This window comes from Salvelinus fontinalis, chromosome 10 (genome assembly GCF_029448725.1).
Source record: "Salvelinus fontinalis isolate EN_2023a chromosome 10, ASM2944872v1, whole genome shotgun sequence".
Classification (NCBI taxonomy): domain Eukaryota; kingdom Metazoa; phylum Chordata; class Actinopteri; order Salmoniformes; family Salmonidae; genus Salvelinus; species Salvelinus fontinalis.
The window spans coordinates 31,306,319-31,367,266 of NC_074674.1; the positions used below are offsets into that span (position 1 = coordinate 31,306,319).

Below are 60,948 nucleotides of genomic sequence, written 5' to 3' on the forward strand. Positions count from 1 at the left end.
GGCGCATGTGACAAATAACATTTTATTTGACACTACCTGCCCTCCAGGACACCTACAGCACCCGAATTCACATGAAGGCCAAAAAGATCAAGGACATCAACCACCTGAGCCATGGCCTGTTCACCCCGCTATCATCCAGAAGGAGAGGTCAGTACAGGTGCATCAAAGATGGGACCGAGAGACGGAACAACAGCTTCCATCTCAAGGCCATCAGACTGTTAAATAGCCACCACTAGCCGGCTTCCACCCGGTTACTCAACGCTGCACCTTAGAGGCTGCTGCCCTATATACATATTCTTTCTGACCACTTTAATAATGTTTACATAACCTCTTTACTCATGTCATATGTATATACTGTATTCTATTCTACTGTATTTTAGTCAATGCCACTCCGACATTGCTCAATCTAATATTTAAATATTTCTTAATATTATTCTTTTACTTTTAGAGTTGTGTGTATTGGTAGATACTACTGCGCTGTTGGAGCTAGGAACACAAGCATTTTGCCACACCCACAATAACATCTGCTAAATATGTGTATGTGACCAATAAAATTTAATTTAATTGACTAACTTCATATTTTATTTAATCCAGAGATCCCTCTTTCTCTCCTCTCCCTCTGTGCACACACACACACACACACACACACACACATATATTTTCTCTAAACATTTTATTGGTAGCATTTACAATGTACAACAGAACATGAAAGCTTAAGCTCTCTCCTATCTTGGTCTTTCTATCAGTCAGAGATAGAGTATTGTATGAGGTGCACCTCTTTGTAACATTTTATATTCAGATTGTTTTAAGCGCTGATTATCATTCATCATTAGTTACCCCTTTGAAACCTGAGGAAAAAAATAATTGCAATATAATCAATATACATCTACAGTGCATTCGTAAAATAGTCAGACCCCTTCACTTTTTCCTAATTTTTTTAACTTTACAAACTCAAGTATTCATGCGTATGACGCTACAAGCTTGGCACACCTGTATTTGGGGAGTTTGTCCCATTCTTCTGTGCAGATCCTCTCAAGCTCTGTCAGGTTGGATGGGGAGCATCGCTGCACAGCTATTTTCAGGTCTCTCCAGAGATGTTAGATTGGGTTCAAGTCCGGGCTCTGGCTGGGGCACTCAAGGACATTCAGAGACTTGTCCCGAAGCCACTCCTGCGTTGTCTTGGCTGTGTGCTTATGGTCATTGTCCTGATGGAAGGTGAACCTTCGCTCCAGTCTGAGGTCCTGATGACTGCCACCAACATGCATCACCGTAGGGATGGTGCCAGGTTTCTTCCAGACTTGACACTTGGCATTCAGGCTAAAGAGTTCCATCTTGGTTTCATAATACCAGAGAATCTTGTTTCTCATGGTCTCAGAGTCTTTAGGTGTCTTATGGCAAACTCCAAGCAGGCTGTCATGTGCATTTTACAGAGGAGTGGCTTCCGCCTGGCCACTCTACAATAAAGGCCTGATTGGTGGAGTGCTGAGAGATGGTTGTCCTTCTGGAAGGTTCTCCCATTGCCACAGAGGAACTATAGAGATCTGTCAGAGTGACCATTGGGTTCTTGGACACCTCCCTGACCAAGGCCCTTCTCCCCCAATTGCTCAGTTTGACTGGGTGGCCAACTCTAGGAAGAGTCTTGGTAGTTCCAAATTTCTTCCATTTAAGAATGATGGAGGCCACTGTGTTCTTGGGGGCCTTCAATGCTGCAGACATTTTTTGGTTCCCTTTCCCCAAATCTGTGCCTCAACACAATATTGTCTCTGCGCTATACGGACAAGTCCTTCAACCTCATGGCTTGGTTTTTGCTCTAACACACACCGTCAACTGTGAAACCTTATATACAGGTGTGTGCCATTCCAAATCATGTCCAATCAATTGAATTTACCACAGGTGGACTCCAAGTTGTAGAAACATCTCAAGGATGATCATCGGAAACAGGATGCACCTCAGCTCAATTTCGAGTCTCATAGCAAAGGGTCTGAATACCTATGTAAATAAAGGTATTTCTGTTTTTTTATTTTTAATAAATTAGAAAACATTTCTAGAAACCTATTTTTGCTTTGTCATTATGGGGTATTGTGTGTAGATTGACGAGAAAAATAAATAATTTAATTAATTTTAGAATAAGGCTGTAACAAGAAAATGTGGAAAAAGGGAAGGTGTCTGAATACTTTCCGAATGCACTGTATCTATTTGCCATATTGTACACTGAGGAGGAACTGACAAGGGTCAACACAAATTAATAATTCGTTGAAGAAAAATGATAGTTGTTTCACATTAGAAGAATGTTGGTTTTGTCCTGTGATGAGTTTGGGGGTTTAGCTTAACTCCTGTGTCCCTCACTACACATTTCAACAGAAAAGTAAGTCACAACACCAATGACCAACACCATTCACATTCCATTACTCAGATGTTCATTTTCCAGAATTATTTACATCCAGCCATCATACAAGAGGATATATCATCAGTCAAAAACCAAGTCTATTAGGTGTATTTATAAGCATACAGTAGAACAGGCATCAGTCAGGGACAGACACAATTACAAGGATAGACAGGAGTGCGACAGCCAAGTCAACAGAGGTACAGAGGTCACCACGACAACAGTGAATCAGAAACACACAACACTTAAAACAAACAAATAATACATTAGGACAACCTCATATTTTTCACGCATAAACACATTAATAAATAAGCAGATATGTAGATCATAGCTGTCGATAAATCAATCACTGAATGCATGAGTTTAAAGGTCCAAGTCAGTGGACAAACAAATGGTTGGTAGGGCGCATAGACGTAGAATCATGATTCTATTTCTATGGTAGGGAGGGAGGAATCCCTCTGGCTCAAGCATGCATCTATTTTGGCAAAAAGAACGGAGTCAAAAGAACCCAAAGTATCCCGGCAGGGTTTCAGTGTTTGACAGGTAGGGGGCAGGAGTCTTTCAGGAGTTTCCACATAGGCCTAATCGGGGAGCAGCGTATGAGTTTGAGTTCTCAGCTGTATCACACTGCAGTCTATATTGTATGATCATCTGATTTACAAACCTTTATGTCACATAAAAAGGCAGAAAGCATTTTCCAGTGAATTCGTTTGCATACTCCCAGGCTCAGCAATATGACTAGCAAGTCCAGGGTTCTCTCAGCGGTTCTGGCTTTGTCTGATCCATACCCAGGCAGGTAGCCAGGCAGAGACATTATTTGGCAAACACATCAATGCTGACAAGTTAGATGAGAGGATGAGAGAGATAGATACACATCCACATTCATCCACTCTGACAGACACGCACGGATAAACAAACATGCGTGGACACACGCACAAGCACACGCGCACATGCACTCACATGAATGCACTGAAACACACACACAATCTCTCATTATCTAATTCTCTCCTTCCTTCCATCGGCTCCTTTTTTACATCACATTTTCAAAGAGCTGCATGGATCTCATCATCATTTCATCCTGAGGGGAGAAGAGGAGAAAGTCGGTAAGACAGAATGTTGCAGCTCGGATGGTTGAGGGGCAGCTCTCTGAGAACTGTTGGAGGATCTTGGATGGTTGGTGGCCTGGCGGTTGGGAGCTGGGTCGGAGGTCGATAGGTCGCTGGTTCGGGTCCCCATTTTGACTTGGTGGGAGATCTGTCGACGTGCCCTTGGGCGAGGTGCTTGACCCTGGTTGCTCTTGTGGGTCGCTCTGGACAAGAGCCGGTTAGATGACTGAATGTAATGTAAATGTTGAGCAGCTTCATTGCACGTAGATTGTAAGTTTTAATAATATTCAATAATAAAACAAATATTGAAAAAATATATATTTTTTTTATAAATTAGCTAAAATCTATAAAAACCTGTTTCACTTTATCATTATGGGGTATTGTGTGTAGATTTATGATCATTTGTTTTATTTAATCCATTTTAGAATAAGGCTGTTATGTAACAAAATGTGGAAAAAGGGAAGGGGTCTGAATACTTCCCAAATGCACTGTGGACACCAACAGCAATATAAAATGTATAAACATGCATGTTCTATACATACCTCCTGGCATGCGACAATGAACTCCTCTAAAGTCACAACTCCAGCTTTGTTTTTATCCATTTTCTGTGGAAAGGGAAAAAGTTAAATTATTATGTGGTTTAAACTGTTGTGCCCTACTAAGGGGTAGAGTATGCATGTGCTTTAATATTACATTATACTAGGATATCAAGTTACCTGGAAAAAAGCATCCACATGCTGTTTAGGGACATCTCCCTTGAGTGCAGGGTAGGTATATTTCCCCATCATGTCGTAAATGGCCCTCACAATCTCAGTCATCTCCTGAAACACATAAATACAAACTGTATTAAAATAAGATTACTTTATATGTGAATCTTTCAATATATAACTGACATGTAAATACAAACAGAGACCTCTCTGTTAATGTATCCATCGTTGTTGATGTCGTAAAGATGAAAAGTCCACTCCAGCTTCTCTCTCATAGTGCCCCGCAGCAGTGTAGACAGTCCCATTACAAACTCCTGAGCGAGTCACCACATGAGTGAGATTAAAGATAAAATACTTAGTAAAGACTGAGTGATAACAGTAAATAAAATAGACATAGACATAATTCTTCATATTCCTTCATTTAAAGCAGGGGTCGGCAACCACAAGTAATTTCTTTTGGCGCCCAAAAGTTTTTAGTAAAGAAATAAAAACAAGTTAATTTTTGGGGGGGATTTTAGTTTTTTCAATTCAGAAAAAGGAAATGTTGAATTTAGGAAATCTGTTCCCAAGTATTCCCACGAATAAAGAAATATACATTACGTATGTGATTGTATCTCAATGTAATCAAGGTATGAATTTATTTTCAAATACAATCTCTTTTTGGGCTTAGTTGTGGTCAATTTGCAGTGTACAAATGATTATAAATATGTTCTGGTCCCCCGTCCATCCGCTCCAACAAAAATACTCCCACGGCTGAATCTAGTTGCCTCCCCTGATTTAAACTGTCCACTGAGTAATAGTGATGATGTTTGGTTTTTACCTCAAACTTAATGGATCCATTGTTTGTTGTGTCAAATGCATTGAAGAGATAATGAGCGTAAGTGCTGGCATCTGCAACACAACCAGATACAGGCATGAGATTTTATAATCCCATAGCAGTGCTAGTAAATGAGTCCCAAACAAGTAAGGAAGGGCATGTTATGTGTCTAAATGAGAGGTATCTGGCTGTTCTGTACCTCCATGGGGGAAGAACTGGGCGTAGATGTGTTTAAATGTTTCTTCATTCACCACTCCACTCGGACACTCCTGTGGAAACCATGTGAAAACACTATTTCAAGCTAAAATAATGCAGCTTCTTCTGGGTAACGGCCAGATCAACCAATCATTTACACTCTAATGGCATGGTTGGCATGGTTAATGGCGCGAAGCTAAAACCATTTACATATTGGAGTCGGAGATGAAAGAGAACAGAGCTTTGACAAACACTTGTAAAGATAAGAATCAACATAAGCAGGAGTATACATAAGAGTGGCACGGAGAGAGACAGCGGAGTAAAGACAGGTAGAAAGAGAGAGGAAAAGAAGATAAAGATAGACAGACAGTAAAGAAAGGGAGAAGGACGGAGAAGGCTGTGCGTACATTCTTGAAGCCGCGGTAGAGGATCTGTAGCTCTCTCTTGGTGAAGTTGGTCTGGGCCTCCAACTGCTCCAGACCCTCAGGCCTGTGACACACCATGGTCATCTCCAACTCATCATCAATCTTGTCTAAAGAGAGAGTGAGAGAAGAGATAGGGAGGGAGGGAGAGATTAATTGTGTGTTTATATAAGGGACAGATCGAAATTTATTGTGGGGAGGGGCTGCTCCAACTTAATGTGTCATAAAAAAAATGCACCCCCCCCTCCCCAATGCCAAATATATTTTCACAAGACCCCCCTTGTACAGTAAAATAAATGGAACACCTTCTCCCCATAGAATGAATTACAAATACTGTTTACGATCACAAAAACAACAACTGTATTAACCCTATGTTTATAAACGCGGATATCAACTTCAGCAAGCTTTTGTGGCACAGTTGATGCCACACAGGGCTACAGGCCAGAAGGTTGGGGGTTCGCCAACCACCAGAGATGAGCTCACTCTCTCTGCCTGTTTCATTACACTACGATCAGAGCCGGCTGCCAACAATGATCAGCTAAGGGGAAATCAGATTTTCAACATAATTATATAAAATATATTCAAGGAATTTTCCAACAGGTTTCTATGCCAATGCACCACACAACCAATAAACAAAGCATACCGACTTCGGCACTTCAATATCATGGCACTTCAAAAGTTTGGACACACCTACTCATTCCAGGGTTTTTCTTTATTTTTACTATTTTCTACATTGTAGAATAATATTAAAGACATCAAAACTATGACATAACACATATGCAATCATGTAGTAACCAAAAAAGTGTGAAACAAATCAAAATATATTTTATATTTGAGATTCTTCAAAGTAGCCAACCTTTGCCTTGATGACAGCTTTGCACACTCTTGGCATTCTCACAACCAGCTTCAGCTGGAATGCTTTTCCAACAGTCTTGAAGGATTTCCCACATATGCTGAGCATGTTTTGGCTGCTTATTCTGTCCTCACAGGCATCTGTGAGGCCTGAATGGCCTAAATGTTCCATCCTAACAGGCACCGGAGTCTGTGTAGGGATGTGATTTGAATGTGACTGAAGGAGTGGGATGGTTGTTTTGATTTATTTTTCTATTTTGCAAAATCATGAAAAATAAAAACAGAAAAGCCTTATTTACATAAGTATTCTGACCCTTTGCTATGACACTCGAAATTGAGCCCAGGTGAATACTGCTTCCATTGATCATCCGTGAAGTATTTCTGCAACTTGATTGGAGTCCACCTGTGCTAAATTCAATTGATTGGACATGATTTGGAAAGGCATACAGCTGTTTATATGAGGTCCCATAGTTAACAGTGTATGTCAGAGCAAAAACCAAGCTATGAGGTCGAAGGAATTGTCCGAGACAGGATTGTGTTGAGGCACAGATCTGGGGAAGGGTACCAAAACATTTCTGCAGCATTGAAGGTCCCCACGAACACAATGGCCTCCATCATTCTTAATTGGAAGAAGTTTGGAACCACCATGACCCTTCCTTGAGCTGGCCGGCCAACCAAACTGAGCAATCGGGGGAGAAGGGCCTTGGTAAGGGAAGCGACCAAGAACCTGATGGTCAATCTGACAGAACTCCAGAGTGCCTCTGTGGAGATGGGAGACACTTCCAGAAGGACAACCATCTCTGCAGCACTCCACCAATCAGGCCTTTATGGTAGAGTGGCCAGACGGAAGCCACTCCTCAGGAAAATACACATGACAGCCCGCTTGGAGTTTGCCAAACGACTCCAAAAGGACTGTCAGACCATGAGAAATAAGATTCTCTGGTCTGATGAACCAAAGATGGAACTCTTTGGCCTGAATGCCAAGTGTCACGTCTGAAAGAAACCTGGCACAATCCCAATGGCGAATTATGGTGGTGGCAGCTACATGCTGTGGGGATGTTTTTTAGCGGCAGGGATTGGGAGACTAGTCAGGATAGAGGGAAAGATGAACGGGGCAAAGTACAGAGAGATCCTTGATGAAAACCTGCTCCAGAGCGCTCAGGACCTCAAACTGGGGCGAATGTTCACCTTCCAACAGGACAACGACCCTAAGTACAGTGGCTTAGGGACAAGTCTCTGGATGTTCTTGAGTCCAACCTGACAGAGCTTGGGAGGATCTGTAGAGAAGAATGGGAGAAACTCCCCACATACAGGTGTGCCAAACTTGTAGCGTCATACCCATGAATACTTGAGGCCGTAATTGCTGCTTCAACAAAGTACTGAGTAAAGGGTCTGAATACTTATGTAAATGGGATATTTCATTTCTTTTTTTGTTGCAAACATTTGCAAAAATGTCTCAAAATCCATTTTTGCTTTGTCATTATGGGGTATTGTGTGTAGATTGATGAGGGAAAAAACTTTTAATCAATTTTACAATAAGACTGTATCGTAACAAAATGTGGAAAAAGTCAAGCAGTCTGAATACTTTCCGAATGCACTGTATATCTTCAATCATTTCCAATGCCTTTGCGAGTGATGTGTCAAGGACTGTGTCTGCAGCTCTTTTCTCCCTTCTCACACCCCTGCTACCACTGCTGATACTCTGTGGCATCGGTGAGGAACAAGCCAGTGGAGTAGGTATTGGAGGTGAGCCCAGGATAGAGCTTCCCAGGTCCTGCATGGAGATGGTTTCTAATTCTGCACTGCAAATTTGTGCAGGATATGGGCTGGGGGCTGATCACCAGACAGCACTGGTGGCAGAGGTAGTGCTTGGGGCCAGTGAAAAGGCAATGCTGGGGCGCAGAGAACATACCAGGTGCTGTCTCCATTCACTGGTGTTTGAGCTTTGAAAAAGAAAGGTAAAGGGATATTTAGTACACATCCAAAACATTGTTGCAAACATTTGCGCAGAATTGAGTAGGCCTGGCCTAGCTACTCAACTTTGCTCAAACTAAATGATTTTCTTTCTATGACAAAATGACATTGGATCAAAAGTTGTAAAGATCTTTAGTTTAGTTGGTTGGCTTGCTTTCCCTGCCTGTGTATGCTGCTAGGCTAGCTAGCCACTAGCCAGCCTAATAGCTAGCGCTAGCTTGCTAGCTACTGTTAGCAAAACATGGCTACTCTTTTCGCCGACTACAATATACAATATAATAACATACCCCATCCTTTGGTGTAGATGGCATGTTGCTTTCAGTCTTCCCATGTTCAACGTGACAAACAAGCCAGCAGCAACATTTCTGTAGTAGCCTTTCCACCGGAATCTCCACTGCGGCCCTTGTTTCTTTTCATTGTCGAACTTGAACTCTTCCCCAATTTTTCGAACAAGTGGTTGGGTCGGACCCCAGTGTCTCCGCAATCTCCCTCCATGAATTGTCATTTACATGCTAGTCTTTATATAATGCATGACTAGAATCGTAGTGGAGAAGGTACTTCTTTACCTCCTCAGTCAATCGATGCTCGAAGTTGTCGTTTGTCATGTCGAATCCACACTGAGTTACGGGCTAAGCCGACAAGAAGCAGAAACTCTTGTCAACCCTACAGTTGACCAATCAAGGACAAAGAGGTGTAGACTTCGGCTTCCAAACTTCGGCTGGACCTTGAGAAAAAAATTGGTGTGCCCGAACAGCCGACTCTAACCAAACTCCAAAACGAAAAAAACACCACAAAATGAAGTCATAATATATGCACAAACAGTACCTAACTTTTCAGGTTGGGAAGCATGCGGCCGCATTTGAGGAGGAAGAGGAGGGAGGGAGCAGGTTAGCATTTTTTGTCATAAATCTTGTTCTGGAGGTAGCTCTGCAGAGTGGTCACTACCAAGCACAGCCACAAAATCAGATTTTAAACCTAACCCTAGCCTTAACCCTAAGCACACCGCTAATCCTAATGCCTAACCCTAACCTTAAATGAAGACCAAAAAGTAAATGTTTGATTTCATGAATTTTTACAATATAGCCAATTTTGACTTTGCAGCTTGCCCATCTAGTGGAAATTACTTAGGTCTGCCTCCTGGACAAGACTCAATAAACATCAACCTGGGCTTCCTGAGTGGCGCAGTTGTCTAAAGCACTGTATCACAGTGCAATCCTGGTCACTAGCGATCCAGGTTCGAGTCCAGGCACTCGAACCTGGGAGACTCATGGGGTGGCGCACAATTTGCCCAGCGTCGTCCGAGTTAGGAGAGGGTTTGGCCGGCCGGGATGTTCTTGTCCCATCACGCTCTAGCAACTCCTGTGGCGGGTCAGTCGCCAGGTGAACAGTGTTTCCTCTGACACATTGGTGTGGCTGGGTTAAGTGGGCATTGTGTCAAGAAGCAGTGTGGCTTGTCTGGGTTGTGTTTCGGAGGACGCACGTCAACCTGCAGGGAGGAAGGAGGGATGAGAGGTATGGCAAATTGGACTCCTTCCATTGACTTGGGGAACTGTACTGATGGTAACTGATGGTACTGATGGTAACTTTGTGCTTTGGGTGCCAGAGAGAGATGGATGTTGGGTAATGATGTGATGAGCTGGTGTCCTCTCAGGGGGGTTGTTTATCACTCAGACAGCCTCTGGTCTACTGGAGCAGAGGAAACAAACACATCAGTGCTCCTCTCAGAACACACATAGGGGCGTCACGCACTCCAAAAATCTGAGGGGGCACAAAGTATGTGAGGATGGCTCGGGGGTGGTCCGGGAACCCCTCCCTGTCCGTAAATTGGAGAATTTGGCATTTTCAAAAAGCTCTTTACTGCAATCTAGAGCCATAATCATTATGTTTAATTCTATGTAAAAAATACAGTATGTCTATTTTTCTGCATATCTGAGCATACCTCTTGAGCTGCCTGTATCCGACTGGTGGTTCTATTTTTTAAGAAACAAAATATGCTTCTCTGCATTGCTGCTAAAATCTGGGTAAAAGATCGAAAGGAATGTGAGTCTTATTCAGTACATTTAGTTATTGTTTTTCTAAAGTCTACCAACCTTGCCAGCAGGCATGCCAGCTAAGATACAGTAGTTAGACAAGCTACCCACTAGGCACAGACATCAATTCAAAGTCTATTCCACATTGGTTCAACGTAATTTCATTGAAATGAGGTTTGATTGACACACAGTGTGTGCCCAGTGAGTAGCTACTCTGACTTGATTGATAGCCTGAAATGGCTTCTTGGTAGCTAATTATGAGGTTGGCGATCTTTATACACAGTCCAACTGTTAGGAGAGGGAAACTGCTGAGGGGGGAAAAGACCACAGTGGAATGACTAGTGCGGGAACGTAGATACCCGTACCGCCTGCCTGATGGTAGGAGGGCAAACAGTTTGTGGCATAGATGTGAAGGGTCCCTGATGATGTGGGGCCTACGCAGACACCGCTTGCGCTGGAGGTCTACGATGGCAGGGGGGAAAAAAAGAAGGGAAAAAAAGGTTTAGGCTACTACATGATGCTAGAATTTTCCCTGTATCCATCCTGAGGATGCTACAACCTAGCCTATGAATGAAAGTTTACAACGTAGGTGCATACAGGTCGAGAGACATTTGAGGTGACAGACAGTGACACATGGACAGACAGTAACATTCAATACAGCCTTGCACACTCTTGCCTGCATCTAGCTTATATAGGGTGTAATCATTAGTTCAACAGTTGCAAACAAGAGTTTCTATTGGACAAATTCAGGTATGTTTATCCCCGTTTTTGTTCCGTTTGCTTCCGTTTAAGAAACGTTTTTCAACAGAACCAGCGGAATGAATACACCCCTGATCACACGTAAACACAGTTCGCTTTCATAGTTTGTATCTATGCGCTCTCCTCTTACCTCTTCACTTCGCTTCTGGACTTCAATGCACAACACATCAGCTGTATGTGACCGTCGAAAAAACCTTTCCAAGCCAAACCGTTACACACAGCTTACATCGTTGTCACCATATTAGCTAAAGTAATGTTATAGTCAGCATAGCTAATGGTACTAAAACATTAGTCAACGCGCTACATTCATACAGTAACGTTACAGTGTACAGTCAGTAAGTAGTTACACCGGCGGGCCCCATTGCAATATATTTGTAAAACCAAAAGCTTACATTGACTTGGAAGAGTTCCAATGCTGTGTTGGAAAGTCATAGTGTGCTAGCTAAAATAGAATCCCTATGTTTAATCAGGGTGTTCCAGTAGGCTAAACTAGATAGCTGCATTTGCTAGCTAAGTAACGTTAAGTGAAACTGAAAGTTTAAAAAAAAGACAATCTCTCTATTTCTCTCTTGCTTCTCCTTCATTTTGCAAATTTTTTTGTTGTTCAACTACTGTCTTTCTCTCTCTGAGTCAACTACTCACCACATTTTATGCACTACAGTACTAGCTAGCTGTAGCTTATGATTTCAGTACTAGATTCATTCTCTGATCCTTTGATTGGGTGGACAACATGTCAGTTCATGCTGCAAGAGTTCTGATAGGTTGGAGGACGTCCTCTGGAAGTTGTCATAATTACTGTGTAAGTCTATGGAAGGTGGTGAGAACCATGAGCCTCCTAGGTTGTCTTGAAGTCAATGTACCCAGAGGAGGATGGTGCTACCCTACAGAGTGCTGTTGAGACTACTGTAGACCTTTATTGCAAAATGTGTTTGTAACGGCAGCCTTCCCTCTCTTCATGAGAAGAGGAGGTGTAGCAGGGATCGGACCAACACGCAGCATAGCCAGTGCTCAACATGTTTAATTACGACAAATAAACATGAACACTTACAAAACAAAATAACAAATGTGGCAAACCGATACAGTCCTTTCTGGTGCAGACAAAACACAAAGACAGGAAACAACCACCCACAAAATCCCAACACAAAACAAGCCACCTATATATGATTCTCAATCAGGGACAACGATTGACAGCTGCCTCTGAATGAGAACCATATTAGGCCGAACACAGAAACAGACAAACTAGACACACAACATAAAATGCCCACCCAGCTCACGTCCTGACCAACACTAAAACAAGCAAAACACATAAGAACTATGGTCAGAACGTGACAGTGTTTTAATGAATTATTTGGTGACGTGATTATATTTAGTATAGTTTTATCTAAAAACAATAACTTTTAAAATGTTTTTACTGTTTTTATTTTTATGAAATTCGCTGAGGAGGATGGTACCTCCTCTGAGGAGCCTCCACTGGTACAAAAACTGATCATGCAGTTGAAGAGGACAGACTACAGGTTTATGATCTGGATTAAAGATGAGATAATGAAGCGTACACGTTAGAGGGCTCTTCTTCAGGAGACAGACTTCACACTCACCACAGACTCATTCTCACAAAGACACTCCTTCCTCTAACTTTGTTACGAGAGATATCTTTATCACACTCTATGTGAAGTTCATTTACTGTGATTGCTGTGAAATTGGCAAATTCTTAAAACGACTGGTGAGAATTTATCCCCCTTCTCCATCCTGGTCCCCCTCTCTTCCAATATTGGTTATTCTACTCCTCTTGTTTTCATTTCCACTTTACCTTTTGGTCAATACACTCTCTCAATCCTTCAATCCTTCTCACCAATCCCTCTATCAATCTTTCCCTCGCTCACTGTCGGAATCTCTGACGTTTTAGACATTTATTTTTGTCATGGAGACAGACAGATTTCCAGCATGTTTTGAACACAGGTACTACTTGAATACATTTATTAAAAAGATGAACATATAAACCAGCAAAGCGCATGCGTAAGACCTCCTCCCACGTAAACCAACATTGGTAAGGAGAGCTTCACTGAATGCGTGTGTGGCTGGCTTATTGTTCAGTGTGTTAATCTACTGTCGGCCTGACTGAATAAGATTTACATCATGGATACTGACAGGCTATTTACTATAAAACTTTGCAGCATACACACACCTCAGAAAGCCCTTGCCCTGCTGCAGATAACTAGCTACTCCTATAACACAAACAGGCACACACACTCACACCACACATACCAGTAATCATGAAAAAGAGTACAGAGGACAACCTGAATAACATCAGTTAATTACTTATAGAGTAATTAACATAGAGCTAGGGAAAGGGGAGAGAGATAAAGTGGGAATGAAAGAGGATGAAAAGAGGCTAGGAAATAGTGGGTGGTAGGACGGAGTGAATGTGTGAAAAGGAAGCAAGCTGTAGTGATGAAGAAAAAAAGAGGGAGAGTGAAAGAGAGGAGAGGATGACACATACACATGGAGGCAGAGAACAATAGAGGAATCCAGTTTACACTCTTAGAAAAAAGTTTTCCAAAAGGGTTATTTGTTTGTCCCCATAGGAGAACCCTTTCTGGTTCTAGGTAGAACCCTTTTGGGTTCCACGTAGAACCCTCTGTGAAAAGGGTTCTACCTGGAACCAAAAAGGGTTCTTCAAAGGGTTCTCCTATGGGGACAGCCAAAGAACCCTTTCAGGTTTCTACTGTAGATAGCTCCTTTTTTCTAAGAGTGTTTGGAAGATGGGACAGTGATGAGAAGAACCGGGTGGAAGATTTAGACACAGAGAATGAGAACCTCATCAGACCGAGCACAGCAGGATGGTGAGGGAACATAGCTTCATTTTGCTCAGCCTGGTTACATGGAGAAACCAGCTTGGCCTCTCAATACTAACATGGCCTCAATACTTTTATCCTACACAACTACAATACTGACACAACTACAGCCTGATTACTAATGGACAACATAGCCTATGGACAGAGCTTCCAAACCATATATCACTGCAAAAATAAACCCAATTTAACTGAAAGACAAACATTCCCATTACCTAGTCCCTTGGCGACAGGACCAAATCAAACCTCTGTGGAAATAGGTCTGGACACAGGTTTGTGGGTAAATCAGACAGTCGGAGAGAGTGTCAGAGATGAGTGCATAATGAGTAAGGGTCTAGATCCCCAAGGTGGCACGAGGTGACTGTGTATCTGACATGCTGTAAGCACCTCTGTGTCACACACTCCATTTCTCCTCCCTAGTAGAAAAACACAGTCCATCTCTCCTCCCCAGTAGAAAACAAGCTGTCTGAAGGAGCTTTTTCTCTCACAAACTGTTGAAGGGGATTGGATGTGTTAGTAATGGTCAAATTATTTACTATGTGTTGCCAAGTGGTTTTTGAAATTAATCTGAATATATCACTGTGTCTAATCTCTGGGAAGCAAGGTCACATGATCAAAACTAACATCAGCCCTAATCACTAACAGGATTTTAATCAAGGAGATCAATCCTCCTAGTTGATTGCCCATGAGATTATGTATGCATGCAGAATTGGCAACCCTAGCCCCAAGCCATAACTAATATAGCATTAAAATGTTTTAGATTGTCAACAGTTTGGAAATGGTGTGTCCCCCCCAAAACAATTGAAAGTTGGTATAGTAGATTGGATAGTTCATCATCAGTTTTACTCTGGTCATGTTAGTCATTGCATAACTTAGAGAGCTATTTATAACTTGTCAAAAAATTTCCAGATCAAGAAGCCATAGTTTAGGTTTTTTAGCCCATAGATTTTGTAGTAACGTTCGAGTCACTCAAATATTACATGAATACACATTAGACATGGGGAAAAGTATAGAAATGCAAGAAAATGAGCTTAAAACTGCTAAATGTTTTCTGCACCCCATGACAAAATGTATCGAATTGCAGGAAATAATCCTTAAACCTGCAATTTTTTCTCTCCGCCAACAACAGAGGTGTGAACAGTTTATGTCATGAACAGTGCTTGTGCCCATAGAAATAGATGTGGGCCACAGGATCTTTTCCAACACTGGAAGGGGGGACTGAGTGAAAAAGTTTGGGAACCTTCCCCCATAACATAGCTCCATAACTTCATCATCCATCCAATAGGCACCACAGAGTATTGTTCACATTCCCCTTATGCCCCCACAACCCTGCAGTCTCCATGACAACGGCCCTCTCAAGCATACAGAAAGGAAGAGTTATGAGATGTGAGCAGAGTGCTAATGTACATGCTCACACACAAACACACCCACTCTTTCTCTACCGAGTACACATGCATGCGTATCTGTGCACACACAAGCAAGAGCTCACGCACGTACACACACTGTAATGAAAAACCATTGAGTCATGGGCAATGATTCTGAACCCTGTCTTTCTCAAGGGCATCTCTCAACCATGACTGTGGTACAGCCATGTGCACCACAGCAAGAAATGACACATATTTCACAGAGGTCTCCCCTGATCACTGTTCCTCAGTCTCCTCTGTTTAAACGTATGTGTTAGCAATGCTATCCATCTCTCTCTCCTTTTTTCTGTTAGTCAGTCTCACTCTTTCATTTTCTCTGTTGTGCCGTCCCCTGATTTCTCATTTTGTCCACACTTGTTAGTGTACAACCATTAGGGCAGCACGAGTGGAACTCATTCCTGTATGTTTGTCTATCAGCAGTAATGGAATTCATTTATGTGGGACTATTGTACTTTGTCTCCTTATTGACTTATCTGTCTGTCTATCTATCAGACATATTAGAGAAGGTAAACCTTTGTGAAGCCCACAAGTATAATGCAATATAATGTTGCAAAGAAAGCAGTCTAAGACTTGTTCTAAGCAAGAAAATCTCCCTTATATTGTCATATTATCATCTCATTGTGATGAGTTATGATCTGAATCGATAATCATTGACCATCAGATTGAAACAATGAAGTCACAGAGAACGATCCAATAGATTATAATATCATATCATTGTACATGCCAGCTTTAAGTATGTGTCTTACTATAGAGACTAAGACATGTCACAGCCACGCTGATGGTTATTCACTCAGTCATGAGTGTGTAGTTCAGGTGCTCTATTCTGTTTGGTTGTCCTTCTATGTGTCTTGTCTTTCTAGTTTGTCATTCTCTGTCTCTCTGTCCTCGTCTCTCTGGTCTGTCTGCTTGTCTGTCTCTCTGGTCTGTCTATCTATATCTCCGGTCTGTCTGTCGTGTCTGTCTGTCTGTCTGTCTGTCGTGTCTGTCTGTTGTGTCTGTCGTGTCTGTCGTGTGTGTCTGTCTCTCTGTTGTGTCTGTCTGTTGTGTCTGTCTCTGTCTGTCTGGTTGATGTTGTTGATGTACCTCTGGATGGTCGTCTCCTCTGCTTGGTCTGCATGGTCAAAGTGCCCACCACTGCGCCCATGTTGTTGCCGTGAAAACCTGCTTGTTCAAACAAACGACTGAGCAGTCCTCTTCTCTCTATTTATCTTCCCTTTTCTGTCCTTCTCCCTCCCTATCTCTCTGAATAAGCCCCTGCCCCCCTCTTGTCTCGTCTCTCAGTCTGGTCCACGTTGGGTCTCTCTATGGTGGTGCCCCTGTTCCTTTACCGTCGTTTCTGTGTGAATGAAAGATAGCTAAAATTCTCCTTCCCCAAACGCACACAAGCTGCTCCTGCTTCTCTATGCCCCTCCCACCCTTCTCTCCACACCTCGGTCACCGCTCTCTCTCTTTCCCTCTTTTTCACTGTCCATTCCTCCTTCCTTCCCTCTCCCTCCCTCCATCCCTCCCTTCCACCCTCTCCCTCTCTCTCCATACCCTGTTGTTATGCAGTGTCAATAACTGTTGCTGTGCTCACACCCCCATACTAGTGAATGGTATGGATGTAGGTACAGCTGAGAGGGTTCCATACTGTCCACATTTCACTATGGTGCTGCATCTTCTCTCCATGTGACCTTCCCTCCATGTCTACCCTATGACAGAGTGGAATATCTAAAGCAAAGTGGGCCTCTCCTCCTGTTACCCTAGAGCTCTCTGTATATCTAATCCCCTCTAACAACACAAACACACGCATGCACGCACGCACACACACACACACACACAAACACACACACACACCCACAGGGGGATAAGTGAGAAGTGATTATGTGAAAGATTACCTTTAAAATACCTCTCTGCTCCTATTTTTGCATGATTGCTTCGACATATGGCTGTGTCCTGCCTTGGTGTTGCATGTTATGTGTATTTTGCCTGAGAAAAGCATGTCAGCGCCAGCTAGGAGGAATGAGGAGGGGAGATGTGGATTCTTCATTTCATGAGAAAAAAGATAATGATGGAAATTATAATGACGACTGATTTGATGTAAAAACGTAGACACAATCCCATGCACCCACACACGCAAAAACACACTCACGTATGCACGCGTGCACATGCTGTGTGTGTGTCTCAGAGGGCAGCCCAGTTCCTCCAGCTGGAGTGTCCTTCTCTATCTCTAATGGTCTGTATAAATAGCTGCTTGTTTTTGGCTGCCTGCTTGTCTGACGTTTGCTCTCATTAAGTCCCATTAAGCCGTCATTATAAATAAGAATTTGTTCTGAAATGACTTGCCTAGTTAAATATAGGTAAAATATTTTTTTTATTAAAATACAATTAAGTGAGAGGGTTGACATGACCCCAGAGAGAGAGAGAGAGAGAGAGAGGGGAGAAGGGGGAAGGAGGGATATGGGAAAAGAAGGAGAGGGAGGGGATATATCTGAGAGAGAGAGGGGAGAAAGTGGAAGGAGGGATATGGGAAAAGAAGGAGAGGGAGGGGATATATCTGAGAGAGAGAGGGGAGAAAGTGGAAGGAGGGATATGGGAAAAGAAGGAGAGGGAGGGGATATATCTGAGAGAGAAGAGAGGAGAAAGTGGAAGGAGGGATATAGGAAAAGAAGGAGAGGGAGGGGATATATCTGAGAGAGAGAGAGGAGAAAGTGGAAGGAGGGATATGGGAAAAGAAGGAGAGGGAGGGGATATATCTGAGAGAGAAGAGAGGGATGTTCTTCAAGTCAAACCAAAACGTCACAGTATAATTAATTATAAGAAAACTAACTTTTTCGAGGACTGAGATTCCAATTCCTCCCAATGATGGTGAATTTCTGGCTGCAGAGCACAGTGCTGACTATTATAAACTAATACAGTCTTTCCTCTGCACATGGGGGGATTCTGCTCAACCCTATCTCTGTTGCATTCCAGTGGTGAATATTGTTTTGCATAACTGTCATGGTTCTACATGCTGTGGGAATATATAAGTAACTGCATTATTACGATGGGCACAATTAGTATTCAGAGAGGGGGAATAGGGAGAGAAGAGAAATAGAGAGGGGGTAATATCAAATACAATTTTAATTGTCACATGCACCAAATACAACAGGTGCAGACCTTACTGTGAAATGCTTACTTACAAGCCCTTAACCAACAATGCAGTTCAAGAAATACATTTAAGAAAATATTTACTTAATAAACGAAAGTAATAAATAAAATAAAAAGTAACACAATAAAATAACAATAACAAGGTCAATGTGCGGGGGTTAGTCGAGGTAATTTGTACATGTAGGTAGGGGTAAAGTGAATATGCATAGATAATAAACAGCAAGTAGCAGCAGTGTCAATGTAAAATAGTCCGGGTGAAAATGTCATTAATTGTTCAGCAGTCTTATGGTTTGTGGGAAGAAGCTGTTAAGGAGCCTTTTGGTACTAGACTTGGCACTCCGGTATCACTTGCCGTGCGGTAACAGAGAGAACAGTCCATGACTTGGGTGACTGGAGTCTTTGACAATTTTTTGGGCCTTCCTCTGATACTGCCTAGTATATAGGTCCTAGATGGCAAGAAGCTTGGCCCCAGTGATGTACAGGGCCGTACGCATTACCATCTGTAGCGCCTTATGGTCGGATGCCGAGCAGTTGCCGAACCAAGTGGGGATGCAACCTGTCAGGATGCTCTCGATGGTGCAGCAAGTAGAGCTTTTTGAGGATCTGTGGACCCATGCCAAATCTATTCAGTCTTCTGAGGGGGAAAGGTGTTGCCGTGCCCTCTTCACAACTGTCTTGGTGTGTTTGGACCATGATAGTTTGTTGGTGATCTGGACACCAAGGAGCTTGAAACTCTCGACCCGCTCCACTACAGCCCCATCGATGTGAATGGGGGTGTGGTTGGCCCTCCTTTTCCTGTAGTCCACAATAATCTCCTTTGTCTTGCTCACATTTAAGGAGATGTTGTTATAATGGCACCACAATGGTCTCTGACCTCCTTCCTACATCCTGTCTCACCACTGTCGGAGATCTGGCCTATCATTGTTGTGTCGTGAGCAAACTTAATGATGGTGTTGGAGTCATGCTTTGCCACGCAATCTTGGGTGAACAGGGGGTACAGGATGGGACTAAGCCCCCCTGAGGGGCCCCTGTGTTGAGGATCAACGTGGCAGATGTTTTGTTGCCTACCCTTACCACCTGAGAGGGGACCGTTAGGAAGTCCAGGATCCAGTTGCAGAGGGATGTGTTTAGTCTCAGGTACCTTAGCTTAGTGATGAGCTTTGTGGGCACTATGGTGTTGAACACTGAGCTGTAGTCAAGGAACAGCATTCTCACATAGGTGTTCCTTTTGTCCATGTGGGAAAGGGCAGCATGGAGTGCAATTGAGATTGCATCATCTGTGGATCTGTTGGGGCGGTATTTGAATTGGAGTGGGTCTAGGGATGATGGTGTTGATGTGAGCCATGACCAGCCTTTCACAGCACTTCATAGCTACTGATGTGAGTGCTACGGGGCGGTAGTCATTTAGGCAGGTTATCTTCGCTTTCTTGGGCACAGGGACTATGGTGTTCTACTTGAAACATGTAGGAATTACAGACTCTGTCAGGGAGAGGTTGAAAATGTCAGTGAAGACATTTGCCAGTTGGTCCGCGCATGCTCTGAGTACACGTCCTAGTAATCCGCCTGGCCCCACAGCCTTGTGAATGTTGACGTGTTTAAAGTTCTTGCCCACATCGGCTACGGAGAGCGTGATCAAAATGTCGTCTGGAACAGCTGGTGCTCTCATGCATGCTTCAGTGTTGCTTGCCTCGAAGCGAGCATAAAAGGCATTTAGGTCATCTTGTAGGCTCGGGTCACTGGGCAGCTCGCGGCTGTGTTTCCTTTTGTAGTCCGTAATAGTTTGCAAGCCCTGCCACATCCGACGAGTATCAGAGCCGGTTTAGCAGGATTCAATCTTAGTCCAGTTTTGACGCTTAGCCTGTTTGATAGTTTGTCTGAGGGCATAGCAAAATTTCTTAGAAGTGTCTGGATTAGTGTCCCACTCCTTGAAAGCGGCAGCTCTAGGCTGATGTTGTTAGGTGCGGATGTTAGGCTATTCCATGCTAGAAATTGCCTCCCGGACGTCACTGTTGATGTTGAAACTGGTGTTTTCCGGGTACTACTTAATGAAGCTGCCAGTTGAGGACTTGTGAGGCGTCTGTTTTTCAAACTAGACACTCTAATCTACTTGTTCTCTTGCTCAGTTGTGCACCGGGGCCTCCCACTCCTCTTTCTATTCTGGTTAGAGCCAGTTTGCGCTGTTCTGTGAAAAGAGTAGTACACAGCATTGTATGAGATCTTCAGTTTCTTGGCAATTTCTCGCATGGAATAGCCTTCCTTTCTTAGAACAAGAATAGACTGACGAGTTTCAGAAGAAAGGCCTTTGTTTCTGACCATTTTGAGCCTTTAATCGAACGCACAAATGCTGATGCCCCAGATACTCAACTAGTCTAAAGAAGGCCAGTTTTATTGCTTCTTTAATCAGCACAACATTTTGCAGCTGTGCTAACATAATTGCAAAATGATTTTCTAATGATCAATTAGCCTTTTAAAATGATAAAAAATTTCAACAATAGTCGTTTACAACATTAATAATGTTTACACTGTATTTCTGATCAATTTGATCTTATTTTAATGGACAAAAATGTGCTTCTCTTTCAAAAACAAGGACAGTTCTAAGTGACCCCAAACTTCTGAACAATAGTGTATGAGCAGTCTGTCACGATCGTGTGGCGGATTAACGGACCAAAACGCAGCAGTTGGAAAATAAGCCATCTTCCTTTTATTATGAAGAAGGCAAGAAACGAAACAAAACACTGACACACTATACAAAACAAGAAAACGACCGTGAAGCTACTAACGTCGTGCACACACAGGCTACAAACGTTTAACATAGACAACGCTAGACATCTACACTCAACACAAAACCATATACTACACCCCATAACCCCTTTACCATATAAACACCCAACACCAACAAAACATAAACATTCCCCATGTCACACCCTGACCTAACTAAAATAATAAAGAAAACAAAGAATACTAAGGCCAGGGCGTGACATAACCCCCCCCTTGAGGCGCGAACTCCGGGCGCACCATACACAGTCTAGGGGAGGGTCTGGGTGGGCTTCCCTCCACGGTGGCGGCTCCGGCTCTGGTCGCGGTCCCCACGTCACCACAGTACCTAACCACCTCCTAGGCTTCCTCCAAACGACCCCCCTCCACATTAACCCCATTGTATTAAGGGGCGGTTCCGGACTAAGGGACAGCTCCGGACTAAGGTCCAGTACCAGGGTAAGGGGCAGTACCAGGATCAGGGGCAGTACCAGGGTAAGGGGCAGTACCAGGGTAAGGGGCAGTACCAGGGTAAGGGGCAGCACCAGGGTAAGGGGCAGCTCCGGACTGATGAACTGCAGCTCCGGACTGAGGGACTGCAGCTCCGGACTGAGGGACGGCCCATGGCTGGCTGACAGATCTGGCTGCTCATGGCTGGCTAACGGATCTGGCTGCTCATGGCTGGCTAACTGATCTGGCTGCTCATGGCTGGCTGACGGATCTGGCTGCTCATGGCTGGCTGACGGATCTGGCTGCTCATGGCTGGCTGACGGATCTGGCTGCTCATGGCTAGCTGACGGATCTGGCTGCTCATGGCTGGCTGACGGATCTGGCTGCTTATGGCTAGCTGACTGATCTGGCTGCTCCTGTCTGGTTGGCGGCTCTGGCAGATCCTGTCTGGTTGGCGGCTCCGGCAGATCCTGTCTGGTTGGCGGCTCTGGCAGATCCTGTCTGACGGGCGGCTCTAGCGGCTCCTGTCTGGCGGGCGGCTCTAGCGGCTCCTGTCTGGCGGACGGCTCAGTGGGCTCATGGCAGACGGGCGGCTTTGCAGGCTCATGGCAGACGGGCGGCTTTGCAGGCTCATTGCAGACGGATGGCTCAGATGGCGCTGGGGAGACGGATGGCTCAGATGGCGCTGGGGAGACGGATGGCTCAGATGGCGCTTGGCAGACGGGCAGTTCAGTCATTGCTGTGCAGACGGCAGACTCCTGCCGGCTGAGGCGCACTGTAGGCCTGGTGCGTGGTGCCGGGACTGGTGGCACCGGGCTGGGGACACGCATCTCAGGGCTAGTGCGGGGAGCAGCAACAGGACGCACAGGACTCTGGGGACACACAGGAGGCTTGGTGCGTGGTTTAGACACTGGTGGTAAAGGGCTGGAGACACGCACCATATAGCTAGTGCGTGGAGGAGGCACTGGTGGTACTGGGTTGGGGCGGGGAGGTGGCGCCGGAAATACCGGACCGTGCAGGCGTACTGGCTCCCTTGAACGCCGAGCCTGCCCAACCTTACCTGGTTCTATGCTCCCCGTCGCCTGACCAGTGCGGGGAGGTGGAATAACCCGCACCGGCCTATGTAGGCGAACCGGGGACACCATGCGTAAGGCTGGTGCCATGTACGCCGGCCCGAGGAGACGCACTGGTGACCAGATGCGTTGGGCCGGCTTCATGACATACGGCTCAACGCTCAGTCTAGCCCGGCCGATACGTGGAGCTGAAATGTACCGAACCGGGCTATGCACGCGTACAGGAGACACCGTGCGCTCTACTGCGTAACACGGTGTCTGCCCGTACTCTCGCTCTCCACGGTAAGTACAGGGAGTAGGCGCAGGTTTCCTACCTGACTTCGCCACACTCCCTTTAAGGCCCCCCCCAAGAAATTTTTGGGTTGTACTCACGGGTTTCCAGCCTTGTCTCCGTGCTGCCTCCTCATATCGCCTCCTCTCGGCTTTAGCTGCCTCCAGCTCTTCACGAGGAAGGCGATATTCTCCCGGTTGAACCCACGGCCCCTTACCATCCAGTATCTCCTCCCATGTCCATGAATCCTGTGTAGGTAGGTCCTGTTGCCGCTTTCCATGCCGCTTGGTCCTATGGTGGGTAATTCTGTCACGATCGTGTGGCGGATTAACGGACCAAAACGCAGCAGTTGGAAAATAAGCCATCTTCCTTTTATTATGAAGAAGGCAAGAAACGAAACAAAACACTGACACACTATACAAAACAAGAAAACGACCGTGAAGCTACTAACGTCGTGCACACACAGGCTACAAACGTTTAACATAGACAACGCTAGACATCTACACTCAACACAAAACCATATACTACACCCCATAACCCCTTTACCATATAAACACCCAACACCAACAAAACATAAACATTCCCCATGTCACACCCTGACCTAACTAAAATAATAAAGAAAACAAAGAATACTAAGGCCAGGGCGTGACACAGTCACTCTGGGGACGATGTCGTTGATGCACTTATAGATGAAGCTGGTGACTGAGGTGGTATACTCCTAAATGCCATCGAATGAATCCAGGAACATATTCCAGTCTGTGCTAGCAAAACAGTCCTGTAGCAAATTAATCCGCTTTATCAGACCACTTCCGTATTGAGCGAGTCACTGGTACTTCCTGTTTTAGTTTTTGCTTGTAAGCAGGAATCAGGAGGATACAATTATGGTCAGATTTGCCAAATGGAGGGCGAGGGAGAGCTTTGTATGCGTCTTTGTGTGTGGCGTCTCTGGTTGCACATGTGACATGCTAGTAGAAATTAGGTAAAAAGGATTTAAGTTTGCCTGCATTGAAGTCCCCGGCCACTAGGATCGCCACTTCTGGATGAGCATTTTCTTGTTTGCTTATGGCCTTATACAGCTCGTTGAGTAGTAAGTTGTTAGAAAGACTGAATTCCCTCTGGGCTTGAATTATGTGTTGGAGAAAAATTTGGAAATTCAGAGCCTACCATACCTACTAAGCAGCTGTGTCTGATTCTTAACAATAGACAGTCCTTTCACAACCACTGTAACCCAGTCTATTTAGTCCTTAAACCTGTTACGGCTAGACGTTCCGCTAGCGGAGCGCGAAATTCAAATTAAATTATTAGAAATCACAAGTGCAATACACCAAAATAAAGCTTAACTTCTTGTTAATCCAGCTACCGTGTCAGATTTCAAAAAGGCTTTACGGCGAAAGCCTACCATGCGATTATCTGAGGACAGCGCCCCATCATACAAACACATAAAAATCATATTTCAACCAAGCAGGTGCGACATGAAAGTCAGAAATAACGATATAATTCATACCTTACCTTTGAAGATCTTCTTCTGTTGGCACTCCAATATGTCCCAGAAACATCACAAATGGTCATTTTGTTCGATAAATTCCTTCTTTATATCCCCAAAATGTAAATTTATTTGGCGCGTTTGATTCAGAAATACACCGATTCCAACTCACCCAACATGACTACAAATTATCTAATAAGTTACCTGTAAATGTAACGGAATTCTTCGTCCTCCTCTGACGAGGAGTAAGAAATGTCGGACCAAGATGCAGCGTGGTGAGTATTCATATTTAATTTAGAATACTTGAAACAAACAAACAAAATAACGAATAAACTAACGAACAAGAAACAGTCCCGTATGGTGAACAAACACAGAAACAGGAACAATCACCCACCACCCACAATACAAAACAGGATACCTAAATATGGTTCCCAATCAGAGACAACGACAAACACCTGCCTCTGATTGAGAACCATATCAGGCCAAACACATAGAAATAGACAAACTAGACATACAACATAGAATGCCCATTCAGATCACACCCTGACCAAACAAAACATAGAAACATACAAAGCAAACTATGGTCAGGGCGTGACAGTAAACTTGGTCCAAACATTTCAAACAACTTTCCTAATCCAACTTTAGGTATCCTAAAACGTAAATAGTCGATGAAATTTAAGACGGAATATAGTTCAATAGCGGATAAAATCAAAGTGGAGCGAGGTCCAGGTTGCGCGCACCAAACACAAGAGTCCACTTGGCTTGGAAAGTACAGCCGTACTTCTTAATTTCTGTGTGGAAGCCATAGGAACTGCAACCAGGTGCCTCATAAATCTAGTTTCCCATAGAAAACCAATAGAAGACACAGTGACCTCAATTTTTTTCCCCCTGGATGGTTTGTCCTCGGGGTTTTGCCTGCCAAATAAGTTCTGTTATACTCACAGACATTATTTTGACATCTACCAATTATATGCATATCCTAGCTTCTGGGCCTGAGTAGCAGGCAGATTACTTTGGGCATACTTTTCATCCGAACATGAAAATACTGCCCCCTATCCCAAAGAGGTTTTAAGCAGGCAATCAAAATCAGGCTCCTCACTAAAGAAGTTAATCTGAACCAGGCATACACAGAAACAAAGAAATTAACCATAACCAGTCTACTCAGGATCCAGGACTCAGAAGCATGCAACAGCACCCCTATCTTCATTTTGAGACAGACAGACAGACAGACAGACAGACAGACAGACAGAGACTGTCTACTCACTATTAGACATGTACAGTATACACTTGATCATGTACAACCCCAACAAAAGCCTATTTCTCTCTCTCTCTCTCTCTCTCTCTCTCTCTCTCTCTCTCTCTCTCTCTCTCTCTCTCTCTCTCTCTCTCTCTCTCTCTCTCTCTCTCTCTCTCTCTCTCTCTCTCTCTCTCTCTCTCTCTCTCTCTCTCTCTCTCTCTCTCTCTCTCTCTCTCTCTCTCTGTGTGTATATGTATATGTGTGTGTCAGTGTTGTAAAAAATCTCCCATTGTTTAAAATGCATTCCTTCTCAATTGGGCAAAAACAAAGTGCATAGATACATAAAAATGGTTAAATTATGCATTCGTTCTATTCCATTAACTCTACTGGACAGGCTGTTGATAACTATGATGAGAAGAGATCCAACAGACAACTACCCTTGATATCAATAGCTAATCCATTCAGTATTCCCTTTACATCAGTTTGTGTTATGGCCTTGGGCTCTGTCAGATGCCCTTTGTACTAATCTCAGTATTGACAATAGATCAGTGTTGCTCCACTAGTTTGAAACACTGTCATGTACAGTATGTTAGCATAGCCAGTAGAAGTAAATGATCAGGCAGTGTTAGTATAGCCAACCATCTGAAAGACAACAGGTTACACACAAGCTAACGTTAGTCTCTTAGTTACTAAAGTAAGAATGTTTTAAGTCTGTGTGTGTGTCTGTGTGTGTGTGTATGTGTGTGTGTGTGTGTGTGTGTGTGTGTGTGTGTGTGTGTGTGTGTGTGTGTGTGTGTGTGTGTATGTGTGTGTGTTTGCACGTGTACGCGTGGATGGTTGCGTAGGTTACTTTCCAAATGTAATCCATTAGTTACTAGTTATTTACCTGTCCAAAATTGTAGTCAGTAACGTAACTTTTGGATTACCCAAACTCAGTAACATAATCGGATTACTTGCAGTTGCTTTTGGATTACTTTCCCTAGAAGAAGACAAAAAGGATCCATCAAATGCATGTGCTGTGTCATCATAATGGTCTCTGATTTGTGGTCAGACTCGCTCAGGTGGCACAAACTTAAACCTGCACCTTTTTTCAATGCTGAATTGAATGTCATTGAAAAAACAAAGCACAATGTCTTTTTTCGCAAACATCCTTTCTGAATTTAAAAGGAATCCAAAAAGTAATCATGTAGTTTTTCAAAATAATCTGTAATCTTACATGTAATCAATTACTCCCCAACCCTGTGTGTGTGTGTGTGTGTGTGTGTGTGTGTGTGTGTGTGTGTGTGTGTGTGTGTGTGTGTGTGTGTGTGTGTGTGTGTGTGTGTGTGTGTGTGTGTGTGTGTGTGTGTGTGTGTGTGAGTGTGTATGCATGGGATGGATTGCATGGTACGTGAGTGCCCTGGTTGAGTTGAAACAGAATCTTAGCAGACATGCAGCAGCGTTTAATTAAACATCAAGGCATGAATAATCATGGATGTGTAACCATCGGCCTCTCCCACCATTCTCTTCCTGTATCTCCCATTCTTATCTCATGTTTACAGCCTCTTCCCTCTTTTTCTCTGCTTTCTATCACCCCGGTCTCTCTCCCTTTCTTTCTTCATTAAAAACAGCTCATGGCCAATAGTAACCATTAAAAGAAAATGTTTTTTGAAACTGCCGATCAGTAACACTTTGATAACTGCTCCAAAACATAGGGAAAAGACACAGACACACCAGCACAACACCTGAACATCTCGCTCGCTCGCTCGCACACACACAAACACGTTGCCCTAAAAACATGCTCAGTTTGGTCACTTCCTCCCCTCACACTCACAGGAACCCCACACTGTATTAAACACACTCACAGGACCCTAACACTGTATTAAACACACTCACAGGACCCTCACACTGTATTAAACACACTCACAGCACCCTAATACTGTATTAAACACATTCACATCACCCTCATACTGTATTAAACACACTCACAGGACCCTCATACTGTATTAAACACACTCACAGGACCCTCATACTGTATTAAACACACTCACAGGACCCCCACACTATATTAAACACACTCACAGGACCCTAACACTGTATTAAACACATTCACATCACCCTCATACTGTATTAAACACACTCACAGGACCCTCATACTGTATTAAACACACTCACAGGACCCTCATACTGTATTAAACACACTCACAGGACCCTCATACTGTATTAAACACACTCACAGGACCCCCACACTATATTAAACACACTCACAGGACCCTAACACTGTTTTAAACACATTCACATCACCCTCATACTGTATTAAACACACTCACATCACCCTCATACTGTATTAAACACACTCACATCACCCTCATACTGTATTAAACACACTCACATCACCCTAATACTGTATTAAACACATTCACATCACCCTCATACTGTATTAAACACACTCACATCACCCTCATACTGTATTAAACACACTCACATCACCCTCATACTGTATTAAACACACTCACATCACCCTCATACTGTATTAAACACATTCACATCACCCTCATACTGTATTAAACACACTGACATCACCCTCATACTGTATTAAACACACTCACATCACCCTAATACTGTATTAAACACATTCACATCACCCTCATACTGTATTAAACACACTCACATCACCCTCATACTGTATTAAACACACTCACATCACCCTCATACTGTATTAAACACACTCACAGGACCCTCATACTGTATTAAACACACTCACAGGACCCCCACACTATATTAAACACACTCACAGGACCCTAACACTGTATTAAACACACTCACAGGACCCTCACACTGTATTAAACACACTCACAGCGCCTTCATTCTGTACTAAACACACTCACAGCACCCTCATACTGTACTAAACACACATTTAAAGGACCCTCATACTGTATTGAACACAATCACAGGACCCTCATACCCTATTGACACACTCACAGCACCCTCATACTGTATTAAACACAATCACAGGACCCTCATACCCTATTGACACACTCACGGCACCCTCATACTATATTAAACACACTCACAGCACCCTCATACTGTACTAAACACACTCACAGCACCCTCATACTGTATTGAACACACTCACAGCACCCTCATACTATATTAAACACACTCACAGCGCCCTCATACTATATTAAACACACTCACAGCACCCTCATACTGTATTAAACACACTCACAGAACCCTCGTACAGTACGAAACACATTCACATGACCCTCACACTGTACTAAACACACTCACAGGACCCTCATACTGTACTAAACACATTCACAGGACCCCCACACTGCATTAAACACACTCACAGGACCCTCACACTGTACTAAACACACTCAAAGCACCTGCATACTATATTAAACACACTAACAGCACCCTCATACTGTATTAAACACACTCACAGCACCCTCATACTGTATTAAACACACATTTAAAGGACCCTCATACTGTATTGAACACACCCACAGCACCCTCATTCTGTATTAAACACACTCACAGGACCCTCGGACTCAATTGACACACTCACAGCACCCTCAAACTGTATTAAACACACTCACAGCACCCTCATACTGTATTAAACACACTCACAGGACCCTCATACCCTATTGACACACTCACAGGACCCTCATACCCTATTGACACACTCACAGCACCCTCATACTGTATTGAACAGATTCACAGCACCCTCATACTGTATTAAACACACTAACAGCACCCTCATACCCTATTGACACACTCACAGGACCCTCATACCCTATTGACACACTCACAGCACTCTCATACTGTACTAAACACAGTCACAGCACCCTCAAACTGTATTGAACACACTCACAGCGCCTTCATACTGTACAAAACACACTCACAGGAACCCAACACTGTATTAAACACACTCACAGGACACACTCACAGCACCCTCGTACTGTATTAAACACACTCACATCACCATCATACTGCATTAAACACACTCACAGCGGCCTCATACTGTACTAAACACACTCACAGGACCCCCACACTATATTAAACACACTCACAGGACCATAATACTATATTAAACACACTCACATCACCCTCATACTGCATTAAACACACTCACAGCGCCCTCATACTGTACTAAACACACTCACAGGACCCCCACACTATATTAAACACACTCACAGGACCATAATACTATATTAAACACACTCACAGCACCCTCATACTGTATTAAACACACTCACAGCACCCTCATACTGTATTAAACACACTCACAGCGCCCTCATACTGTATTAAACACACTCACAGCACCCTCATACTGTATTAAACACACTCACAGGACCCCCACACTATATTAAACACACTCACAGCGCCTTCATTCTGTACTAAACACACTCACAGCGCCCTCATACTGTACTAAACACACTCACAGGACCCCCACACTGCATTAAACACACTCACAGGACCATAATACTGTATTAAACACACTCACAGGACCATAATACTATATTAAACACACTCACAGCACCCTCATACTGTATTAAACACACTCACAGCACCCTCATACTGTATTAAACACACTCACAGCGCCCTCATACTGTATTAAACACATTCACATCACCCTCATACTGTATTAAACACACTCACATCACCCTCATACTGTATTAAACACATTCACATCACCCTCATACTGTATTAAACACACTGACATCACCCTCATACTGTATTAAACACACTCACATCACCCTCATACTGTATTAAACACACTCACAGCGCCCTCATACTGTATTAAACACACTCACAGCACCCTCATACTGTATTAAACACACTCACAGCACCCTCATACTGTATTAAACACACTCACAGGACCATAATACTATATTAAACACACTCACAGGACCCTAATACTGTATTAAACACACTCACAGCACCCTCATACTGTATTAAACACACTCACAGCACCCTCATACTGTATTAAACACACTCACAGCACCCTCATACTGTATTAAACACACTCACAGGACCATAATACTATATTAAACACACTCACAGGACCCTAATACTGTATTAAACACACTCACACAAAGTAACTCCCCTAAAACAAATGCAAACAGTCCGCTCACATCAAAGTTTAAATATGTGTAAAGACTAATGTCCTGAATCCTCATAAGCAAAATCAATGAACAATAGGTGAACAGGCTATAATCAAGCCCTGAAATCCGTCTCTTGGAGAGTGCTGCGCTATTGACTTGGTCATTTCACATACACTCACTCACACGCACGCACGTACACACACACACACACACACACACACACACACACACACACACACACACACACACACACACACACACACACACACACACACACACACACACACACACACACACACACACACACACACACACACACACACACACACACACACACACACACACACACACACACACTTTCATGTAAATGATGATACATTCTCATACCTCGTCTTCTGTCGTCAACCTTTTTGGTGTGCATGGAGAAAGTCCCCAGCATAACCCCCATCTCAATGTCTAGGTCCTCTTCTCAAGACTTTTTAGTTCTCTACCTCGCTCCGTCCCTGTCTTTCTGAGTTCCTCTCTTTTATTCTGTTCTCTATACCTCTCAGTCTCTGTTGCTCTAATACACAAGTGCATGCTCCTCTCTGTTGTAAAGCATTGTCTTTGTTTAAAAAATCTGTGATCCTCACTTTTCCTCTACCTCGATCTCCGGCTGTTTTTTCTGCTCCCTGAATCCTCCTCTCTAGTTTCCCTCCTTTACTATCTTGTGGATTTTCACATATGCACGTATTGCTGGGATGCACATTTGATTAACTAACACAGTTTGTACTTCTCTCCTTCTCATCTCAATTCTTCAGTACCCACTATCTCACACAATCCCTAAAGACGTGAAGGAGACGGGATTATTGTTAAACCCTTTTTTTGTGATATATCAATGGTTTCTCTTTCCCTCATAAGAACCCTTCATCCCTCATCTTTCGTTCATGAAAGTCAACAGCACTAATAAACACAATATACAGTACTTGGAAACAGTTGTCCAACAGGCTCATTCAAATGCAACAAACTATAACAGTACTTCATAATAAAAAGTTGAGAGGAGATTAATTAACACATCCCATAATGCTCCTGACCATGTCCTGTCCTTTGTCTCCACACACGCTCAGTTTCAGTACAACAGTATTCACAGAGTTGGTTCCCCTACCCTTTGCGAGTCGAACACGCCCAGTGCCCTTCAGACACTGAGGAGAGATCAGGGGCCGTATCCATAAAGCGTCTCAGAGTAGGAGTGCTGATCTTGGATCAGTTTTGAATTTTAGATCATAATGAATAATATTATTTGGACAGATCCTAGGTCAGTACTCCTACTCTGAGAGTCTTTGTGGATACGGGCCCAGAGCTGAGAAGATTAAATATAGATTAAATTAGATAGTTAATTAGAAACCTCTGGGAGGAGAGTGAAAGGATGTTTTAATCTGTGTATCACTGACTAAATCTCCCCCTACAGGGTGAACAGAGGGATGATCATCACACAGGGCAATACAGTGGTGATTGGAGTGCACTGGAAGGGACAATAATTCTTTATGAGTAAAAAACTATAACATTTGTTCACTTTCTTGCTGTGTGTCGTCGTACTTGGATGGTGTAATGATGTGAAGGAAAAAAGGTTATGAGTTGGTAGAGACAGTTTAAATGAGGGAAAAAGATGGCCCCACGGAGAAAGGGGAATAGAGAAACTGATGATCTGACGAAAAAATATCCTCAGAAAGAGAGAAGGGAGTGCTGGAGATCAGGGAGAAATTATGAGACTTTGCATTTTCCCCTGTCTATGTGGATGGTACTGTCAGCTGCCATATGTGTAACAAGCCTCAGTGCTGCTGGGCCTCAATCAAACCGCCTTTAATCTGTCCACACAAGAACCTTCATCGTTTCATCTTCCTATAACTCTCCCCCTCTCTCTCTCATTTTAACCTTAACATCCATCCCTCTCCTGCTCTGTCCTCGTTTTCCCTCTCGTCACACCGGGTCCTGACAGAGAAGAGAGGACACCAACCAGCAAAGAGGAGTTAGGAGGAGATGAGGGTAGAGGAGAGGACACCAACCAGCAAAGAGGAGTTAGGAGGGTAGAGGAGAGGACACCAACCAGCAAAGAGGAGTTAGGAGGGTAGAGGAGAGGACACCAACCAGCAAAGAGGAGTTAGGAGGGTAGAGGAGAGGACATCAACCAGCAAAGAGGAGTTAGGAGGAGAGGAGGGTAGAGGAGAGGACACCAACCAGCAAAGAGGAGTTAGGAGGGTAGAGGAGAGGACATCAACCAGCAAAGAGGAGTTAGGAGTTAGGAGGGTAGAGGAGAGGACATCAACCAGCAAAGAGGAGTTAGGAGTTAGGAGGGTAGAGGAGAGGACATCAACCAGCAAAGAGGAGTTAGGAGTTAGGAGGGTAGAGGAGAGGACATCAACCAGCAAAGAGGAGTTAGGAGTTAGGAGGGTAGAGGAGAGGACATCAACCAGCAAAGAGGAGTTAGGAGGAGAGGAGGGTAGAGGAGAGGACACCAACCAGCAAAGAGGAGTTAGGAGGGTAGAGGAGAGGACATCAACCAGCAAAGAGGAGTTAGGAGTTAGGAGGGTAGAGGAGAGGACATCAACCAGCAAAGATGAGTTAGGAGGAGAGGAGGGTAGAGGAGAGGACACCAACCAGCAAAGAGGAGTTAGGAGGGTAGAGGAGAGGACATCAACCAGCAAAGAGGAGTTAGGAGGAGAGGAGGGTAGAGGAGAGGACACCAACCAGCAAAGATGAGTTAGGAGGAGAGGAGGGTAGAGGAGAGGACACCAACCATAGAAGAGGAGTTAGGAGGAGAGGAGGATAGAGGATAGGACACCAACCAGCAAAGAGGAGTTAACAGGAGAGGAGGGTAGAGAAGAGGAGCCTGTATATCTCTCTCTCTACGTTCCCCCTCATGCCCTTTTCTTAATATTGATTTACATACTTCGTGTACTCGACACTTGATAATTTACAACCCCAACAAAACCCAATTTCTCTCTCAACTTTACAATAATTTGCTTTACATGCACACTCACCACACCACCAGCATATATAGATAAAAACATTAGATCATACATAACTATCAAATCAAATCAAACTTTATTTGCCACATGTGCCGAATACAACAAGTGTAGACTTTACCGTGAAATGCTTACTTTCAAGCCCTTAATCAATAGTGCAGTTCAAGAAGAAGAAAACATTTACCAAGTAGGCTAAAAATAATAATAATAGTAATCATAAAAAGTAACACAATAAGAATAACAATAACGAGGCTATATACAGGGGGCACCGGTACCGAGTCAGTGTGCAGGCTAGTTGAGGTAATCTGTACATGTAGGTGGGGGCGAAGCATATGCATAGGTAACAAACAAACACAGAGTAGCAGCAGTTTACAAGGGGGGGGGGGAGTCCTGGGTGGCAGGAAGCTTGACCCCAGTGATGTACTGACCGTTCTCAACTACCCTCTGTAGTGCCTTACGGTCAGATGCTTAGCAGTTGCCATATCAGGCGGTGATGCAACTGGTCAGGATGCTCTCGATGGTGCAGCTGTAGAACCTTTTGAGGATCTGGGGACCCATGACGAATCTTTTCAGTCTCCTAAGGGGAAATAGGAATAGGAACTTGAAACTCTCGACCCGCTCCACGTAGAGCCCCGTCGATGTTAATGGGGGCCTGTTCGGCCCACCTTTTCCTGTAGTCCACGATCAGCTCTTTGTCTTGCTCACATGGAGGGAGAGGTTGTTGTCCTGGCACCACACTGCCAGTTTTCTGACCTCCTCCCTATAGGCCGTTTCATCGTTGTCGGTGATCAGGCCTACCACTTGTGTTGTCAGCAAACTTAATGGTGAGTTGAAGTCGTGTTTGGCCACGCAGTCATAGGTGAACAGGGAATACAGGATGGGACTAAGTACACACCCCTGAGGGGCCCCAATGTTAAGGATCAGCGTGGCAGACATGTTGTTGACTATTCTTACCACCTGCGGGTGGCCCGTCAGGAAGTCCAGGATCCAGTTGCAGAGGGAGGTGTTTAGTCCCAGAGTCCTTAGCTTATTGATGAGCTTCGTGGGCACTATGGTGTTGAACGCTGTGCTGTAGTCAATGAACAGCATTCTCACATAGGTGTTCCTTTTGTCCAGCTGAGAAAGGGCAGTGTGGGGTGTGATTGAGATTGCTTCAGCTGTGGATCTGTTGGGGCGGTATGCAAATTGGAGTGGGTCTAGGGTGTCCGGGAGGAGGATGCTGTTGTGTGAGCCATGACCAGCCTTTCAAAGCACTTCATGGCTATCGACGTGAGTGCCACGGGGCGTAATCATTTAGGCAGGTTACCTTAGCTTCATTTGGCACAGGGACTATGATGGTCTGCTTGAAACATGTTGGTATTTCAGACTTGGTCAGGCAGAGGTTGAAAATGTCAGTGAAAACACTTGACAGTTTGTCCGCGCATGTTCTGGTAATACGTCTGGCCCAGCGGCTTTGTGAATGTTGACCTGTTTAAAGGTTTTGTTCACATAAGCTACGTTATCACACAGTCATCCAGAACAGCTGGTGCTCTCGTGCATGCTTCAGTGTTGCTTGCCTCGAAGCGAGCATAAAAGTAATTTAGCTCGTCTGGTAGGCTCGCGTCACTGGGCAGCTCGAGTCTGGGTTTCCCTTTGTAGTCCGTAATAGTTTTCAAGCCCTGCCACATCCGACGAGCGTCAGAGCCAGTGTAGTAGGATTCAATCTTAATCCTGTATTGACGCTTTGCTTGTTTGATGGTTCGTCTGAGGACATAGCTGGATTTCTTATAAGCGTCCGGATTAGTCTCCCGCTCCTTGAAAGCATCAGCTCTAGCCTTTAGCTTGATATGGATGTTGCCTGTAATCCATGGCTTCTGGTTGGGATATTGTCACGTTCCTGACCTGTTTTCTGTTAGTTTTGTATGTGTTAGTTGGTCAGGACGTGAGTTTGGGTGGGCAGTCTATGTTTTCTGTTTCTATGTTGGTTTAAAGGGCGACCTGATATGGCTCTCAATTAGAGGCAGGTGGTTTTCATTTCCTCTGATTGAGAGTCATATTAAGGTAGGTGTTTTCACACTGTTTGTGGTGGGTGGTTGTCTCCTGTGTCTGTGTATGTCGTTGCGCCACACGGGACTGTTTTCGGTTTGTTTGTATATTCGTTCTTTTATGTAGTCAGTTTTCCCTGTTCATGCATTCTTCGTGTTTCATGTAAGTTCGTCGTCCAGGTCTGTCTACGTCGTTTATTTGTTTTGTAATTTTCCAAGTGTTTTTCGTGTTCGTGTTCGTCTTCGTCTTTAAATAAATTCATTATGTCATATTCAAACGCTGCGTTTTGGTCGAATCCCTGCATCCGAAGAGGTGGAGGAAAACCGTTACAGATATGTACGTCCAGTCACTGTGGGGATGACGTCATCGATGCACTTATTGATGAAGCCGATGACTGAGGTGTTGTATTCCTAAATTATTATTATACCTTTATTTCAACAAGGAACACAGACTGAGACCAAGGTCTCTTTTACAGCTGGACCATGCGTATACATGTTTACACATACAGTTTAGGTACATTGATTAACAAACTACACAAGACAAACAAAACGATCACAAATAACACAAAAAAATCCAGCAGCATGTCACGATCGTGTGGAGGAGAGACGGACCAAAACGCAGCATGTGGAAAATAAGCCATCTTCCTTTATTATTGAAGAAGGCAAAATGAAACAAAAACACTTACAAACGAAACAACAAACGACCGTGAAGCTATAAACGTAGTGCACACACACAGGCTACAAACGTTCAACATAGACAATTCCCCACAACAAACTAAAGCCAATGGCTACCTTAAATATGGCTCCCAATCAGAGACAACAGAAACCAGCTGTCTCTAATTGGGCACCCATTCAGGCAACCATAGACTTTCCTAGACAACTACACACAACATAGACACAGCTAGACAACTATACTAAACATAAACCCAACTACTCTAAATAAACCCCCTAAACCTTACAACCACCCTGGACAATACAAAACCCACATAAATTCCCATGTCACACCCTGACCTAACTAAAATAATAAAGAAAACAAAGAATACTAAGGCCAGGGCGTGACACAGCAGATTATTACATTTACACATTAGTTATTCCCCTAACAGCACAAGAACTTGCATTACCCGAAACAGTTACAGGCAATACAAAAATAGAAATCCTCCAATAAATGTTTAAAATGGGCAAGGGGGACAAGAGTCTCAAGTTTAAGTTAGTCTGCAGGCTATTCCATAGGCAAGGAGCGTAACAGGAAAAGGAAGCCGTACCCAACTCTGTGGAAATCGCATGGGCCTCAAGTGTAATCCATGCTTGAGACCTGGTTTTACGAATTATAATTCTAATATTGATGAGTGATGATAAATAAGAAGGTAGCTTATTCAGAAGTGCTTTATAGACAAACACGAGAGCATGTTGTTCTCGTCTCACGGACAGCGAAGTCCAACCCACATTTTGATATAAAACACAGTGGTGAGTTCTGTAGCTAGGACCCGTAATAAACCTAAGTGCGCAATGATAAGTATCATCCAGCGATTTAATTGTTGATGCCGTAGCATGCATGTGGATAATATCCCCATAATCTATAACAGACATAAAAGTAGCTTGCAAAATTTTTCTTACATTTGTAAAGGACAAACATGTCCTGTTTCTATAGAGGAAGCCTAGCTTGATTTTTAGCCGTTTACAAAGTTTGTCAATATGCATTTTAAAAGACAGTTTATCATCCAACCATATCCCTAAGTATTTATATGCAGAGACCGATTAATTCGAGAACCATCTAAGCTTGTAAGTGCAATTGTATTTTCAACCAACTTTTTGAACCTATTATAAATCATAAAATGTGTTTTCGTTGCATTTAAAACAAGTTTCAGCCATATAAAAGACCCTTGTAATATCTTAAAATCTGTCTCCAATAGTGATAATGCTTGGTTGAAGCGATAGAGTACATGACAGTGTCATCAGCATATAAATGAATTTGACACTTTCTTATCTCATCACCGATATTGTTTATGTAGAGTGAACAGTAATGGACCAAGTATAGAACCTTGTGGGACCCCTTTAACCAACTCCACTGTCTCCGACTGGATGCCGTCGACTGTAACAGCCTGACTTCTATCCTTTAGATAGTCATGAAACCAACGACAGGCATCCAGTCCCAGTCCTATTGACGACAGCTTACCCAAAAGTATCGCATTGTCTACAGTGTCAAAAGCTTTAGACAAATCTACAGGATTCATCATTGGATGAATTCCGGAACATATTCCAGTCTGTGCTAGCAAAACAGTCCTGTAGTGTAGCATCCGTGTCATCTGACCACTTCCGTATTGAGCGAGTCACTGGTACTTCCTGCTTTAGTTTTTGCTTGTAAGCAGGAATCAGGAGAATAGAATTATGGTCAGATTTGCCAAATGGAGGGCGGGGGAGAGCTTTGTATGCATCTCTGTGTGTGGAGTAAAGATGGTCTAGGATTTTCTTCCTCCTGGTTGCACATGTGACATGCTGGTAAAAATGTGGTAAAACTGATTTAAGTTTGCATGCATTAAAGTCCCCGGCCACTATGAGCGCCACAAACATGAGATCACCATGCCATACATATCTTGCTCCATCTCCTAACAGAGAGCATCCTTCACTTCTCATCAATCAAGCACTCCTCCCACTCCCGCAGACATCTATATCCTCTCATCCTCTCTGTACCCCGCATCCCATCCTGAAGTTCCCCTCTCACTATTAGACATGTACAGTATACAACCCCAACAAAAGCCTATTTCTCTCTCTCTCTCTGTCTCTCTCTCTCTGTCTCTCTCTCTTTCCTCTCTCTCTCTCTCTCTCTCTCTCTCTCTCTCTCTCTCTCTCTCTCTCTCTCCCCCTCTCTCTCTCTAAGACATACAGTCTGAACCTTTTCAATTCAAAATCTCTCTCTCTCACACACACACACACACACACACACACACACACACACACACACACACACACACACACACACACACACACACACACACACACACACACACACACACACACACACACACACACACACACACACACACACACACACACACACACACACACACAAATTATTTAAATTCAAATGATTCCCCATTCCTATAATATACTATTCTGTTTCAAATATTCTCTCTCATTCAATGGCATTCTACTTTCTGACATGGACACTGATAGGGCAGGAGTACATTGCCATCTGGAGGCAAAATTAGATAAAACGAGTCTCACCAGAGAAAAAGCAAAGGAGAAAAACGTATTACTCTATTTTCTACACTTTTTGAAAACTCAGGTTTCTGTATTTGAGAGTTGCATCTCTAATAGATCAATGTATCTCAATGTATCTCTACCAAATCTGTTGAGATTTTAAGAGTTGCATTACAATGAAGCATACATACTCATCACATAAAAGCACATAAACACAGAGCACACACACTGATACACAGAAAACACACAAACACACACAGTGTAGCAGTGCCTGTAATAAGTTGTTGTGGTGCCAATTCATGACCAACAGGTGGCAGCATTGTAGACAATTGCAATTAAGGTTGGGTGAGACCTCTTCTATGATATGCTACTCCAAATATGGCCATAGCCGATATAATCACTTTGTAGCGTTAATAACTAAATATTTCCAGCCTGTGCAATTTTGGATTCTCATTAAAGAATCTTTGTTGTGGTGAAAAAACATGGCTTAGATAATTCACTTAGACTTAATTTCCAACATATTGATACAGCCTAACTGATAAAACTGCACAGTTTTGATTTGTAGAGGTCAAATAGAGTATAGTCTTGCATATCACAATATATAATCAAATGTAAAATATAACAATATTCTATTTAATCATACATCGACCCAATATAATAGCTTTAATCATCCTCCTGTCATCCTCACATCACGCCAATGATCTCTCATTTCCTTATGATTGAATGGAATACCGGAAGTACAACAAATTAACTAACGTAATAGAACACAAAGAGTGCATTTCTTCCCTCTATTTGTCTCATTCTATACTATACTATATAATTGTGTAGTGTACCTTGCTATACCATACTATAAAGTACTATACTATACCATACCTAATCGAGCGTAGTGCCATACCCTCCTGTACAATCCCTATAATTAAATAACACCTATGTTTGAGCCTACAACTAGGAACAGGGGTGAGAAATGGGCAGTGAAGATCTTGTCAATGACAGGATCAGTATCTGACAGTGGGGAACCGTCAGAGCCCTCTACGAACCTTAGAGAGGGCCTTGGGATAGATACAAATCTGTATGTATTTTTACATATTATAATTTGTAATTTTGTTTTCATTGATTTAATCTTTTTTTTGTCTTAATTGTAATGGTTATCCTATTGAATTTCTTCAGTTTGTGTTGGAAAAAGAAGACATTGACTTCAATTAAAGCAGCATTTTGGAATGACAGGAGAATCAACCAATCACAAATTGTCTTGTAATAGGTGGGATAATTGTATGATGCCTCAAGGCCTAAGTATAAGTCACCAATTCAGAGCCAATAGCGAGCATTATCTTGTTTTCTCACGCTTGAGCCTAGCCAGCTGGCTAGCTTGTATGTGTATTGCCATTGCCATCGTGTATGTAACGATGGCAATGGCAACTGCAGAGAGTAATCGAGGACAATGTGGTGGCTAAATTGTTAGCATTGCCCTTTTCAAGACTAACTTTTTATGAAAAGTTAAATCTTATACAGACTGGGAGACCAACTTCTGCACTGCCTATTTGGTGCAACGAGGAAAGAGTTTTGAAAGGCATTTTCAAGTTAAAACCTTTTCTCAATAGGGGGTGCTGTTTGCACTTTGTAATAATTTTGTTCCCAAATTAAACTGCCTCGTACTCAATTCTTGCTTGTACAATATGCACATTATTATTACTATTGGATAGAAAACACTCTCTAGTTTCTAAAACCGTTTGAATTATATCTGTGAGTAAAACAGAACTCGAGTTGGAGCAATTTTCCTATGAGGAAGTGAGAAATCTGAAATCTGCAGGCTGTTCTGAGGTCGGTTTATTAATTTGCATGTCTTCTATAGGTTGAGATGCACTGCATACGCCTTCCCCTGGATGTCAGCGAATAGTGAGAATTGAAATGGAGTTGCTAGGCAGATCTGAGGCCTTATAAATGGGCTGGCAACGTGGGGTCCTCTCTTTCTTCTCTTCGCCATGACGCAAGACAGACCTCAGGATGGCATTCTAGAAAGCTCCCGTTATAGCCCTTAGATATATCCGGCTCTGATTTTATTCGATATAGGTGTTAAAGACATCATACTGTTGTTATTGTAAACCGAGTTATATCAGTTTATATCAGTATATTGCGATTTTCGGGTATTTATTTGTGCTGCGTTCTAGGGAGTTGGGCACGTCTGGCCCACATGGCTAATGTTTACTGCTAATTCCAACGTTGAAGGCGACAATCTACAACCGAGCAACGATTCTTTTGGAAAAAGGACAACTTGCCCAAGATTCTGATGGGAGCTCATCAAAAAGTAAGAACTATTTATGATGTTAATTCGTTGTTCTGTTGAAAAATGTAAAACTCATATTCCGCCATTAATTTCGGTACGGTCTCGCTTTAACGCACGCTGTATGTCGTAGTAACGTTAATTTTAAAAATCTAACACAGCGATTGCATTAAGAACTAACGTATCTTTCATTTGCTGTCCAACCTGTATTTTTTAGTCAAGTTTAAATTTAGTTACTGATTAGATTAGGTGCCTCTCCCAAGATTTCTCCCGACATATTGTTGGCAGCTTGGCTACTATTCTCATTGTATAACCACGATTTGTGCCGCTAAATATGCACATTTTCGAACAAACTCTATATGTATTGTGTAATATGATGTTATAGGACTGTCATCTGAAGAGGTTTGAGAAGGTTAGTGAAAAAATTAATATCTTTTGCTGGTTTATTCGTTATCGCTATTGTTGGCTTGAATCAATGCTGTTGTGTGGTTGGCTATTGTAGTAAGCTAATATAATGCTATATTGTGTTTTCGCTGTAAAACACTTAAAAAACCTGAAATATTGGCTGGATTCACAAGATCTTTGTCTTTCATTTGCTGTATGCTATGTATTTTTCATAAATGATTTATGATGAGTATTTAGGTAATTCACGTTGGTCTCTGTAGTTATTCTAGTTGCTTTGGTGAGAGTTGTGATGGTGGCTGCAATGGTAAACTATGATTTATACCTGAAATATGCACATTTTTCTAATAAAACATATGCTATACAATAAATATGTTATCAGACTGTCATCTGATGAAGCTAATAGATTTACATATTGTGTCTTCCCTGTAAAACATTTTAAAAATCAGAAATGATGGCTGGATTCACAAGATCTGTATCTTTCATCTGGTGTCTTGGACTTGTGATTTAATGATATTTAGATGCTAGTATTTACTTGTGACGCTATGCTAGGCTATGCTAGTCAGCTTTTTTACTGATGGGGGTGCTCCCGGATCCGGGATTGTGATGAAGTAGAAGTTAATAATTATGAGCGCTATCCGTTAATATCCGGCTGTGAGCTGACAAAAAAGCTTACAGTTGGAATTGCTTTCTCTTCAGCACAGATAATAGCTCAACCTGGACAACTGGTTTCAAAGATTTAGCCTGTTTGACAAAGTCAGCACTTCCACACCAAAACTCAACTTCACACCTGCGAGCTACAGTGAGTTGAAAAACATTTGGAGAAACAAGAGTAGATCTTCTTAACGAGCAGTGGTGCAATGAGACACTTGCTCACAATGCTAAAGTCAGGCACAACAGGGAGATTCTAAAGTGCCTTATTCATACGGTTGCGTTTTTAGGCAAGCAAGAATTAACATTCAGAGGACATGATGAGGGTAAAGAATCAGCTAATAAGGGAAACTACTTGGAAATACTGGATTTCTTGGCTCAGTACGACAGCACGATAAACTGCCATTTGGCTACGGCTACCGTGTTCACAGGCACTTCCAGCTAAAACCAAAATGACCTGATACACACGGTCGTGAATTTAATGATAGATGTCATAAAGGAAGAATTGAAGAAAACCCCCTTTGTAACCATCATGGTTGACGAGATGACAGACATCAGCAATGTAGCCCAAATGTCTCATGTGTTGCGTTACACTACCGATGGTGGTGTGAAGGAAAGTTTTTAAAATATGAACACCTTGGCTGTGGCTCACAGAAGCAGCACACGTGCACAACGGTTGCAAATATCGGTTACAGGAACCACGTTAGAAGAAAATACGGTTGCGTCATTTCAAAGAAACATTTGCCAAAACAAACAATAACTCAAATAAAAAAGAGTGTGCAAAGCAGTCGTCAAGGCAAAGGGTGGCTACATTGAAAAATCTCAAATATAAAATACACTTTGATTTGTTTAACACTTTTTTTGTTACTACATGATTCCAAATGTGTTATTTCATAGTTTTGATGTCGTCACTATTATTCTACAATGTAGAAAATATTTAAAAAATAAAGAAAAACCTTGGAAGGACTAGGTGTGTCCAAACTTTTGACTGGAACTGTATACAGTGCCTTGCAAAAGGATTCATACCCCTTGGTGAAGTGAAATGAAAAAAATAACTTGTTTAAAAAAATTCTTAAAAAACAAAGCGTAAAAGTGGTGAGTGCATATCTATTCACCCCCTTTGATATGAAGCCCCTAAATAAGATCTGGTGCAACCAATTGCCTTTAGAAGTCACATAATTAGTTAAACAAAGTCCACCTGTGTGCAATCTAAGTGTCACATGATCTCAGTATATATACACCTCTTCCGAACGGCCCCAGAGTCTGCAACACCACTAAGCAAGGGGAACCATGAAGACCAAGGAGCTCTCCAAACAGGTCAGGGACAACGTTGTGGAGAACTACAGATCAGGGTTGGGTTAAAAAATATCTTTGAACAACCTAGGGTAGGGGGCAGCATTTGGAATTTTGGATGAAAAGCGTGCCGAAATTAAACTGCCTTCTACTCAGGCCCAGAAGATAGAATATGCATATAATTGGTAGATTTGGATAGAAAACACTCTAAAGTTTCCAAAACTGTTAAAATAGTGTCTGTGAGTATAACATAACTGATTTGGCTGGCGAAAACCTGAGAAAAATCCATTCAGGAAGTAGGATTTTTTTTCTTCTATTTTTTTCTTTCTATTCAATACCATTACAGTATCATTGACTTGACTCAAATTGCAGTTCTTATGCCTTCCACTAGATGTCAATAGTCTTTAGAAATTGTTTCAGGCTAGTATTCTGACAAATGAGGGAGTAAGAGCAGTCGCAATGAGTGGACCCTGCCGTGTCAAAGAGCTTTATCATGCGCACGACCGAGAGAGTGCCTTTCTTGTTTACCTTTATAGTGACAACGTTATTGTCCGGTTGAAATATTATCGATTATTTAGGCTAAAAACAACCTTAGAATTGAATATAAACATCGTTTGACATGTTTCTATGAACTTTACGGATACAATTTTGATTTTTTGTCTGCCTGTTGTGACTGCGTTTGAGCCTGTGGATTACTGAAGAAAATGTGCAAACAAAACTGAGGTTTTTGGATATGAAGAGAGACTTTATCGAACAAAAGGAACATTTATTGAATAAATGAATGTCTTCTGAGTGCAACCATATGAAGATCATCAAAGCTAAGTGATTCATTTTATTTCTATTTCTGACTTGTGTAACTCTTCTACTTGGCTGGTTACTGTTTGTAATGATTTGTCGGCTGGGAGATGTTCTCAAATAATCGTAAGGTATGCTTTCACCGTAAAGCATTTTTGAAATATGACACTGTGGTTGGATTCACAAGAAGTTAACCTTTAAACCTATCTTTAAACCTATCTTTTCTGAATTTTTATAATGAGTATTTCTGTATTTGAATTTGGCACTCTGCAATCTCACTGAATGTTGGCCAGGTGGGACGCTAGTTTGGTGTTTGCCAAAAGGCATGTGGGACACTCCCCAAACATATGGAAGAAGGTACTCTGGTCAGACGAGACTAAAATTGAGCTTTTGGGCCATCAAGGAAAATGCTATGTCTGGCGCAAATCCAACACCTCTCATCACCCCGAGAACACCATGCCTACAGTGAAGAATGGTGGTGGCAGCATCATGCTGTGGGGATGTTTTTCATCGGCAGGGACTTGGAAACTGGTTATAATTGAAGGAATGATGGATGGCGCTAAATACAGGGAAATTCTTGAGGGAAACCTGTTTCACTCTTCCAGAGATTTGAGACTGGGACGGAGGTTCACCTTCCAGCAGGACAATGACCTGAAGCATACTGCTAAAGTAACACTCGAGTGGTTTAAGGGAAAACATTTAAATGTCTTGGCATAGCCTAGTCAAAGCCCAGACCTCAATCCAATTGAGTATCTGTGATATGACTTAAAGATTGCTGTACACCAGTGGAACCCATCCAACTTGAAGGAGCTGGAGAAGTTTTGCCTTGAAGAATGGTCAAAAATCCCAGTGGCTAGATGTGGCAAGCTTATAGAGACATACCCCAAGAGACTTGCAGCTGTAATTGCTGCAAAAGGTGGCTCTACAAAGTATTGACTTTGGGGGGGTGAACAGTTATACACACTCAAGTTTTCTGTTTTTTTTGTGTTATTTCTTGTTTGTTTCACCCCAAAAATATTTTGCATCTTCAAAGTGGTAGACATGTTGTGTAAATCAAATGATACAAACGCCCCCCCCAAAAAATCTATTTTAATTCCAGGTTGTAAGGCAACAAATAGGGAAAATGCCAAGGGGGGTGAATACTTTCGCAAGCCACTGTATACAGTTGAAGTCGGAAGTTTACATACACCTTAGCCAAATACATTTAAACTCAGTTTTTCACAATTCCTGACATTTATTCTCAGTATACATTTCCTGTCTTAGGTCAATTAGGATCACCACTTTATTTTACGAATGTGAAATGTCAGAATAATAGTAGAGAGAATAATTTATTTCATATTTTATTTCTTTCATCACATTCCCAGTAGGTCAGAAGTTTACATACACTCAATTTGTATTTGGTAGCATTGCCTTTGAATTGTTTAACTTGGGTTAAACTTTTCGTGTAGCCTTCAACAAGCTTCCCACAATAAGTTGGGTGAATTTTGGCCCATTCCTGACAGAGCTGGGGTAACTGAGTCAGGTTTGTAGGCCTCCTTGCTCACACATGCTTTTTCAGTTCTTCCCACAAATTTTCTATAGGATTGAGGTCAGGCTTTGTGATGGCCACTTCAATACCTTGACTTTGTTGTCCTTAAGCCATTTTGCCACAACTTTGGAAGTATGCTTGGGGTCATTGTCCATTTGGAAGACCCATTTGCGACCAAGCTTTAACTTCCTGACTGATATCTTGAGATTTTGCTTCAATAGATCCACATAATTTTCCATCCTCATGATGCCATCTATTTTGTGAAGTGCACCAGTCCCTCCTACAGCAAAGCACCCCCCCCAACATGATGCTGCCACCCCTGTGCTTCACGGTTGGGATGGTGTTCTTCGGCTTGCCAGCGTCCCTCTTTTTCCTCCAAACATAATGATGGTCATTATGGCTAAACAGTTTTATTTTTGTTTTATCAGACCAGAGGACATTTCTCTAAGATGTACGATCTTTGTTCCCATGTGCAGTTGCAAACCGTAGACTGGCTTTTGTATGGCGGTTTTGGAGCAGTGGCTTCTCCCTTGCTGAGCGGCCTTCAGGTTATGTCGATATAGGACTCGTTTTACTGTGGATATAGATACTTTTGTACCTGTTTCCTCCAGCATCTTCACAAGGTCCTTTGCTGTTGTTCTGGGATTGATTTGCACTCTTCGCACAAAAGTACATTCATCTCTAGGAGACAGAACGCGTCTCCTTCCTGAGCCGTATGACGGCTGCGTGGTCCCATGGTGTTTATACTTGCGTACTATTGTTTGTACAGTACCTTCAGGCATTTGTAAATTGCTCCCAAGGATGAACCAGACTTGTGGAGGTCTACAATTTTTTCTGAGGTCTTGGCTGATTTCTTTTGATTTTCCCATGATGTCAAGCAAAGAGGCACTGAGTTTGAAGGTAGGCCTTGAAATACATCAACAGGTACACCTCCAATTGACTCCAATGAGGTCAATTAGCCTATCAGAAGCTTCTAAAGCCATGACATCATTTTCTGGAATTTTCCAAGTTGTTTAAAGGCACAGTCAACTTAGTGTATGTAAACTTCTGCCTCACCGGAATTGTGATACAGTGAATTATAAGTGAAATATTCTGTCTGTAAACAATTGTTGGAAAAATTACTTGTGTCATGCACAAGGTAAATGTCCTAACTGACTTGCCAAAACTATAGTTTGTTAACAAAACATGTGTGGAGTGGTTGAAAAACGTGTTTTAATAACTCCAACCTAAGTGTATGCAAACTTTCGAATTCAACTGTATATATATATATACAGAGAGTAGAGGAAGAACAGGTTGAACAGTGGGGAGTGGGGAGGTGTAGAACACAGAGTGGGGAGTGGGGAGGTGCATAATGTAGAGTGGTGGGGAAGGTGTAGAAAGAAGAGTGGGGACTGCAGAGATGTAGAAACAAGAGTGGGGACTGGGGAGGTGTAGAATGCAGAGTTGGGACTAGGGAAGTTTAGAAACCAGAGTGGGGACTGGGGAGGTGTAGAAACCAGAGTGGTGCCTGGGGAGGTGTAGAAAGCAGAGTGGGAACTGGGGAGGTGTAGAAAGCAGAGTGGGGACTGGGGAGGTGTGGAATACAGAATGGGGACTGGGGAGATGTAGAATACAGAGTGGGGACTGGGGAGGTGTAGAAAGCAGAGTGGGGACTGGGGAGGTGTAGAAAGCAGAGTGGGGACTGGGGAGGTGTAGAAAGCAGAGTGGGGACTGGGGAGGTGTGGAATACAGAATGGGGACTGGGGAGATGTAGAATACAGAGTGGGGACTGGGGAGGTGTAGAAAGCAGAGTGGGAACTGGGGAGGTGTAGAAAGCAGAGTGGGGACTGGGGAGGTGTGGAATACAGAATGGGGACTGGGGAGATGTAGAATACAGAGTGGGGACTGGGGAGGTGTAGAAAGCAGAGTTCGGAATAGGGAAGTGTAGAATGCAGAGTGGGGACTGGGGAGATGTAGAATGCAGAGTGCGGAATAGGGAAGTGTAGAATGCAGAGTGGGAACTGGGGAGATGTAGAATGCAGAGTGGGGACTGGGGAGATGTAGAATGCAGAGTGCGGAATGGGGAGATGTAGAATGCAGAGTGGGGACTGGGGAGATGTAGAATGCAGAGTGCGGAATAGGGAAGTGTAGAATGCAGAGTGCGGACTGGGGAGATGTAGAATGCAGAGTGCGGAATAGGGAAGTGTAGAATGCAGAGTGGGGACTGGGGAGATGTAGAATGCAGAGTGCGGACTGGGGAGATGTAGAATGCAGAGTGGGGACTGGGGAGATGTAGAATGCAGAGTGCGGACTGGGGAAGTGTAGAATGCAGAGTGCGGACTGGGGAAGTGTGGAATGCAGGGTGGGGACTGGGGAAGTGTAGAATGCAGGGTGGGGACTGGGGAAGTGTAGAATGCAGAGTGGGGACTGGGGAGATGTAGAATGCAGAGTGGGGACTGGGGAAGTGTAGAATGCAGAGTGGGGACTGGGGAAGTGTAGAATGCAGAGTGGGGACTGGGGAAGTGTAGAATGCAGAGTGGGGACTGGGGAAGTGTAGAATGCAGAGTGGGGACTGGGGAGATGTAGAATGCAGAGTGGGGACTGGGGAGGTGTAGAATGCAGAGTGGGGACTGAGGAAGGGTAGAAACTAGAGTGGGGACTGGGGAGGTATAGAAACCAGAGTGGTGACTGGGGAGGTGTAGAAAGCAGAGTGGGGACTGGGAAGGTATAAAAACCAGAGTGGGGACTGGGGAGGCGTAGAAAGCAGAGTGGGGACTGGGAAGGTATAGAAACCAGAGTAGGGACTGGGGAGGTATAGAAACCAGAGTGGGGACTGGGGAGGTGTAGAAAGCAGAGTGGGGACTGGGAAGGTATAAAAACCAGAGTGGGGACTGGGGAGGTATAGAAACCAGAGTGGGGACTGGGAAGGTATAAAAACCAGAGTGGGGACTGGGGCGGTGTAGAATGCAGAGTGGGGACTGGGAAGGTATAAAAACCAGAGTGGGGACTGGGGAGGTATAGAAACCAGAGTGGGGACTGGGGAGGTGTAGAAAGCAGAGTGGGGACTGGGAAGGTATAAAAACCAGAGTGGGGACTGGGGAGGTGTAGAAACCAGAGTTGGGACTGGGGAGGTGTAGACTGCAGAGTGCGGAATGGGGAGGTGTAGAAACCAGAGTGGGGACTGGGGAGGTGTTGAATGCAGATTGGGGACTGGGAACGTGTAGAAAGGAGAGTGGGGACTGAGGAGGTGTAGAATGCAGAGTGTGGAATGGGGAGGTGTAGAAACCAGAGTGGGGACTGGGGAGGTATAGAAACCAGAGTGGTGACTGGGGAGGTGTAGAAAGCAGAGTGGGGACTGGGAAGGTATAAAAACCAGAGTGGGGACTGGGGAGGCGTAGAAAGCAGAGTGGGGACTGGGAAGGTATAGAAACCAGAGTGGGGACTGGGGAGGTATAGAAACCAGAGTGGGGACTGGGGAGGTGTAGAAAGCAGAGTGGGGACTGGGAAGGTATAAAAACCAGAGTGGGGACTGGGGAGGTATAGAAACCAGAGTGGGGACTGGGAAGGTATAAAAACCAGAGTGGGGACTGGGGCGGTGTAGAATGCAGAGTGGGGACTGGGAAGGTATAAAAACCAGAGTGGGGACTGGGGAGGTATAGAAACCAGAGTGGGGACTGGGGAGGTGTAGAAAGCAGAGTGGGGACTGGGAAGGTATAAAAACCAGAGTGGGGACTGGGGAGGTGTAGAAACCAGAGTTGGGACTGGGGAGGTGTAGACTGCAGAGTGCGGAATTTGGAGGTGTAGAAACCAGAGTGGGGACTGGGGAGGTGTTGAATGCAGATTGGGGACTGGGAACGTGTAGAAAGGAGAGTGGGGACTGAGGAGGTGTAGAATGCAGAGTGTGGAATGGGGAGGTGTAGAAACCAGAGTGGGGACTGGGGAGGTGTAGAATGCAGAGTGCGGAATGGGGAGGTGTAGAAACCAGAGTGGGGACTGGGGAGGTGTTGAATGCAGAGTGGGGACTGGGGAGGTGTAGAAACCAGAGTGGGGACTGGGGAGGTGTAGAATGCAGAGTGCGGAATGGGGAGGTGTAGAAACCAGAGTGGGGACTGGGGAGGTGTAGAAACCAGAGTGGGGACTGGGGAGGTGTAGAAACCAGAGTGCGGAATGGGGAGGTGTAGAATGCAGAGTGTGGAATGGGAAGGTGTAGAATGCAGAGTGTGGAATGGGAAGGTGTAGAATGCAGAGTGTGGACTGGGGAGGTGTAGAATGCAGAGTGTGGACTGGGGAGGTGTAGAATGCAGATTGGGGACTGGGAAGGTGTAGAAAGGAGAGTGGGGACTGGGGAGGTGTTGAAACCAGAGTGTAAGTGGAGGAGAGGAAAGGAGAGTGGGGACTGGGGAGGTGTTGAAACCAGAGTGGGGACTGGGGAGGTGTATAAACCAGAGTGTAAGTGGAGGAGAGGATAGGAGAGTGGTCCAGGATGTACTCTTGAGAAGGTTGAGTCACAGTCAGCATGTCTTGAAGGGCAGAGTCAGATGACAGAGAGAGAGCAGTGGGGGGTAAGAGGTAGGGGGGTTGAAGCAGAGAGCAGTGGGGGGTAAGAGGTAGGGGGGTTGAAGCAGAGAGCAATGGGGAGTAAGAGGTAGGGGGGTTTAAGCAGAGAGCAGTGGGGGGTAAGAGGGAGGGGGGTTGAATACGTAAGGGTCAGGGATAGAATGTAATGGAGGGGGGAAATGGACTTGCTGTGGTCCCACACCCAATGGGACCTGAGTCCAGGTCTTCTAGCTAAACTCACCCAAGTGTATGACAATATGCGTGATCAGAACTTATAACCTTCATATGAACATAGATGTGAGTGTATCAAGGTGTGTTGGCCCGTGAGAGTTTTGCATGTGTTGTGTGGGTACCTGTGTGTGTGTGTGTGTCTGCGTGCGTGCGTAAGACTCTTCATTGTGTTTGCCTGTTCGTGAGAGAATGTGTCTTTATCTCTGTGTGTGTCCAAGCATGTGAGTCTGTTTTCAGTTTGTGCTACTCTGGTCTCTCCAGAGAATCGCCCACCTTTACCCATACTCCTCTGGGAGAGAGCTGAGTGATTGGGCAGAAGATGCAGTCAGCAGCACCACTCTTGTTGCCCTCACTCCCACTTCAATGTGTTGCTTCACTCCCTCAAGCTTCCCCCTCAAGACCTCTGAAAGGTCTTTCAAAAATAACTGTTAACCATAACCATGGTAACCGATAAAGCTCAAGCACCTCTATGGTAATTAGCTTGGAATTATTTTATTTATTAATTCAGCAGTTTAGATATGCCTGAGGAAATCAGATCTGCCACAGTCCAATGGACAGATTTGCTAAAAATAACACCTCACGACTCCAAGGGATGTAATTTGTGCGATTAGAATTTAGATTAGATGGGTTTATTAGTCACATGCACAGGGAAGCAGATGTAATCACAGGGTACAGTGAACTTCTTTTGCTCCGAGCTCCAACAGTGCAGGTAAGTAAATCAGAGGGACTGCATCTCAGTGTTAGAGGCGTCACTACGGACTCTGGTTTGATCCCGGGTTGTATCACAACCGGCCGTGATCGGGAGTCCCATAGGGCGGTGCACAATTGGCCCAGCATTGTCCGGGTTACGGGAGGGTTTGGCCGGGGTAGGCCGTCATTGTAAATAAGAATTTGTTCTTAACTGACTTGCCTAGTTAAATAAAGGTTAAACAAATAAATAAAAATAAATACAATTAGTGTCCATTGGGGGGTGGGGGCAGGGTTCAGTGCCTTCAGAAAGTATTCACACCCTTTCACTTTTTGTTGTGTTACAGCCTGAATTTAAAATGGAATACATTTGTAATTGGCCTACAAACAATACCCCATACTTTCAAAGTGGAATTATGTTTTCTGTATTTTTTACAAATTAATTAAAACTGAAAATCTGAAATGTCTTGAGTCAGTAAGTATTCAACCCCTTTGTTATGGCAAGCCTAAATAAGTTCAGGTGTAAAAATATGCTTAAAAGTCACATGGACTCAATCTGTGTGCAATAATAGTGTTTACCATTATTTTTGGATGACTACCTCCTCTCTGTACCCCATACATACAATTATCTGTAATGTCGCGCAGTCGAGCAGTGAAATTCAACCACAAAGACCATGGAGGTTTTCCAATACCTCCCAAGGAAGGGCACCTACTGGTAGATGGTTAAAAATATAAAAAGCAGACATTGAATATCCCTTTGAGCATGCAGAAATTATTAGTTACACTTTGGATGATGTATCAATACACCCAGTCAATACAAAGATACAGGCGTCCTTCCTAACTCAGTTGCCGGAAAGGAAGAAAACCGCTCAGGGATTTCACCATGTGGCCAATGGGGACTTTAAAACAGTTACTGAGGATGGATCAACAACATTGTAGTTACTCCAATATACTAACCTAATTGACAGAGTGAAAAGAAGGAAGCCTGTACAGAATAACAGATACAGTAGGAGGCACCCCTGCCAACCTCATGCAGCCTGCAGATAAAAGGCACACTAGCCAGCACCATGCAGCCTGCAGATACGAGGCACCCTAGCCAGCACCATGCAGCCTGCAGATAAGAGGCACCCTAGCCAGCACCATGCAGCCTGCAGATAAGAGGCACCATAGCCAGCACCTTGCAGCCTGCAGATAGAAGGCCCCCCAGCCAGCACCATGCAGCCTGCAGATAAGAGGCACCCTAGCCAGCACCATGCAGCCTGCAGATAAGAGGCACCCTAGCCAGCACCATGCAGCCTGCAGATAAGAGGCACCCTAGCCAGCACCATGCAGCCTGCAGATAAGAGGCACCCTAGCTAGCACCATGCAGCCTGCAGATAAGAGACACCCTAGCCAGCACCATGCAGCCTGCAGATAAGAGGCACCCTAGCCAGCACCATGTAGCCTGCAGATAAGAGGCACCCTAGCCAGCACCATACAGCCTGCAGATAAGAGGCACCCTAGCCAGCACCATGCAGCCTGCAGATAAAAGACACCCTAGCCAGCACCATACAGCCTGCAGATAAGAGACACCCTAGCCAGCCCTGCAGATAGGTGGCAACTCAGGTCAGTTCCTATCAGCCTGTGTTTATGGCTGAGGTCACGATGCACCCCAGGCATACACATACACACTAATCCAGAAATACACACAAACCTACGTAAATACCTGTATACACACAATCATCTTGTACTCATTATTTACTCATTGTGTGAGGAAAGAGAAGAGGTGGAAAAGAAGGGTGGTAGTGTTGTGAGCCTGAAAAAATGTTTGCTGGATCTAATGTTACATTTACATAAGACACTGCCGGAAAGGATTTGGCATCAGAACATTCCAGCTGTGCCAATGAGAGAAGAAAAAGTATTTGTAACGAGAGGATGAAAGGACAGAGGGTACAGTAAAAAAGGAAAGATCTTGGAACATAAGGACATAAACAGGAGAGAGTTGGAGGGAGAGGGTGAGAAAGACAAAGAAGCCTGAAATAGAAACAGTAAAGAACATCTTGTAAACTGACACTTCAATTGTGTCTTTAGCCTCAAGGAGAGGGTAGTGAGAGGAAGGTCTTAGTCCTGCATGAATTCAGGTTTAGAATCCACACACGCACACACTGAAACATATATGTACACACACACACATACGCACACGCGCCCCCACACACACAAACACACTACTTTGCACAATCCACAAAGGCAGCGCAGGCACACAGACAAGCTTATGCTGAAATATCACATTGAAGGCTGATACAGCATTAAAGTAAAAGTAATGTGGCCACACGCACACGCACACGCACACGCACACACACACACACACACACACCCCTGAAGGGTAAAAAGCACACAGGTAACAATGCTTTTTGCCAGAGCGTGAGGGAAGTGGTTTTACTTCTGGTTTTACTTCCAAAAGGGCCAGATTGATCGATTTTCAAAAAGGATCTTACACAGATCTTACTGTACCACCCAGATCTTACAGTACCACATAGATCTTACAGTACCACATAGATCTTACTGTACCACAGATCTTACAGTACCACATAGATCTTACTGTACCACATAGATCTTACAGTACCACACAGATCTTACAGTACCACACAGATCTTACTGTGCCACACAGAGCTGTAAAGCAGGGCGAAAAATAAGAGAGCCAGTCTTGTTTTTGCTCACTGTAAAATACCATCAAACAGAGACACACCATTCCACGATAGGCCATGCTAAACCAACCGTGGCACCTAGATTAGGGTTGCCATGGGAAACTGGGAAACAGTTCACAATTAGCATATTCTCAATGGCTGATTGCAATTGTTGCAGGCCGTTTCTGTGTACTCTTTTTTCAGTTATTGAGTCTCTTTATCTATGTGTGATAGTTTTTGCTCGTGTGCAGGTTTTTGCTCGCGTGCACACACACACACACACACACACACACACACACACACACACACACACACACACACACACACACACACACACACACACACACACACACACACACACACACACACACACACACACACACACACACTATTGGCTTCTGGGATTCAGGAGTGGCAGTTAGCCTAGCGATTAAGAACGTAGGGCCAGTTACCGAAAGGTCGCTGGGTCGAGCCGATTAGTTGGAAAATATGTGGATGTGCCCTTGAGCAAGACTTGAGTGCAAAAATTAGGTAAACAACCTCTCCCTCAACGTCAGCAAAACAAAGGAGCTGATTGTGGACTTTCAGGAGGAACCAGGTTGGGCACTCCCCCATCCTCATCAACATTGCCACTGTGGAGACAGTTAAAAACATTTATCCTGCACCAACCCCCCAATGGACACTTATCATTGTTATAGCTGTAAATATGTACAGTTTCTTTCCTTCTTAATGCGTTTGAGCCAATCAGTTGAGTTGTGAGAAGGTAGGGGTGGTATACAGAAGATAGCCCTATTTGGTAAAACACCAAGTCCATATTATGGGAAGAACAGCTCAAAAAAGTAAAGAGAGAAGAAGTCCATCATTTCTTTAAGACATGAAGGTCAGTCATTGAGGAAAATGTCAAGAAATTTGAACGTTTCTTCAAGTGCAGTCGCAAAAACCATCAAGCGCTGATAAAACTGTCTCTCATGAGATCTGCTACAGGAAAGGAAGACCCAGAGATACCTCTGCTGCAGAAGATAAGTTAATTAGAGTTATCAGCCTTAGAAATTTCAGCCCAAATAAATGCTTCACAGAGTTCAAGTAACAGACACATCTCAACATCAACTGTTTAGAGGAGACAGAGTGAATCAGGCCTTCATGGTCGAATTGCTGTAAAGAAACCTCTACTAAAGGACACCAATAATAAGAAGAGAATTGCTTGGGCCAAGAAACACGAGCAATGGATATTAGACCGGTGGAAATCTGTCCTTTGGTCTGATGAGTCCAAATGTGAGATTTTTGGTTCCAATCGCCATGTCTTTGTGAGACGCAGAGTAGGTGAACGGATGATCTCTGCGTGTGTGGTTCCCACTGTGAAGCATGGAGGAGGAAGTGTGATGGTGTTGGGGTCCTTTGCTGGTGACAATGTCATTGATTTATTTAGAATTCATGGCACACTTAACCAGCATCGCTACCACAGCATTCTGCAGTGATACGCCATCCCATCTGGTTTGCACTTAGTGGGACTGTCATTTGTTTTTCAAATGATAGTCCCCCAACACACCTCCAGGCTGTGTAAGGGCTATTTGATCAAGAAGGAGAGTGATGGAGTGCTGCATCAGATGACCTGGCCTCCACAATCACCCAACTTCAACCCAATTGAGATGGTTTGGAATGAGTTGGACCGCAGAGTGAAGGAAAAGCAGCCAACAAGTGCTCAGCATATGCGGGAACTCCTTCAAGACTGTTGGAAAAGCATTCCAGGTGAAGCTGGTTGAGGGAATGTCAAGAGTGTGCAAAGCTGTCATCAAGGCTAAGGGTGGCTACTTTGAAGAATCTAAAATATATTTTGATTTGTTAAACACTTTTTTTGTTTACTACATGATTCCATAAGTGTTATTTCATCGTTTGGATGTCTTCACTATTACTCTACAATGTAGAAAATTGTCAAAATAAAGAAAAACCCTTGAATGAGTAGGTGTGTCTAAACTCTTGACTGGCACTCTCCTCTGCCCTGTAACTACTCCCCAGGTCGTTGCTGTAAATGAGAATGTGTTCTCAGTCAACTTACCTGGTAAAATACGGGTAAAAAAAAGAGTAACAAATAAATAAATAATAATAATATTATTATTATTACAATGATTCTTTTTTATTATTGTCTCATTCACTTTTCTTTTTTTTTTTTTACCTACACTGTTGGAGCTTGGAGCATAAGAATTTCACTGTACCCTATGATTACCTTTGTGGCCCTGTGCATGTGACTAATAAAGTTATCTAATCGAATCGAATCTAATTGCTCCTGTAAATTGCTTTGGATAAGAGTGTCTACTAAAACGTAAATTCACACTCCATTATACTGACTGTCCCTCGGAGGAGAGTTCAATGGTTACAACATATCCAGAGAGGAACCAGTGTGTTCATTTAGCAGGAGAGAGAGAGAGAGAGAGAGAGAGAGAGAGAGAGAGAGAGAGAGAGAGAGAGAGAGAGAGAGAGAGAGAGAGAGAGAGAGAGAGAGAGGAGAGAGAGAGAGAGAGAGAGAGAGAGAGAGAGAGAGAGAGAGAGAGAGAGAGAGAGAGAGAGAGAGAGAGAGAGAGAGAGAGAGAGAGAGAGAGAGAGAGAGAGAGAGAGAGAGATAGAGAGAGAGAGAGAGGAGAGAGAGAGAGAGAGAGAGAGAGAGATGAGAGAGAGAGAGAGCGAGAGAGAGAGAGAGAGAGAGAGAGAGAGAGAGAGAGAGAGAGAGAGAGAGAGAGAGAGAGAGAGAGAGAGAGAGAGAGAGAGAGAGAGGAGAGAGAGAGAGAGAGAGAGAGAGAGAGAGAGAGAGAGAGAGAGAGTAGTGCCAGGAGCTGGCCAGCTTTTATGCTTAGTTTTCAACACTTGCATTACCAAGTTTTAAACCAAAACTGTCAGTTAGAGGGACTGCTCATCTACCACTGAGTGTTATCAGGCTCTGTCAGAAAGTCTTAGCTCCAGTGAAATGTTCACAATTGTGGTTTAATTTAACTGCCATCTAATACTGCCTGGTTCATTTGACAGTGATGGATTGACTAGTGTAGATTTTGCAGCCCAGAGAAAGTGAACAGGTTGTTCTCACTTTTTCCAGCCTGTGATATCATTGAGAACATAGACTAATGGCCAGCGTCTGAATGATTTGATTAGTCTTCATTGAAGAAGCTCAATAAAAGGGTGCTGAACCTGAGGAGCCAGAGCCCGTGCCTCCAGCCACTCTCACAGCCCTCTGCAGACACCAGGTAGAGCAGGCAGTGTGTGAAGAAGAGGATGATAAAGTGGACAATAGACTGTATGTGATAAGAGGAGCTTTATTAGTCAGAGTGGTCAAGTGCTGTATATAGAAATAGAGCAGCATTTAGCTATCTGTCAGGTCTCCCTGAGCTGTGTTGCCATAGTGACACACCATGCAGCGCTTTTCTGCTGATGTTGTGATAGGAGGTGAGGGATAGAGACAGCAGGCCACTGACACCAGAGGGAGATACAATCAGATAGCTGTGTGAAGGAGGTAAGGAAAGAGGAAAATGCAGGGATAAAGGACAGGCATAGGAGAGGACCTGGTGAAACAGGATGGGGGGGGGGGGGGGGGGTAGAGAGTAAAGACACAGAAGTTGCCTAGGGGAAGTAAACAGAGGATACGCCAGTGTCACAACTTGAGCTCATCACTTAGTTCCTCAGGGGCGATGACGGGGCAACAACGGGGCATCACTGGATGGATGTGACACCACTGTTCACTACTGTCAGCCTCAAGCTTGACCCAGCACCAAGCTAATGTCACTGTTACCCTAGCTAATGTCACTATTACACTAGCTAATGTCACTTTTACACTAGCTAATGTCACTGTTACCCTAGCTAATGTCACTATTACACTAGCTAATGTCACTGTTACACTAGCTAATGTCACTATTACACTAGCTAATGTCACTTTTACACTAGCTAATGTCACTGTTACCCTAGCTAATGTCACTATTACACTAGCTAATGTCACTTTTACACTAGCTAATGTCACTGTTACACTAGCTAATGTCACTATTACACTAGCTAATGTCACTTTTACACTAGCTAATGTCACTGTTACACTAGCTAATGTCACTATTACACTAGCTAATGTCACTTTTACACTAGCTAATGTCACTGTTACCCTAGCTAATGTCACTATTATACTAGCTAATGTCACTGTTACCCTAGCTAATGTCACTATTACACTAGCTAATGTCATTGTTACCCTAACTAATGTCACTATTACACTAGCTAATGTCATTGTTACCTTAGCTAATGTCACTATTACACTAGCTAATGTCATTGTTACCCTAGCTAATGTCACCATTACACTAGCTAATGTCATTGTTACCCTAACTAATGTCACTATTACACTAGCTAATATCACTGTTACCCTAGCTAATGTCAATATTACACTAGCTAATGTCATTGTTACCCTATCTAATGTCACTATTACACTAGCTAATGTCATTGTTGCCCTAGCTAATGTCACTATTACACTAGCTAATGTCAATTTTACCCTAGCTAATGTCACTATTACACTAGCTAATGTCAATGTTACCCTATCTAATGTCACTGTTACCCTAGCTAATGTCAATGTTACCCTATCTAATGTCACTTTTACCCTAGCTAATGTCAATGTTACCCTATCTAATGTCACTGTTACCCGAGCTAATGTCACTTTTACTCTAGGTAATGTCAATGTTACACCAGCTAATGTCAATGTTACCCTAGCTAATGTCAATTTTACTTCCTCTTCCATATATTATTTATATTATGTACAATATCACATCTACGATACGTAACGTGGAGGTAAAGAAGGATGCCAGTGCAAATAAGAGAACTGAAAAAAAGCAGAAGAGCTAAAGGAGTGTTAGTTGAGGAGGGTGCAGTACCTTTAGTGAGGGTCCCAAAGATGAGTCTGCGTAAAGACTGGATGAACTTGAGCACCCCCTGTCTGCAGCGGCATGTACAGCCAGCCATCCTGACACAGAGACAGAGAAAATCTCTGGAGAAAATCTACCACTGTCCTTCTCACCCTCTCCTAATAGAGTAGAGTAGGTAAAAGAGTCTCTCAAAGGGTCCTTATAGGAGAGAGGAATGCCTCCTTCAAAGTGTTGATGGGAGTCTAAGGTGGAGAAATATATCCACTGGTTCCTTACACGCGAAGGAGGTACTCTTTGAAATTATCCTGGTAGAAAACACAAATCTTCTTGATAATGTCCTTAGAGAAGAGATTGGATCCTCACTGGGAAAACTGTGAGGAAAGATGAAGTCGCTTTTAAGTTAGAGGTAGCCTTTCTAACATTGATGCAGTCAAACTCAATAATTTACTCATTCAGACAAACACTCACTTAATCACTGACACACTCAATCACACACTCACTAATACACTTTCTCACCAACACTAACTAACTCACTCAAACACACACACACACACACACACACACACACACACACACACACACACACACACACACACACACACACACACACACACACACACACACACACACACACACACACACACACACACACACATTATGTTGTACAGACACAAAACAGCCAACAAGTGACACAAAGAGATGTTGGTAGGTAAGAAATACTCTGACCTCTGTCTCTCAAACTTTTAAAAGGAAAAGTTGTTTTCGGCTGTCGGATGAGAAGGGAAATATGAATAACCATCGTGGAGAGCCGAGTGTACTGCTGAAAGTTCCCTGTGTCCATGGAGATGACGAGTACCTCCTCTCCCCTCCTGTACTCTGTATTTCTGTCTATTTGATCACCCTCTATCTCCCCCTCTCTGTCTCAGTTTCTGGTGTGTTTCTCTGCATGTCTCTGTGGACAGCCAGCGGGGTCTCTCTCTCTGTGTGTTGGCTGGTCCTCTCTGGGCTGCTTGTAGCTGCAGCCCTGTGGCTGTGTTGTGCTGCTGTGTAGTGTAGCTGTGTAGCTCTGCTCCAGGACAGATCACTGCAGCAGAGAACACCAGCCACCACCCCGACCGCTTGCGCTCTCTCTCTCTCTCCTCTCTCTCTCTCGCTCTCACACACATACACACTCTTCCTACCCCACTCTGGCGCATACCCACTTGCAGATGAGCCCCCCTAAAAACTGACATCCCTCTGCTCCATCTTCCCCTTCCACCATGTAATCTCTTTTTTCTTTATTTCAATTTATTTTAAGTGAGCCTTAAGCCACTGATTATTATTTGCAGTCAACGGGTTAATACGCCAGCCAGCTGCAGGGATTGTGACTGCTAGAGGAGGAAGTCACTGAGATGACAGTACACTCTTAGAAAAAAGGGTCCCAAAGGATTCTTCGGCTGTCCCAATAAGATACCTCTTTTTGGTTACAGGTAGAAAGAACCCTTTTTGGTTACAGGTAGAAAGAACCCTTTTGGGTTCCATGTAGAACACTATGTGGAAAGGGTTCTACATGGAACAAAAAATGGTTCTACCTGGAACCATAAGAGTTCTATCTGGCACGAAAAAGGGTTCTTTAAAAGGTTATCCTATGGGGACAGCTGAAGAACCCTTTTAGATTCTAGATAGCACCTTTTTTTCTAAGAGTGAAGTAGGACAAGTTATTGGAATTATTGTGTGACGAGGCTGTGGAAGGACGGGATAGAGGGATGGATGGAAGGCTGGAAGGGGGAAAGTTGGGGAAT

The 60,948-nt window shown here is 43.6% G+C and overlaps 1 protein-coding gene across 2 annotated transcripts; it reads right to left on the reverse strand.

Annotated features, from left to right (window-relative positions):
- Positions 1–656: 656 nt before the first annotated feature.
- Positions 657–60,257, reverse strand: LOC129864011 (Kv channel-interacting protein 1-like). 2 transcript variants are annotated; one of them, XM_055936536.1, is made up of 9 exons: positions 59,894–60,257; positions 59,177–59,538; positions 5,616–5,740; positions 5,213–5,282; positions 5,017–5,087; positions 4,403–4,510; positions 4,206–4,310; positions 4,032–4,094; positions 657–3,461 (listed from the first exon to the last, which is right to left on the reverse strand). In XM_055936536.1, the coding sequence occupies exons 2-9, from the start codon at positions 59,262–59,264 to the stop codon at positions 3,414–3,416; spliced, it is 678 nt and encodes a 225-aa protein (XP_055792511.1). In that variant the 5' UTR covers positions 59,265–59,538; positions 59,894–60,257; the 3' UTR covers positions 657–3,413. The 2 variants fall into 2 exon arrangements, with proteins under 2 accessions (XP_055792511.1, XP_055792510.1); XM_055936535.1 differs by lacking the exons at positions 59,177–59,538; positions 59,894–60,257 and adding an exon at positions 6,487–7,218.
- Positions 60,258–60,948: the final 691 nt, after the last annotated feature.

What these genes read in the sequence shown, in the direction of transcription:
- LOC129864011 (XM_055936535.1), bottom strand. Translation starts at nt 6,580, where the DNA reads ATGTGGGAAATCCTTCAAGACTGTTGGAAAAGCATTCCAGCTGAAGCT. An exon ending in ATGGATCCATTAAGTTTGAG is followed by an intron (nt 4,511 to 5,016) that starts GTAAAAACCAAA and finishes TGACTCGCTCAG; the next exon opens with GAGTTTGTAATGGGACTGTC. An exon ending in TCATTGTCGCATGCCAGGAG is followed by an intron (nt 3,462 to 4,031) that starts GTATGTATAGAA and finishes TTCTCCCCTCAG; the next exon opens with GATGAAATGATGATGAGATC.